The following is a 72,089-nucleotide window of genomic DNA, read 5'->3' as shown; positions in this document are numbered from 1 at the left end:
CGCTTATATGTCACCCAGAGCTTCGGCGCGTTTTGTTTTTTGCCTTCGTCAGAAGTATCGCCGCCAGGGTGGCGAATCAGATACACAATTTGATCTTTCAGCACAACGGCGTATCATTGCATACCACGGAGAACCATACGCTGAGTGACTGTGACCTGAGCGCTATCAGCCTTTTTAAATTGCAAGCTACATAGACAAGATTATACAGAGAGAGTGTGGCAGTCGATGACAGCTAAGTGGAAGAGCCTACAGTGAATGCCTCTGACGTGGGGTAACGCGATGTAATAGTCCTCCATTTAAAAAGTTTGTACTATACACGCGAACAGATAAACCTGCATATAACAAACCTCTATGTAACGAATTTCTGGGTTTAACTAAGTTTACCCATTCTAGATTGCCACGCTCTTTGAAAGCCATGCGTTTGCGGCGGGTAAACGTTGCGGCGGGTAACCTTGATATAACTAAGGCGGCAAGCAGATAAGTCGGTTGTGCCTTGTCACGAGAAGCTCACAATGTGAAAAGGCGCCCCTGCCGGCGAGAAAAAAAGAAAATCGCCGCCTGGTTAATTATCCGAGCTAGTAACCTCTCAACAATTTAGAGTGTGGTAAATCGATTAAAGTTCGCACAGAGGTGGCCTTTTAGCTCACGTTTGGTTCTTGAAACGCGCTAAGGCAGCGAATAACGTCAACGGCCAGAAGTGATACCTACACGTTTGTTAACACGGCGGTAAGGGACTTTGCTTCTTTGGGGCGTCGTGTATGGCCTAAGCTTGTGCAAAAGACACAGGCGCGACTCCGGCAGTTGTTCACTGTGAAATACATCCCCGAAAAGTGAGTCTTTTGTGTCTCGGACAGCATTTTGTCGGGTTTGAGCAAAGCAAAATAATTCAATAGGCATTGGCGGTTGTTCACGAACTCGTAAGCATCGCGTTCCTCTCCCTTGCCAATCGTAGGCTCGGCCCCATTCGCACGCCGTGCTCCGTCTTCAGCTGCCCGCAACGCAGCGTTTCCCTCATGTTTCTTGTAGACCGTGACAACAATGCTTAGCGCTTCAACAACCTTGGTGGTCACTTTTGGTCGTGTTACGAGCTGAATTGGCGGCTCTTCGCTCTTTGGTTGTGCACCAGTATAGGCATTGCTTCGCCGCCATTCCGATTTCTTCTTTTGCCACCCGCACTGGCTGCAGACTCGATTTTACAACGTGTACGGGAGATTTTTCGAACCAGAGACGGCTGGCGAGCGGCCTCTAGGCGACACGTCCCCATTGCAACGCATGTAACGTATGAAATGCAGCTTTTTCAACGCGCTCTCTCCGCTCAGTAACTCCGAGCTCTCGCATCATTCGCTTGGCTTACAGAGCGACGCAAACGTTATTGGAGGGTGTTAAAAGGTTGCCCACGCGCCACTTGTATTGCTAACGCAAAATATTTAGCCTCGAGTCCGCAGATATTCATTCGGCAATGAATGCTATCTATCCGAAAATCTAACGGGAGATCGGTGCGACTATTGTCATCCATCGTAAGTAGCGCTAGAGACGGGACACAGAAGAGAAGACACACACGACTGCGCTAACTCGCAACGGACTTTATTAGGCGTCGTGTGTGTCTTCTCTTCTGTGTCCCGTCTCTAACGCTACTTACGATGAATCAAAACCAACTAGCCCAACTGTCAATTTTATTGAGCGACTAGTGTCACTAGATAAGGTTTCAGAGTATCGGCACTCTTTTCTCCTAGGCGTTCTGGTGCTGAGCACGAGGACGCGGGTTAAGCGGGAGACACATGGGCGGAGAGGGACGCGTCTGTGCACGCGATTCCCCGTTCCGGTAGCCGGAACGGCCCCCGCCTGGCACCCAAAACCGGCTCTCCGCATGCGTCAAACCTGCTAGATATTTTCCGCCGCTGCCACGCGTCAAACGTGTGGGCAATTAACTGGCCGGGAGCGGCAGCCAATGACAGCACGAGGCGCGGAAGCGTCATTCGTGACGTTTCGCGCGGGTTTCAAATTCGGTGTGTCCTCCGCTCCTGGATTTCGCGAGGTGGCTTTCTCCTGCGCCGCAGCCATGAGCAGCTCAAGGGCGGACCGCATCGCCGAAAACGATCTTCTTATATCTCTGGTACGAGCAGAACCAAATATATGGGATCAAAAAACAACTGCGTATCGCTTTCGCTTGCCTTGTAACTGCAAAAGACCAGGCTGCATAAAGTAAAATTAAGAGCAACATCTCTGAGAAGTGTCGGCATTGCAGTGTTTTTTTTTCTCCGTGTAGTCAGCGAAGGCTTCCTTTATCATGGTTGATTCGGTGGTTTTATTAAAGTTCATGTGAAAAGAACAACCATCGAAGCCGTATTCTTGCCACATTGAATGAGAAAAGCATTTGCACAAATCCACATAATTGTCAATAATGCGTAGCGTTCTTACGCCGCTAGTATTCATTGAGTTTTTTAGAGACAGATTTGGCTATGAGTAGCCTAATACGTTGGGGTATTTTATTTTTATTTTTTATTTTGTTTCTTTTCGCCAATGATCTAAATTACACCATTATAGTGATTAAGCACTTGACCAATAGTGTGTTTTTCCGCAGATGACAGGCGCATGCTGGTTTCGTCCGTTTGCGCGATTATTTATTCGTGTTCTCGTTCTTTTCCGGGCTTTTTTAGTTGAGTCTTCGTTTTTCAGAGGACATGCATGCACTTTTTAAATTTCGTCCTCATTTTTGCGAAATAGTTATATTGTGTATTTGGGGGGGGGGGGAGGGGTGTTGTGTTTTACCATTTACCTTCATTACGCTATTACAACGATTAAATGCGTTACTTCCGCAAGTTATGCATTGTTGTGGAACTGCAGTGCGTTACATGACTGGCTCGTCTCCGCAATTTTTTTTCGTCATTTCAACGTTCTTTTGTCGGCTTTTTTAAGTTACGTCTTCGTTTTCGAGCAGATGTAAGACATATTTTTAGTAATTTCAGTGTTGTCATTATTTATTTTTTAAATTTTTGTAGTACATTTTTTTTCCCTCAGAACTCCGCTTGGCCAATTATATCCATTTACGCGATTAATGGATATAATTGGCCCCAATTACTTAAAGCAACAATCTCCTACGAGAGGAAATCACGAGCATCGCGGGGCACCCAGGCGAACTCCGTCAAGCGTCAATGCGGCCCTGTGCGGGCTGCCAAAGGCTGCATGCACGCACGACGGAACGGGGCGGAGCTGAGCGGCCCGACGCGTCGACGGCGCCCGCGCACCATGTGTGTCCAATTCCACCAAACGGCGGCGGCGAGCGGTTTCCGGAACGTTTACCGGAGCCGAAAACCGGCTGCAAAGACGGACATGTGTCTGGCCCTTTAGGTTCCCGGCCGCTGCGGCCGCTTTTCTGATGGCCTGTGTGTACGAGACTTCGGGGCACGTTATGATCCCCAGGTGGTCAGAACTAATCCAGAGCCCTCCACCACGGCGCGCCTCATCGCCTGCGTTACGTCGGCACGCTAAACACTACAATTATTCAGTAAATAAATAAACAAACAAATAAATAAATAAATAAATAAATAAAAAAATAAATAAATAAATAAATAAATAAATAAATAAATAAATAAATAAATAAATAAATAAATAATTTATTAATCGAAATTTCTACTCCTATTCCTCGGCACCCCTGCCATCATCATTGGCAAGCTGGAATCACGTGACGTTTGTTTAAACTGCGACGATTCATGGGCCTTGCATTTTGTTGTTTATACGTTTTGGTGGGTAAACTCTGGCAGACTTAGCATGTCCTTCCTGCTCTGCGGCTGCGCGCGACAGACGTCGTTCCGAACTCGAATCAAATATAACGTGTGTAGCAGCATTTCAGCAACAGAAGTCTGTTTTAAAATACGGTTTTGCTGCATTTTCTACAATGTTGCTAACAAACGACCCGGACAAAGTCAGCGGCAAGACAGTAGAAGCAGCAATTTCGCACCACTGATAAACACCGAAATGGCCGTCATTGCTGACTTGCGTGCCTACCAGGCAGTATACTGATACCTTTTCTAGGGACACTATGTGGGGCGTTGTTGTCGTCGGCGAGATTGCAAAAAATGAGAAAACCGCGGCTTATGATCTCCTGTATGAATGCAAGCACCGTTTTGGATTACAAAATTACAGGGAAAGAGCGCAGGACGAGGGCAGCTACGAAAAAAGAATTGAGCCGTGATAGCGACACCGCGAATGTGGATGTCCGGCGAAGCGGTTGAGAGAAAGAGAGAGAACAACTTTTATTATGAAAATTGATGAGAAGATCACGTGGGAGTGGTTTCTTATTCACGGGAATTTTTTGGCGGTCTTCCAAACGGCTGCCCTCCCGACGACGATGAGCTGGTCCGGAAAGGAGGATATAGACAGTGCTAGTGTATCCCACTGCTCTTTGGGTGGGGGTGGGGGAGGAAATATTAGTGGTGGAAATCCTGGTATCACTTTAGATTCTACAATAATGTGCCCGAGTGTCCCTGGCTGCTGCCAGAATTTCCATCCGGCTGAATATTGGCTTGTTTACATAATGTTAAATCGGGTGGGATGAGGATATGTATTTGGTTGAAGAAGTCGCGAAGTTATTTCCTGACCGTTTTGAGGCGTGGATGTGGGATGTTCAACTAAGCCTGTAGTGCTGAGTAATCTCTTCAAATGTAGTGAGTGGGATAAGCTCTACCGTATTCGACAGGGCCTGGTTGGCCAGTACGCGGGCCTGTTGCTTAGTAAATTCGTTGCCCTCCATGGAGGCGTGGGCAGGCGTCCACACGATTTGCACCTTTCGGTGGGAGGATCGACTTGATAATATTCGATGTGATAGAGGAGCCACCCATCCAGATTGGTAAATTCGATAAGCTTCGATAGGCTTCGGTGCGGTCTTTGTGAGCGCCAGCGCGATGGCTTCTTTAGTTGAACTTGTTTTTACAGTAGCAATTGTGACCAGATTGTGCTTGGTCGTCGTCACTGCCGCTATCGATGCCTATCGATACCGTATTTTGGTCTACTCCATACACCTTGTTGAAGACTTAAGCTCTCGCTTCCGGCTGGCCTGTGTGGTGGACGGGGTGCATATTCCTGGGTACAGAACGAAGAGTGACTTGCGCTCTCCAATGGTCATGAAATTCTAATTCTAGGTTTGTTGTTGAATATCGCTTCAACCGCTCAGGGGGCATGAGATGTTTTATTGCTGTACAGTAGTGCTTGTCACGATCGCATTGCGACCATTGTGGTACACCAGGATGGGTTCTTGGATACCTTTGGTCATTTCTTGCCTTTCACGAAATAGAAAAACCATCTTACACTGTGCGGTTGACTGGTTCAGGTAGCTCTGGGTTACAGTTGCCTTTTATGAAAGCCGAGCACCAGGTTCTGTTGCGGTAGTTCCCACCTATACCGCATAATTATCCTCAAAAAGCACTGGCCTGACATCTTCTTGTGTAACCAATGTAGACAGGTATTGTATCAAGGACTAATTATAAGGTTTAAATTACTGTTTCCGCCCCAACATGCGAGTTTGCGACAAACCCGCAACACAAAAGCTCGGGTAAGGCGCTGGCCAATGTACCCTCAAGAGCAAAAGCTTATGGACCACGAAAGTAGCAATTTTGAAGTCTTTCTGCCGCACAGAACCCCAGGTTTTTACGTGCGGTGTTTCTGCAATACTTCAGTAATTACACCACATCTCACATGCATACTACAGTTTGTGGGGTACTACCGGAACAGAAAAAAAACATAAAATTGCCATTGTCGCAGTTCGTAAACTTTTTCTCATGACTACAAACCTTCCGATATGTACTGCTCAGAGGCTATGCACCACTGGCTGAGTCCTGACTCTGCACGGAATCTAAAAAGGCTGCTTGTAGGTCGCCACCCAATAGTATTGTAATTACTGCACTAAAGCGACGTTCACCGGCGTTTTGTAAAAAAATGCTGCGTCTGAAAATGCTTGACTCTTTCGACCGTAAGGTAACGGAACTTAATCAAAGCTAACCTAACAAACTGAAATCAATCATTTAAACACCAAATACTTGCCCAAGCTACGACATTAGGAAGAGAAAGTAAAGACGAAATATAAAGAAGGGAAGGGGTGAACACGAAACACGGCCCCTCTTAGCAAGAACTTAAGACGGAACCTCTACACCATAGCAGCTGGCGCTCAGGCCCGTAATAAATAATAGTATGTGAACAGACCGCACACTATAGTTAGTGCTCCAGCGCAGAGCTGGAGAGCCTTTGAACAGCACTACAGAAGCTGCTATTCACTTTTTCATTGTGCTCTCATGTTAGTAGCACGACCGGCTGTACACATAGCGACATGCGTACGCTCTTCGATTCGTGTGCCACACCTGTTTTTGCTTCTTTGGCTTTTCATAGCTATTCCGGAGGTCACTGCGCTGGCGTGTGCTGATTTTGATCCCCATTTTTCAAGCGTGGCCATCTGTTTGCCTGCCCTGCCGCCACTTTATTTGTTCCTTTTCTCTTCCGTTACCTTCATTACTTGCCGATTCTCCTTGTAGGCAGTAAGCAGCTTCTCTTGGCTCAGATTTATGCTTTACTGAACCACTTTCCAAAGGTGACATCGTTACTTTCCCAGGTTAGCCAAATCCCGCACCCGCCGAGCTCACACGGAACGCTCGCACCGGACATCGTCTGCAAAAAAACTCCCAAGCATTTCCCCGAGGGTGAACATGGTTAAGTGCGAATGCACGGGGTGATGCTATGAGGGGGATTAAAGTTAAAATCCGTTGGCATTCGCCCGTGAGCGCGCGCGAGCCGACCCACGGAGGTCTGGCAGTTTATCTCTGCATATATAGGGGGGTACGCCGCGCCGAGCGCGCCGAGTCAGGTGGCTGAGAGAGGAGGCGAGCACAAGGGGAGAGGGACAGCGGCGCACGGCAGCTGCAGCCAAGCGAGGGGGAGAGGAGAGAGTGTGATGTCACGGTGGAGAGAGAGGCGCGCGGCAGCTGCTGGGAAGAGGAGGCGCGCTGTGACGTCATACCATGACGTCACGGCGCGAGGAACGGTGCGGGGAGCGGCGCGCACCCGCGCAGCCACGGCGAGGAGGCGGAGCGAGCGCGGTCACGTGGTGAAGTGACGTCACCGCGCCGTTGCTACCGACGCTCCTCTCCGCTCCACGCCGTTGCTAGGGAGAGGAGGACTGCGGACGCCGCCGCCGCCGCCGGCGGTGGAAGGTTTGGGGTCGCTTATAAAGTGCATTCGCACTTAAAAGTGTCCACAGCAGCTAAGAATTCCCTGGCGCGTTCCATACCGTTATACTTACTGTAGACACGTGCGTACGCAAGGAAGAAAAAATATACAGCAACTTTCAGAATACTTTGTTCTATGTCATGAATCAGAACACAATAAAAACAGAAGCACTTGGCACACCCCGTTGCATACAAGGCATCACACACAAAAAATAAAACAAATAACAACACTCGGCGCGTGGTCAATTCCCGTTTGCCTGCGGCGTTTTTATAGGTAGTGGAACACATAAATTCCTCGCAGATAAACACTCGTGCACAGAAAAAGTGCCCACAATCTCAGTTGCCTGCAATATGAGTCGAGGCAGTGCACCGGACCATGGATAATAATACTGCGTGTGACATGTAGCTGCAGACTGAGTGATTCCACGATAGATCCAACATGCGTGTACACGTGCACCTTTCGTTTTCTCTCGTATTGTCATGCGTTATACGCACGCCAGGGAATAACCCAAAAGTGCAATCCGTCTTCCTCCGGCGTGCGTACTTCGCGGTGAAAGACATCGCAAAGGTGCTGTGGGTGACGCGCGGTTTCCCGTGGCTGCAGTTTCTCAACTTTACGTCGGTATACGCGGCAAGCAGTATTTTTTAGACTAAAATTGTTTGAAAACAAAAACTAAAATGGAAAAAAAGTCAATTCAAAGTTTCCGCCCTGCTGTGAGCAAACAATTAAGAAAAATCGTGATATCGCACCAGACGCTGCATTGTCACTGATTTTGACGCCCTCTATCTCCATATGTGCAATAGTGACCAACTCGTACGTTATAAATAATGTCGGCCGCATACTTTTAAACATACCTGTGAAATGCTGCTTCGCCAGACAAAATACGAATACACGCAAAAAAAGTTTGGCTGTCGTCGTTTTTCTAAAATCGCCTGACTTTAGAAATCAAAACACAAATACGCTCTCAAGTTTCTCCAAAAGTGTAGAAAAAGTGCTCCTCGAGAGGGCAACAACATTGCTCAAAAACGAGGTGCATTGGTTTTGCTTAATAGAAATTACAAGCGGCTGAACCCACGTGTTCGATACCCGTCTCCGTGCCGTGTGCTCATCACTGTAGTACCTGGGCACACGACACATCCGCTGCTTTTCAGATTTCGCGCTTTGATGAAAAAAAGTATCTGTGCCTATTTTGCGGCGACTTCAGGGAATGTTCAACCTTTTACGTCGTTTTACAACAAAAATATGTGTTTTCAATCTTTTTCCTTCACTTGTTTGAATCAACGAATCATCGCGCAGCCACGGCTGTGGCGAAAAGCCGGACAAAAAATACTCCTTGTGGGTGGGGCTTTTTTTAGAAAAACACAAAAAACAAAGAGGAGCGTAAAAAAACAAAGTACTTTCTTGGTTTGATGACTTCCGTAGCTACTGTCTGCCTGCTGTTCGTGGAAATTGTTATATAAGACAGACAGGTACGTTCAATAATGACAGGCTCAGTGAGTGCCGCACAACTGTTTAAGCGCTCGCTGCAGTGTGCCATTTCGCTGAACATTGCTGCCGCTGCCCGTGAGTTTCACACTGCGTTCCACTTTTCGACAAAACGCAAGTATTGTGCTGTTTTATGGTCCAGGCGAGCCGTTAATTGTTAGAAGCATGGTGCATCGTGATTGCAGGTAATAACTCCGTAAACACAATATGTATGTGCTTGTCGGAAAAAGAAACAAATTCTGGGAATGCGAACTTGCAATGTCGGTAAAAAATTCACAACCTGAGTGCGTCGCGATAAATGTTGCCTGATTGCTTCACCCATCTTCGCGCAATGCTATTTCTGCATATCTTCTTTTGGGAGGGGTAAAAAAGAATTAACCTGAATTAACTGCACCTGACTTTAGAAATCAAAACACAAATACGCTCTCAAGTTTCTCCAAAAGTGTAGAAAAAGTGCTCCTCGAGAGGGCAACAACATTGCTCAAAAACGAGGTGCATTGGTTTTGCTTAATAGAAATTACAAACGGCTGAACCCACGTGTTCGATACCCGTCTCCGTGCCGTGTGCTCATCACTGTAGTACCTGGGCACACGACACATCCGCTGCTTTTCAGATTTCGCGCTTTGATGAAAAAAAGTATCTGTGCCTATTTTGCGGCGACTTCAGGGAATGTTCAACCTTTTACGTCGTTTTACAACAAAAATATGTGTTTTCAATCTTTTTCCTTCACTTGTTTGAATCAACGAATCATCGCGCAGCCACGGCTGTGGCGAAAAGCCGGACAAAAAGTACTCCTTGTGGGTGGGGCTTTTTTTAGAAAAACACAAAAAACAAAGAGGAGCGTAAAAAAACAAAGTACTTTCTTGGTTTGATGACTTCCGTAGCTACTGTCTGCCTGCTGTTCGTGGAAATTGTTATATAAGACAGACAGGTACGTTCAATAATGACAGGCTCAGTGAGTGCCGCACAACTGTTTAAGCGCTCGCTGCAGTGTGCCATTTCGCTGAACATTGCTGCCGCTGCCCGTGAGTTTCACACTGCGTTCCACTTTTCGACAAAACGCAAGTATTGTGCTGTTTTATGGTCCAGGCGAGCCGTTAATTGTTAGAAGCATGCTGCATCGTGATTGCAGGTAATAACTCCGTAAACACAATATGTATGTGCTTGTCGGAAAAAGAAACAAATTCTGGGAATGCGAACTTGCAATGTCGGTAAAAAATTCACAACCTGAGTGCGTCGCGATAAATGTTGCCTGATTGCTTCACCCATCTTCGCGCAATGCTATTTCTGCATATCTTCTTTTGGGAGGGGTAAAAAAGAATTAAGTTGATGTCCAGCGCTAATCCGGTGAAGGCTCGTTTTTGTTGTCTCGTCTCTACCGCGCTACTTTAGCATGTTTACAGCTCAAAGATGTAGTGGTCTAGTTTGAGGCTTTTTTTTTCAAAGGAAGTGTTATGCCCAAATAATTTCAACTTGAAGCTGCGGGATTATATATATAACGAGGGGTGGCACCACCAATTATGCGTAGCGTTACATGTAATGCCACTTCGCGAAGTCCCCACACGGGGCACCTTGAGCAATCTTGGTGATGGTACTGGCGATACCGCGGACCCCGAGCCCCCAAACATTAGCTGGATCCAACCGTGGCGATGTGTTTATAGGTGGAGGGTTAGAAACCACGAACGGTGGCCGTCGGAGCCCAGGTCAAGCTCCGGCGGATGGGTTTCCTGTCTGTTCACCAGGCAAGGAGCTCCGATACCTCTTTGACTACCAGGGTAAGGTCAAAGAAGAAAGTACCCCCGTCTCCCTGCTTTTTCCTATGCCATATGGATAATTAAACCCCCCCCCCCCAGACGTGATCGGCCCCAGAAAAGGGGCCGCACCGAAGTTTCCTTTCCATCCCTTCCAACAATCCACAGTCCGAAACCTGACAACTATCCTCGATTCTTGGTTAATTAGGCAGTTGACAAAACAAACCCTGTTTCTTCCATGTCCGTATTCCTGATCACTAAGTTCCTGGAAGGCATCCTCGGAAAATCGTTCGATGCTAAGAAACTCCGTACCGGCGAAGTGCTAGTCAATGTGAAGACGCAGCAACAAGCCACTAACCTCCTGTCGCAAACCTGCATGGCAGATCTGGCCATCAGAGTCACTCCCCATCGTAGCCTCAACAGCTCTCAGGGTGTGATCTCGGAGACCGATTTGTTGAATGAGACCGAAGCTGATCTGTTAGAAGGCCTGAAAAATCAGGGTGTAACTGCAGTGAGGCGTATCACCATCAGACGAGAAAATAAGGAAATCCCCACAAAGCATATAATCTTGACATTCAACAAATCAAAACTTCCTGAGCACATCAATGCTGGCTTCATTAGGTGTGGTGTACGTCCGTACATACCTAACCCGCGCCGCTGCTACAAGTGCCAGCGATTCGGGCACGCTACAACTTCTTGTCGCGGCAAAACGACCTGCGCGAAATGCGCCCCACATGACCACCCTACTGAAAACTGTGACTCTACTACCTTCACCTGTGCAAACTGTCAGGGGCCGCACGCAGCATGGTCCCGCAGGTGTGAAAAGTTTCAATTAGAAAAGAAAATCATTAACATCAAGGTCACGGAAAACATCACCTTCCCAGAGGCGCGGAAGAGGTTCGCCTCTTTCCCTCTGGGGAGGTACGCCGACGCAGCTCGCCGGAGGGCGGAGCGGCGTCTGGTTTCTGCGGGGACCCAGTACCGCGAGTCGGACTTGGTCCCCCCCCCCCCCCCCCCCCCTGGGTTGCCTCAGGCAGCCCAACCCGCCTCCGCACCGCTCGCTGAGCCAGCAGCGGCTGTGGGGGCAACCACGTCTGGTGGAAGCGATGCTGCATCCTCCACTTCCACTTTAGCGTCCTAAACCACAGGCGAGGGCGCAGAGGAGATGGACATGGGGTAGCCAGCGGCAGCTCCCACCCCCACCGCACCGCCTGCGCCATCCGAGGCGTTCCTGAATCCCTCGGTGGTTGCGGGCAAGGAAAAGCGCGCCCCAAAGGGTTCGCGGTCCAAGGAGCCTGATCCCTCAGGCGCTCCGAGGACATCCGAGGATGAAACGGACGTCGGTCCTTTCTTGTCTGCGGTGCACCGCAAGGAACGCGTCCCGACGCCAAAGCCTCCCGACAAGCCAAAAAAGACGAGAGTCACAGCCCCGAAAGACGACACATAAACAACACAGTCCAGTAGCTCCGAACACTTAATAATGAGAAGAGAGAACATAGTACAATGGAACTGCAGAGGCCTTCTGAATAATCTTGACGACGTGTATGAGATTCTGCATACCAATCAGCCAAGTGTAATGTGTGTTCAGGAAACACATTTGAATTCTAAACACGCAAACTTCTTGAATAGTTACCTGGTATACAGAAAAGACAGGGATGGCTGCACACACTCTTCTGGCGGTGTGGCCATAATCGTCCGGAAATCCTTAGCATGCCACCCTGTCACTTTAAACACTATCTTTGAGGCTGTAGCAATACGGTTAATAATATTTAATAGGTTGATAACGGTATGCTCCATATACATTCCTCCTTATGTTACACCTTTGAGCTCTGACTTCGAGGCGCTGGTTGACCAGCTGCCCGAACCATACATCCTTACAGGCGACCTTAATGCTCACAACTCTCTTTGGGGCTCTTCCAGAACGGATGCCCGAGGTCGCCTGATAGAGAAATTCCTTACATCTTCTGGAGCATGCCTTTTCGACAATAAACATCCTACATACCATAACATAGGTCACAATAAATACTCATGTCTTGACTTGGCTATTGGCTCCGCAGTTCTCTTTCCTCTTGTCGAGTGGGGAGTGGGAACCGACCCATATGGCAGTGACCACTTCCCCACCTCACTAACATACATAGGTAAAGGCCCATGCAGTCCATCTTCCCATAATAGGTTCAATGAAGCACGAGCTAACTGGAATACATTTACAGAGACATCCAAACTACACCACACATCCATAGGACACCTACACATTGAAGAAGCTGCCCAACTCCTCACGGCGCACATCCTCGACGCCGCCGAAAAGTCCATTCCCCACGCCTCTGGTGCCCCGCGCAACCAGAGGAGGCCGTGGTGGAATGACGACTGTAGGCGGGCGCGAGAGGCCCAGAACAAGGCGTGGGGTATTTTTCGTCGGTACCCCACGTCGGGTAGCCTTATTTTGTTCAAACGGGCCAAGGCGTTTGGAAAACGTGTGCGCTGTGAGGCAAAACGAGAGAGTTGGCACACCTTCTTGCCATCCATTAATTCATACACAGACACACACAAAGTCTGGACACGTATACGGAAGCTCAAAGGACAACCGACACACAGCCTGCCCCTGGTTAGCACAACAGGGGACACACTGGAAGACCAGGCTAACACACTTGCACAACACTTCGAACACGTGTCTAGTTCAGCACACTACACAAACACTTTAATGAAACACAAAACATCTGCAGAAAAAAAGCCCTTACACGACAAAGACAAATCAAAAACTTCTTACAACTCTGAATTCACTCTCTATGAGTTGAGGGCTGCCATGAGCACGTGCAAACCTTCAGCTCCAGGCGCAGACAAGATTACATACACCATGATACAGCACCTACACCCTGACACTCTTGAAACACTCTTACACCTATACAATAAAATATGGCTTTCGGGGCACATTCCACGTTCTTGGAGGGAGGCCATAGTAGTGGCTTTCCTAAAGGAAGGGAAGGACCCTTCCTCTCCTGCCAGTTATCGCCCCATTGCCCTGACAAGCTGCCTGTGTAAGCTCTTCGAGAAGATGATAAACAGGAGACTTGTGTACTTCTCAGAGTACAATGGTCTTCTCGAGAGCTGCCAGGCAGGCTTCAGGGCGGGGCGATCTACCAACGATCAACTCGTTGCGTTAGAGTCTTATATCAAAGATGCTTTCCTCCACAAGCAGTACTGTATGACAATCTTCTTTGATCTTGAAAAGGCGTACGATACTGCTTGGCGGTACGGCATCCTTAGCGACTTGAAGTCCTTTGGCATGTCGGATAACATGATGAACACGCTTGCCAGTTACCTGTCTGAAAGAACGTTTCGCGTGCGAGTTGGAACTGCACTTTCTAGGGTTCATGTGCAGGAAAACGGCGTGCCGCAAGGTGGAGTTTTGAGTTGCACTTTGTTTATTGTAAAAATGAATTCTCTTCGGAAGGCGCTAACGCCATCGATTTCCTGCTCCATTTATGTAGACGATGTTCAATTATCCTTTAAGTCGTGTAACCGGTCGGTCTGCGAGCGCAAAGTCCAGCTTTTTGTTAACAAGCTAGCTGGTTGGGCAGACAGCAACGGTTTTAAATTTAATCCAGGGAAGTGCACTTGTGTCTTGTTTTCCAAGAGGCGTGGCATCCGGCCGGATCCAGACATTCATCTCAATGATGTCTCGATTCCTGTCAAGAAAGAACACAAGTTTTTAGGTATAATCTTTGACGAAAAGCTCACATTTATCCCACACATAAACAACTAAAACATAAATGCTTAAAAACAATGACTATCCTGAAGGTTCTGTCACACATTTCTTTTGGTGCTGACAAACAACTTCTTTTACGTGTTTTTACCAGCTTGATAGGCTCACGACTGGACTATGGTAGCGTTGTCTATGGGTCAGCCACTAAAACATCCCTCAGAATGCTGGACCCTGTGCTTCATCTAGGGCTCCGCTTGTCATGTGGTGCCTTTCGGACTAGTCCAGTCGAAAGTCTGTATGTAGAGTGCAACAAATGGAGCCTAGAACGTCAGCGAGCCTACACAGACCTGCTTTATGCTTTTAAAATCTCATCAATGCCACACCATCCTTTTACATCAGTTTTTTATGATACATCCATATCTCAACTTCTTACTAATCGTCCATCAGTCTCTGCTCCCTTCGCTTTCAGAGTAAGAGAAGAAGCGTCGCAACTTGATGTCATGTTCTCAGACACCATCAAAACCTCCGCTACTGAACTTCTAGTACCGTGGCAGCTTCGCCAGATATCATGTGATGTATCTTTTATAAGTGTCGAGAAAAACAGAGTGCCTAGAAGCGCGATCGTGCAGCATTTCTTGTCCCTGCAGCACAAATATAAGTGTGCTGAATTTTACACGGATGCTTCAAAAACTGCCACAACTGTTTCCTGTGCTGCGCATGGTGGCACTTTTAATGTCTGTTGAACTATGAATAGAAATACAAGTATCTTTACGGCAGAGGCCTATGGCATACTTTTTGTTGTTCAACATATTGTTCTAAGTCGAATTCCGAAATCTGTAATTTATACTGATTCTTTAAGTGTTGTGCGTACATTATCCTCACAGAAGTCTAAAAACCATGTGGTCAATGCTCTTATTAGTACTATTATGTCTGTGCATGCGTTAAACCTTGAGGTGACCGTGTGCTGGGTGCCAGGGCACTCTGGAATTCCAGGTAATGAGACCGCGGACCGAATGGCGGCCGCTGCTGCCCTTACAACTACCGTTGACATAACAACAATACCCTACACCGACCTCAAATCACACATCAGACAACACCTTCGCACAACATGGCAAGCGCACTGGAATCAACAGACTGACAACAAACTACACATTATAAAGCCACTCTTGGGAGCACACACCACTGATACTCACAACAGACACAACGAAGTTACCCTGGCTCGATTACGGATAGGCCACACGCATGCAACACATTCCCACCTGCTCACGGGATCTCCAAGATCCCTGTGTAGCAGGTGCGGGGAGGGCCTATCCGTAGTCCACATACTAATAACATGCATACTAATAACATGCAAGGCCCTTCACACAACACGACACAAACACTTCAGAGAACTCTACAGACAACATATCCCTCTACATCCATCGCTGTTTCTACGTGACGATGCCAGTGTTTCTATGAAACGTGTGTTTGAATATTTGTCAGATGTTAAGTTTTTAAACCTTATCTCATATCACGCTATAATCAAATCTGGCCCTATACACCAGCCATCACCATTACCTTTAATTGATTTTACTATGTCCGATTTACATGTTTTTATACCTACCTTTTTGTGGTAATCACCTCGCTTCATTATATAACTTCTTTTCTGGCGCTCTTTGCCCGCGTTGGCCTTGCGCCATTAAACACCAACCATCATCATCAATTTTTTAAACCTCATTTCCTATCACGCATAATCGAATCTGGCTCTATACACCAGCCATCACCATTGTCGTTAATTGATTTTATTGTTGTTTTGGCTTTAGTAGCCACTATTTTATTTTAGATACCTTTGTTTGGCGCTGTTTGCCCCAGCTGGCCTTGCGCCAAAAAACTCTAACCATCATCATCATCATCACTTCGCGAAGTGGGGTATTTTGAACACGTTATATCCATAATTCTATAAACGCCATATCATGACAGGGTAGCTGGTGGTAAAGCTGCTTTTGACTGTAGAACAACTGCCGTTACAGCGAGTGGCCGCGCCGTAGCCCAATGTTTCCGCTAGGAACGAAAGTTTGAGAAAACAGTACCGAAAGTGACATCGCATAAAAAACGGTATTCCGAAAGACGTTGTGCCTGAGCAGTTTGAGGGACAACAAGTCAGTTTCTTGAGTGCACGGATTTAAAGCCGTCGAATCACTAGCGTTGCGTTATTAAGCGTTTCCTTCAATATCGTAGGCATCGTCGTCCGCGGATAGAAGTCCACTGCAGACTGAAGGCCTCTCGTGTCGTCATTCACCGTTTTCAGCCTGCCTCCCTGATAGTGATATTTTCCACCAAATTTTCTAAATTCATTTCTCCATGGAGTCAACTGTCTTACTTTTTTTAATTTATAGTTTTTCTCTTGCAGCATATGAAAAAAGGTGTAAAGATATCGTCTCTCGCTGCCCATTCTGTTACTCTGGTGATCGACGGGTTGTCATTTTGTAGCACTGCATGATAAATCCAAGTCTATTATTTTTAACAGGTACTATATTGTTTCTTGCCCAGTTTGTTCTCTTGTCCACAGCAATCGTTTCGATCACAGCATTTTGGACGTGTTTCCTGTGTGCCATAAGCACTCCGTTCAGTTCTGTGTTCTACGCTAACCAGTGCTCTGTTAGTTTTATGGCTTCCTTCATGCAGTTTGAGGTTTGATTTTTATTTCACTATCCTGAAAATCAACTGCTAAACCTACGGTGCTTTGAATGGCACGTGCAACCGATGAATTGTTCTATCGTGCAGTTCACCTCGCCATCGGTACTATACAAAACGTCATGCTCCTCACGCGGCTGATTTGATGTGCATGTACGGAGCTAGGGCTCTTGCAGATTCCGTCTACGTTACATTTGGTTTCAACATTTGCAAAGGCTGTTTAGAGTGGACCACGAAGTCTCACCATAAAATGTATGCCTATGTGTGCGGCATGTTGAAGGGAACACATTCTGCCATGCAGCTACTTCCATTGCTTTATGAGCGCCTCGGAATTCTCTCCAGAATATGCCCTAATCCTGCTGCTCCGGCCACCTTATGTGAACGCACTGTCTACGTTCTGAGTGTGTAGTTCTGCATTCGTTGCCGGATGCTATTTTCGAAAACCAGTTCATTCAAACTACGTTAATTTCCTAAAAAAATCCCTGACCACGTATTTCAGATAAATTCGTGTTGGTCGTAAAAGGCTACCGTGTACACGTGTGCCACTCCGCTGAATAAATTTATGGCCCTTCGTGTGACAGTTTTTACGCATTCATTATTACTTTTTGAATTGTGTTCAAAGCAGCTATTCTAGTTTTTGTGCTTGGGACGAGTGAGAACTCCTTTTAAATTTCCCAGCTGCGGCAAAAACAAACCTTGTAGTACGAGATGGCCGGCGGGCTGTACAGCGAGGTCGTTTTCTCGGGTCTGGGAAACAGGGGGTGGCATAAATCAAATCTAAAAGCATCAAAATTGAAGCATTAAAATGTTAAAAACGCAATGAAAGTAAGGCACTCGGTGTTCGTTCACCTGCCTTTTCTCGCTTCGTTTCTCTGCACGGTAGAATTTACGACAGTCCATATCTCAACCAGTGTTTTTGCAGGGCACTTTCTAAATAAGGAACGTAATTTTGTCGGCTTTCTCGGTGATAATGTAGTCACTGGACTTTGGCGGAGCGAGCTGGTTGAGTTTGTAAAAAAATGTTTCTACGGGTAGTCCTTATCGCTATCAGCATTACATCTCGGAGTTTATCTTGCAATGTGGACAAGCGCACAGGTAATGTCTGTCGTACTTCACCCGCGGGCGTAGCTAGTGCCTTTAGATATGGTATAACAGTATCGCCACTGGGATACGCAAGTCAGCTGTGGCGGCCATTTTGGTGTTTATCAGTGTTGCGAGATTGCCGCTTCTACGCCCTCACCGCTAACTTCTGCCCGGTCGTTTGTTAACAACACTGCCGAAGATGCAGCATAACGGCATCTTCGGACGCACTTCTGCTGCTGAAATGCTGCTACGCGCGTTATCTTTGATTCGCTGTCGAAATGTCGTCAGTCGCGCGCAGCCGCAGAGCAGAGAAAACAGGCTTAGTCAACCTCAGTTTGCCGACAGAAAATGCACAAGCAACAAAATGGCGTCGCCCATGAACCGTCGCAGTATGAACAAATATCACGTGATCCGAACTGGCCAAGGATCGTGACGGCGGCACGGAACAATGGGAGAAAAGAGTGCCGATACTCTGTAACCTTATCTAGTGACACTATGCGTAGCCACATACAAAGCATACAAGAGTGACCGTAACACCTTGTTTGCAGCCGTAGGTACTCCGTCAGCAAAGATTATTAAAGCACTTTTGGAGTATTACAGTCGGGATAAAACAGTGCAGTTGAACTTGAGGCGTTTAGCGGTACTCCATAATCAAAACCGAATAGTTACCGTTACAATCACGAATTTAGCTTTGTTCACCAATGGATATCCTTTCATCATCATCATCATCATCAGCCTATCTACGCCCACGGCAGGGCAAAGGCCTCTCCCATTATTCTCCAATTACCTCGGCCCTGTGCCAACTGTGACCAATTTATCCCCGCAAACTTCTTGATCTCATCTGCCCATCTAACTTTCTGCCGCCCCCTGCAACGCTTGCCTTCTCTAGGAATCCACTCTGTTGCCCTTAATGACCAGCGGTTATCTTGCCTTCGCATTACATGCCCTGCCCACGTCCATTTCTTTTTCTTAATCTCTACTGTTTTGTCCTTAACACGTGTTTGTTCCCTGACCCACTCCGCTCTCTTCTTGTCCCTTAAAGTTACACCTATTATTTTCCGCTCTATTGCAAGCTGAGTCGTTCTCAATTTAAGTTGAACCCTCTTAGTGAGCCTCCAGGTTTCTGCACCGTAGGTAAGTACCGGTAAGATGCAGCTGTCATGCACTTTCTTCTTCAGCGAAAATGGTAGGCTGCTATTCATTAGGGTAGGATATCCTTTAGAACTCCCAAAATGCTACCTTGCATGACATTACCGTTGGGTGCGGGAATATCATGTGCACACACGATGGTGACATAGCTACGAATCTTCCTTCCGTAGTCATGCGGTAAAGGTCTTGCGTTAACGTTTAGGCGGCCACCGTTATGCGGCATCAGCATTCATTCGGAGTGCCCGAGAGCACCAACTGTATAACGCCCTGTAACAAAAAATAGTTATTATGTGGTGAATAAAATGTTGTACCAGTAACAAACATTTGGGAAACGGTAAAAATATAAAATGTCAACTAAAATATTCTAGAATCCTAAAAAGAGTATTTGTATTTTGCGCTGCCCTAAAAAACGAAGACAAAAATAAGGGTTTCCCACCAAAAGCCGAAACACATAAAAGATGGTGTAAAACCAACAACTCTGCAAGGTCTATCATTTTTAGAAAAACAATATTTGGCGAGCGAATACACGGTGCAGCAGAAAGGAAATCGGTCGAAGTATTTCGCGCCAAAAAACGGAATGAAAGCAAAGAAATGCAAGTACATTGTAGCAATAAACAAGTTTCGATAACAATAGCCAGGATTTGGCCTTCAAAGCACGCAGTGAGACTTACGTGCCACTGGGATCTTTTAGCACCACAGCACTGATCTCCATGCATGTTGGCAAGAGTGATCAAAGGGTTTGGGCGTTGTTCCTTTTCACGGCACATACTTTCTCTAGAGATTGCCGGGAATCGGCAGCTGTGGAAACACATGCGACCAACACACAAAACTTTGATTTTTAACGTAAAAGGTAAACAATAGTGCGTGCGGCGTGATTCGTGAACGTGGCGGCACGGGTGTAGAACAGCTGGACACAATAACTCTGACTTTAGTGGAGCTTTGGCATGCGATGTAACCAGTATTATAGTTCAGGTTTTTCATGAACAAAATCGAAGAATCAAAACCAAATAATCAAACGCAAACAACATGGCGCAGTTAAGAAGCCTGTTCAATTATATCTTGTCCAAAGACGGAGAAAGCAAAACGACAAAAAGGAGCAAAAACCATGCAGAATTTGGAAGTCATTGAAAAGTATGACCTGGATTTTGTCACAAGCAGGTCGTTATACACCCACGAGCCTCTCATAATCACATTAAATCCACCCCACAATTTTTAACCACGTGACCTTCCTGTACGGTTGACCTATCGCCTTTAAATTGTGCTCTAAGGCCTGTGTTGTCCTCCCGCACCAGAACACATAGTGTACACGAACGGCCCTTTAGCATACGTAAGCGACCTGAGAATGTTTTCAATGTATTCTTTCAGAGGTACTCTTTCTTGGTACTCTTTCTAGGTATTCCAGGTATTCTTTCAGAGGAAGTGGTTTATTTCCTCAAACAAATTAGCGATCCCATGCATAGTAATGAACAAAACGGAAAGGCTTATTGTCACATACCTTGGTTCAAATAAACTTGCATGTGGCCTTCTTGTCAGTTTAATTGGGCTTGGGCTTAGCGTTAATGGTGATTTTTCACAAAGGTGAGTGTAATAATAATACTAATACCTTATTTGTAGTCATGGTGGGTGGAACCAGGCGGACAGGGCCGCAAAATGGAGGAATTGCCCATACCAGTCAGGCTTGCGTACCCAACCTAGGACCCAAATTACAGGTCAAAGTGGATGAGAGAAAGGGGAATTGGAAAAACAAAGAAGTGAGGGGGAAAAAAGTGGGCGGAAAAAGTAGGAGGTCGAAAAGAGGGCGGAATAGCATGGCAAAAAATAAATACAGAATGCAGATCAGAGTAAGGGAATACGTGGGGTGATGACCAGGTCCAGTGGCTACTTCAGGCGCTGTGCAGACTTTAAGACAAGTCTGATGTTGTCATTTTCGGGTGGGAATATTCCGGTGAGGTCTGCTGGAAGCTATCGCCGCAGCGCAATAGCACGGGGGAGTCATGAAGAACCATGTCTCTTCATTCGGGTCAGAAGGGGCTCGAGGCGCTTTGTGCTGCGGTTGAGGCGTGGCGCACCCATTAGGGTATGGTGTCCGGGATCAAAGAGACGGCATAGAAGCCAGATGGTGGCAGCCTGGATTCGAGACATAAGGGGCTGCCAGGATGAAAATTGCAGCAGGGCGGCAGTCTGCATTTGTATGTAGGACAGGCGCTGGCTTTATGGCCTGCTCCAAGAGTAGAAGGTATAGGCTGCACGTCGTTGCACGCTGGCAAGGCGAGATTGAAGGGCAGCATAGTGGGACAACCAGATGGCAGAGCAGTACACCATGACAGGCAGGACTAGGGCAGTGTACAGCTGCCGAAACGCCATGAGGGGCAGGCCGACAGTGCTGCGCGTGGTAAAGCCAAGCATGCGGCGGGATCTGGCCACAGTGCGGTGGACGTGAGGAGCAGCAAAGGATAGGCGCGAGTCAAGTTCAACACAGATAATCATTGTTGATATTACTAGCCTACGTTCGCGGCCTCCAAGAGTGAGCACTGGGACTTCACGAGGGCCACACAGTCCGGTGAGTGTCATTGTGCAGGATTTGACGGTCTTTAAAGTGAGTTGGTGTTCTTCAGTCCAGCGGTGACACAAGTACAGTTCAGCCTGAAGGGAGGTGTAGTGAGCAGGTCGGTGGATGGGCTGGAGCAGCGTAATGTCATCAGCGTAAAGAAATGGTATGCAGTTAAGTTCGTGAGTGACGCTGTCAATGTAGATTGTGAACAGTGTTGACCCAAGTACACTTCTCTGGTACACCCGCGAGGACTGCCGTGCTGGAAGAGGTCGCGCCCTGGTAGATGACACGCTGGGTGCGGTTACTTATGCATGACGAGATTCATTAGAGTAAGCCACCTGAGTTCCCCTTCATTTCAATGCAACTCAGCAGGGCTGCGTGTGATAGGCAGTTAAAAGCTCGAGACAGATCCAGCTGAACGAGCTCACATGGGATACGCTCATCAAGATGGGCACTTACTCTGTGCACCAGGGCGCCAAGCGCAGTCTCAAAACTGCGGTTGCGGCGAAAGCCATGCTGGGCCGGGGACAAGAGTTCATGCCCCTCTAGGAGCGTCTGAGTTTTCGCATTTAAAACACGCTCGAAGGTACGACAGACAATGTAGATGTTGTCGATGTGCCGGTACGAAGATAGGACGTCAGCACGGGCACTGTGACCCTTGTGCACAGGTGAGACCTTGGCTTTCCTCCATGCATCTGGAGTTACACCGGAGTCCAGTATTTTTTGGAACAGTGAGCACAGGAAGTGGACCATGAATGGAGCTGCAGATATGAATATCAATAGGTGTATACCGTCGGGACCAGGACTTGGAAAGGTTTAATTTGTGAAACTGCGTCTAAGACGTCTTATGGGGTTATTTGTGGGGTAGGCATTTCTTGTGAGACGAGTCCCGCAGGTTGGTCAGGGTAGCTGGCAGTAAACGAAGGTGTTAGGTCACGTGTCCGCACTGAGGAAAAATTCTGGCTGAATGCTTCAGCCATGAGGGATGGTGAGGTCGTGGTGCCACCACTGATGACAAAGGATGGACACCGAGACTGCCTCCGCTGGGAGTTAATGTACGCCCAGAATAGGTTCGGCTGCTTGGCCGCTTTACTACCAATATCTTCAGCAAAGCGTTGATGGGCAATACGAACTTGCTTCTTTGCTCTCCGCTGCAGTTGTTTGGCTGCCAGTAAGTCATTGTGGGAGTGGCTTTTCTTGGCATGACGAAACATCTTGTCCATGCGGTTGCAGAGGGCTATTATGTCACCAGTAATCCACGGAACGTGGTTTTTGCGATGGCGGCCTTTAGTTTGGACAGTGTCGGATGTTAGGGAGGCCATCAGAGAAGTGTAAAGGTCATACATGTCGTTGGTGTTGGCTTCAGACAGTACAATGTCCCAGGGTTTAAGGGCAACAAGTCGATGAAAATGGTCGGAGTTCAGGTGTCTATAGGAATAGACAAGCCGAGTGTGGGGGCCACAGATTGGGAGGGATGTGAATGTGGTTCAATGCAGGCCACAGTGGTCTGTTGAGCCTAGGCCAGCTGTCGTAGTGCACTCCTGGACGAGTGTAGGGCCCAAAGTGAAGCACAGGTCGAGGTAGGACTTACTGCCGGCATGTGAAGTATAGGTTGGTTCAGTGCACAGTTGTGTGAACGCTGTGCATTCCATACTTTCGAGGAAGGAGTCAGAGGTGGGGTCCTGCGGGATAGGGTTTGGTGGATCACTCCAGTCTATATGTGCATTAAAATCGCCAACAATGTATATGTTGCGGGACGTGCTGCTTAGAGAAACTGCGCTCAACTGAATGACGGAAGAGGCTGTAGGAATCGGCGCGCAAAGCAGGTGGGCAGTACGCACAAATCACGAGATAATTGCGCCGCTTGATTGTTAGTTCAATGAATAGGGATTCTAAATCCTCTGATTCAAATTTCTGGCGCCAGCGGCATGGCAGCGAGGTCGGTACCGCTACCAAAACACCGCCCCCTCGGGAGGTCCTTGGATCCTTTCCTTGCAGAAAATGGTAAACTGGTCAAGTGGGGCAAGCTATCCATTGGGATTAAACCCGTCCCACCACGTCTCAAATAGTGCGAATATCGTATGTGGCATGGCAGCCATGGTGGCCTGAAGCTCCCATATTTTGTTCCTTACGGAGCGGGCATTTTCTAACCAGATCATAGGGCGCTTAGGGGCCGGCTGATGCGGGAGAGGTGGGTTGGAGGAAGGAGGACTTGCTTGAGAAGCAAATGATAGAAGCTGATCTTCGGTCAAGAGTGAATCATTGAAAGCCGGAAGTTGCTACGGCGCACAAAACCACGGTGAAGACGATGCGGATAGGCCGGGATACGCTGCGAGACAAACTCCCTCACACGATCGGTGCAGCCACCGATTGCACCCATCACACTGGAGCGCAGCAACATGGTCATACACAGCTCGATCACAGTAGGGGCATATAGGTCACGTGGGCCGCCCAGGGTGGTGGGGTCCGGGGTTAGACGAAACGTCGCCAGCGAGGAGGAGATATACGACGATGTAGTGGTGGCGAGCGCTCCAGGCGAGCTCCGCTGAAGGAATGTTCCGGTGGTACGTATGAGCTGAAGGAGGAACTACGACGGGCCACAGAGTAGGCCTACCGGCAGGGCAGCGATAAGTCACAGGAGAGGCATCTCTTTCGAACGACGTCCGCCGGATATTCGTAGGTGCGTCCCACAAGGGTTCACGGGTGGTGAGGTGCGCAGAGCACCCAGAGCGCAACTTCAAAAACACAAAGAAAAGTAAAAGGGACGGGAGCCGCAAAAAATCACATGCGGCCACCATTGGCTTGGCTTGGCTTGAGCGAGTAGAGCGAGTGGAGCGAGTAGAGCGAGTATGCCGAGAAATACGGACGTAACATGAAAAGATGTATATATCAATCTCCCGGGCAAAGACACTGCAAGCTCCAAGCGCAGAAAATGTTACACAGGCATTTTAAATACAAATCATACCCGTATAAATATCAGGTTTCCCAGGCGGCCCCTTGCAAGTCGCTCCCCGCCCACCTCCTCTGGTGCCAAAAAGGCGAGACAAAACCCACAACAGCAAAAAGATTTCCGCTCGTGCTGTCCCATGAGCGAAAAGAAAAAATGCCTAGGATATACAAGCCCATTTTAAGTGTTGTAGTGGCGACAGCACGATTAGAATGCCTGAGTCTCCTTCTGTTGCTCCTTCCCTGTAATTGGGGAGTTGACGACAAAGATGAACTTACCGGCTTCTTTGCTGCCTCGTTCATCGACGTTCTTCCGCTCTTTCTATATATTCGGTGTACTGGACTGGAATCTGCCCTATTGCAACTGGCGAGCTGAGCCTCGCGGTGTGGAACACTTTATCATGTAGAACACCTTGTGGAGGAAGGCTTCTGAAGGCGCCTTCTTTGTGACGGAATCTAGATGCCGGATTTCGTGTTACAGAGCTGTTTAGAGCATGGGCCTCAAAACATTAAGGAAATGACACTCACTATCGTAACAGGCGGTGCACGAGGTACGCGAACGTTTTAAAATTTAATTGCATAGACTAATACTTCATTGAAACGCTCATTGGAGGAGGAGAAACAAACGACAAAAAGCGAGGGGCAAGACGAATAGACGATAGGATGGTACGTCGCCAGGAAGGTGGAACTGTGGCCTTTCAATTACATTTGTTGCCAAGCAAGCAGATATGCGCCAAAACTTTTATTGATTGATTGTGACATTTGAAGCGCCGACGCTACACAGGCGACGGGGCGCGTCGTAGTAGAGGGCTCCGGAATAATTTTCATTACCTGGGCATATTTAACGTCCGCCAGAATCTTGAACAGACGGGAGTTTTCGCTTTCCGCCTCCATCAGAACAGCGGCAGCCGCGGCCGGGAGTCGAATCCGCGTCCTTGGGCTCAACAGTACAACGCCGTAGCCACTAAGCCACTGCGGCGGCTGCCAAATTATTCATCACCGTAAAACAAAAAATGGGGATGGAGGGCGATGTCGCAAAACGGTTTTCTCTAGTGCAGAAAATGGCTAAGAAATTCGTAAGCTGCGGCGATTGCAGGGTACACAAATGTGATTAAAACAGAGTTCGAGGTAAGACATAACAATATGCTACGAAAGGAAATACCATGAAAAAGAGATTCCATGCAAGAATACGGGTTCAATCACCACACAGTTCTTTACACTGGGTACTATAAAATTATTCTTTTTTGTTGTTTTGGATCACCGTTTTCACCGATGGTTTTCTTAGGTCGCAAAACGTGCACGTGTGCACCAGCATTGGGGCCCACTCAGGTAGCACAGCTACTATTATAGCCGCCCAACAGAAATTCATTAGTGCTATAACCGAAGCAGAAAACCTTCTTGTAACAACTTTGGCACTTTCCATTTTCTCTCTATTTTAGCGATACTCTATGCAACAAGTCTTGGAAGAGCCATGCAGTACGTTGTTCGGGAGTGCGTTCCCATGCTAGATGCCGTAAAACCAGCTCCTCCGTCGGACCTCGCTTACAAGGTGAGACGCAGTCATAACATGAGATTTTCTCACTCGAGACGCGCCATCTGCTTCGCACAAAACTGCCGCTATAGCTTGGGAGAAGCCTCAAAGAATGCTGCCTATCTACGAGTAAATAAGCAAGTAGGCCGCAAAACGAGATTACTTTGTTTTTCAACGTAGCAAAATTCCCCCCAAGCGCTAGTACCACGGTGCCATGTGACTGTATATAGTAGCTGTACTATACAGGGTGATCAAAATAAGGGCAACAGGTTTTTTTAAAATAAGGCGCCTACATTTACATGAAGGTCACCTCTGCAGAGAGGTCATCCGCCCAGGGCGACACAGAATTAGGGGGTTATGATTGATATCAGTGGACTAATTTGTTAAATATATTTAATTGACTTTTAAGGGGCTCTAGTAAGCAGGCATGTTTGAATTAAAGAGTTACACGAAATAGTGTTTCTACACAGTTGCATTTGACGGAATTCTTTTAGCGCATCTATGCTCCGAAATATCGAACTGAGAAATTTAATTCCCGTTCACATAATTACGCATGCTAGACAGTAAATACCGGCGGAAAGCCCGTCACTTTTGTTCTGTTTCGATTCCGGTTCTGAGTATTTCAGATTGCGATAACATCAGCCAAGACTGAAAGGGGGCCAGTTATCACATAAGGCTATGACTCCAACCCGTTGTCAAACTAAACACCGTACACACTAGGCACGTCACAAAAGATAGAAGCTTTGCGCCGTTCGTTACGGTCTTGCATGCGTAATGATGCCATGACAATTAAACTTCGCAGCTCGACATCTCAGAGCACGGATGTGCTAGACGATTTCGGCAAAATAAAACTGCGTGGGAACACGTGGGTGTCTAAGTTTTCCATACAAACAGTTCTGCTTACTGCAGCCATTGAAGTTTTTATTCATTTTCAGATAATAATTTCACCGACATCAATAGTTACTTCCTCATTTTGTGTCCCCCTGGACGCATAACCTCTCTGTAGAGGTCTTCACGCGCATATAAGCACGTAAGTTAAACAAAACCTACCTACTTAACATTGATCACCCTGTATATGAATTAAACGAGCAAGGGCTGCTTGAGGTTTCGATTGTTCGAGGTCGAAAGCACTGTTTAACAGCGCGTTTATCAGAACCAGTTATTTGTGCGGTATCACGTGCAAAATATTATCCTCACAATGCTTTTATCGGTACTATCTGTGACGATCTCAGGGGATCAGGAGATGTTAGACGCATTTGCATGAGATTCTACGTTGTTCATACGCACCATTGACGTACAGCCGATATAATTGCAAGTGGGGCGGCAGTATCTCACTTTTTGCGGTGGAAAAATGTTTTTGTGCAATTGAAATGAATGGGGGATAGGTTTGATTTTATGACACCCGAGCAGACTCATCTTCCTATCCTTTTGTTTCGAGCAACATTGAAGGAATATAATCACTGCAACTTCATATGTCTGCATTATGTTGTGGAAAGAATAAAAGCTTCAGTTTACAAAGAAAATATTTAGCACGCGAAGTGGAAGAGGCGTTCACAAGCTTAACAGTAACTGTGTGCATTAGCATCTCAGAATTACTGTTCCATGACCAGCGGAAAAAAAATTGTACTCTAAAGCAACGTCAATGAGCGAACGCGCTTTCTTTAGAACAATGTGAAAGAACTGCCTCGTTCATATTTGGACCGCCAGGGGGAGTTCACAGCCCGATATCTTCACAGCCATTCACAGCCATTCATATTCACAGTTCACAGCCATCGCCACCGCAGCGGTGGCTCAGAGGTACAGCACTCGCTTCGTATGCGGAAGGTACTGGGTTCGAATCCTGGTGCCGCCGGACACCCACCGGTTTCTTTAATGGGTACAGGCGTCCATGGTCAAGTGCGGACCTTTGAAAGGGGAATTCACGTCTGGAAAGCTGCCTTTACCCTATCGAGGGGCCCCTGACCTTTGTCCATCTGGCAGGGCCCCCGGCCATCATGCCGCGTTGCGCCATTGCCGGGGGTGAATGAGTCTCGCGGCATGTCCGGCCACAGGCGATTGCTAGTTGAGCGTCCATCGTGGCTGTGGAAGGCACCATGTGAATTCGTGTTCCTTGGTGGCGCCGGGCACCTACCAGTAAAATAGGTACAAGCGACTCCCCGGCCTGGCGCTCGGCCCTCGTGTGGGACTACAACGCTTGGGAAGTTCACCCGGCTTTCACGGGTAATCGCCCCTATGGGAAGGGGCTGCTGCAAAAACGCAGGAACGTTTGACCGACGGCGATGGTCGAGTGGTAAAACACTCGTATCGCAAGCGGGAGGTACCAGGTTCGAATCCTGGGCCGCCGGATACCCACCGATTTCTTTAAAGGGACAAGCGCCCCCCTACCGTAGCTTGTCTCGACGGTGGAAAAAACGCATGGAGCTTGACCACAAGCAGCCATGGGAGGCTATGTGGTAGGTTCCTCGAACCCCTTCGGGCAGGGTCTGGGACCTCTGGGCACCAACCAGTTCAAAGGGTACAAGCGCCCTCTGTCTCGGCGGGGTATGAAGGCTGGGACACGCACTACCACTGCGGCAGACGTGGTAGGTTCCTCAGGAGCCGCTGGTCACCCACCAGAATAAAAATGGGGACAGGCGCCCCCCGTACGGGGGATCCAGTGTACTGGAAACCGATCCACCACGTCGGTTTGTACCATGGGGTACGAGAATGTGCGAGTTACTTCGGTACCGCTGGGCACCAACCAGTGAAAAATTGGTACAGGCACCCCCTGCACAGGGGATCTCGTGCTTGGGAAGTTACCCGACTTTGTCGGGAAATGCCTCGGTGGAAGTGGTCGTAACTTTTAACCGCAGTGGTGGCTGAGAGGTACAGCACTCGCCTCGTATGCGGAAGGTACTGGGTTCGAATCCTGGTGCCGCCGGGCACCCAACGGTTTCTTTAGTGGGTACAGGCGTCCCTGGTCGAGTGCGGACCCTTGAAAGGGGAATCCACGTCTGGAAAGCTGCCTTTACCCTATCGAGCGGCCCCTCACCCTCGTCCATCTGGCGGGGCCCCTGGCCATCATGCCGTGTTGCGCCATTGCCGGCGGTGAAAGAGTCTGGCGGCATGTCCTGCCACAGGCGGTTGCGAGTTGAGCGTCCATCGTCGCTGTGGAAGGCGCCATGTGAATTCGTGTCCTTGGTGGCGCCGGGAACCTGCCGGTAAAATAGGTACAAGCAACTCCCCGGCCTGGCGCTCGGCCCTTGTGTGGGACTACAACTCCTGGGAAATTCACCCGGCTTGCACGGGAAATCGCCCCTATGGAAAGGGGCGGCTGCAAAAACGCAGGAACTTTTTTTTTGCTTTTCGGGCAGGGTGCCTGAGAACCCGGGCATACACGGGTAGCTACAGGCAGCAGGATGAAACATGTGCGTGCTGCAGCAGTGATCGGGAAACTATAGACCATATTGTCAGGAACTGTACAAAGATATGACCACCACGGGGTGAGGGGGAAACGATGCTGGTGGAGGCTTTGGGGTTTGGGGCGAGGGTGAACCTCACCTTCAAGGCCATAGAGGTGACGAAGAGGCGACTGGAGTGGTGGTGGAGGAAAAGTAGGAACGGGATGAGTACGCAGTCGGGGTAATCATACGGATGAGAGTTTAGAACAGCGACGGAACTGTGGATATATTTTCTTTTATGTTACGCTTCTATTTGATACTTCTGGTATTCCGATTGCCAAGACGAAGGCTCGAACTTCCACTTGTTTGTTACTGTATGTTCGAGGGACACGCAGTCACAAAGATTACCAAAGTAGTCAAGTACGACCATTCGGGCCTCGTGCTTTTGTACATCCCGGAGTCGTTGTATACTGTGGTCTCATGATACTGAAACTTTCCCCGAATGAACTCGGTCCTGCCATATCGCCTCTTCATGTACAGCATTGGATCTATATTTTTGGTATATGAGAGTTTTCATGCAGGGTCACTGGATCGGTGCCATTTCTATCATGGCGTGCGGTGGGGGTGCCGGTCTGCTGTTCGGTGACCCCTCCCAATTTTGTTTTTCCATCCGCTTACTTGGTGCTAGGAGAGTGTTTTTTCGGTTTCTTGAAATGCGTTAGGAGACTCAAGTTGATGATTTATTCATCGTCATTATAACCAACATCCTATGTAGGACGGCTGGAGGGCGAAGGACTTTTCCTTTGACCATCATCCGATCTTGTCCTGCGCCTTCGGATTGTATTCCTTGCTCCGAATATTGTTATTTTATCGATTAAACAAGAGTACGACTTTCCTGTTATTCTAGACCCGTCTATGCATGTCCAGTCTGTTACGCTGGTTGTCCACCCTTTGTTAATTCGTCTCACGGTCCATATTCCGAGGTTGAAGAATGCCTGATATGAAGTCCTGATGATGGTGTTCCTTGCACGTTTTTGGTGCGGGTAAATTTGTAGTACCGTAGGCGCTGCAATATTCGGGTCGTGATCAGTGGTTGCATGAGCCTTATCAATTATGTTTCTCTTTTTCTTGCTGTGCTCTCGGTTGGGTGTTTCGTTTGTGGGCAATTGATTAAAGATTTCCTCTCTTTGGTGATTGTGAGTTTCGCACTACCGCTTGTCTCTAGGGCAACGCCGAGCCTTCGTACGCGACTGTTTTCTGGCAGGACATCCGTACCTATTTTTAGGGTGATTTATACCTTGGCCGCGCGGTACCATCTGTCGTTTTCCAAACAGAGCTTGCAGCGCACACGGAACCGAGAAATATTGAAAAGTAGTCTGAAAAGTTGTGTCATTAGACGCTGTATAGTGGGCTTTATTTTAGTTCTTTTCTGCTCCAAATCTATGGCTTCATAGATTTCTGAGAGACCGGCTCTAATCTTTTACCCTCGGTTTTAGTTAGGTTACGCAAAGTCGGTGCCCGCATAAGTCTCGCTGGAAAATACACCGATGTGGCTCAGTGGGGAAGGCGTTTGACCTACTAATCCAAAAGACCGAGGTTTAATTCCCGGCCGCGGCGGCTGTTTTCCTGGTTGAAGCACGAAACATAAACGCCAGTGTGTCGGGATTGTGCGGCGCGTTAAATATCCTGAAGTGGTCTTAATTCTTCCGGAGATATCCGCTACGGTGTTCCTCGTAGCCCACGTGTAGCGTCGGGGCATGAATTACCGGAACTAAATATTTTTTGATCTTGTAGTAAAAACACCCTTTAGTGTCATGGCGTGGTGTCAGGCACGGCTGGTGACGGTGTCTGCCGGACATGCTGCCACCGACTGGGCATGCAACGAACTTCACTGCGCAGGTGTGGTACCTGCTTAAAACGCGTCTTTTCTGTCGTTTCAGACATTGTATCATTGTCCTCCTTTCCGAAACTGTCTTACCGTTGCGTCACATTACACATTCAGCGCAGCCCTCGAATCTTGCTTCCTCAGTCGTAGCTTCCGCGTTGTAACGGTGGCGCATTTCAATGGACGCCTATGAGCACGGCTGATCCCGGATGGCTAGCGGCCAGAGGAAAATCGAGACATGCGCCTAATAACGCTATCGCGTAAAAACGCACCTCAATTCGTCTATCACTGTCACTGAGTCAGCTGGTGTTAGGGTGGTACTATTTTGGCCTAACATTACATTGCTCGGATATAATTGTTCTAAACTCGCGGCCTGCTCTGCAAGCGCTTGTGGGGCCATCTCACTACGGTAGCCAAATTAGGTGTTAGTTAAGTGCATACAACTTAATTTGAATATGAGTCAAGCACAAAATCTCGCTTCAATTGCTGTTAGATTGTTGCGGCATCAATGAAAACGTCATTTATTAAAGACGATAGTCTTTCTTGGGCTACTTAAACCCATAAATTTTGGTCTGTCTGTATGTCTGTCTGTCTGTCTGTCTGTCTGTCTGTGACTCGATTCAGCCACCCAGCCAAAGCAAAACAATGCCTGCGCAATAGTCTGATATAGTCACAGCTAAATCTACCCGTCTTGGTCCGGTTTAATGTTCATACTTGTCAACATTGTTGAAGAAGAACAAGACATTACGCAAATATGAGACAACAAATCAATACAGAAGTGATATTTGCAGCGTTCCTTTATAAAAATTCAAATATGCTTGACTTTTGTGAAATTAAATACTTCATCAACTGCAGAAAAAGAATTCACTCCGCCGTCGCCTGCTGTCGCCAGCACCACTGTAGCTTCTGGCGCCATTTTAAGAAATCAACCAGCAACAGTTACGCAAGGTTCCACTAGATAGTTTCCACGTTCTGCTTGCAACGCACGTGGAGTAGGGAAACGCGGTTCTATAAACGTTGAAGTAGGGTGCCTCGATTACACTCGTCTTCGCCGTACGGCAGCGTTCGCATCGAGACACCCGGTTTGGAGCAGTGGAACGCGGGAAATTTAAAATGATTTAAGCAAACATTTGGCGTCTTTACCTTGGGAGGAACGCGACGCAAGAGGAACAACATGAGAGGTGAGCGGTAAAGTGAAGTGAGGCATTTACTTCGCAAAAGCCGATAAAGACTATAGTCTTTTGACGTCATTTGCAACGAAAGGAGCAGTTACGCGGCCAATTTTTTGGAACAGCGAACGACGGGCATGCTCTGCTCCTGTCAGCTCAAGCGGCGTAAACTACCTTTTTCCCAACTACTTTGCATGTTGTGGTCAGCCACACTTGGAATCTCCCTTTAACGGACCACGCCGTCTGGCAGGACATACTAGCCGCCATGGCTAAGGAATAAGCGTTTTTTTATGAGCCATCTGCACTTCTGTTTACCTGGATGCAACAAAATGTGTCCCGGTATTTCAAGCAGCTTTGAAGGTTATCTTGTATCTAACCGAGAAAGTATGGTTTGTCTGCCGTGTTCCAAGAAATGAGCACTACTAACACCTTAGCGATGCGTCATTATTGTGTCATGTACAGTGGACCCCAGTGTCCCCGATGGTTTTCTACTGTTCAACATAAACCCTAAACAAAATCTAATACTGTGGTTACCTTCGGCCGCATGAAGCATTCATTCAAGCAAGCCTGCTCTGCTGGCAGAAGCTTTCATTATGATGAGGGGTTTGGATAGATCAAGCCAGTTTTAAATTTTGATGTTTTTAGTAGGATCTTTCGTATAACAAGAAAACCCTTAGAGGCATATTGTCACACCGGTCCCGGAGCACCTTCCTCATCCCCTTTTTTTCGGTTCTAAAAGACTGGATTTTTATTGTTTTGTGTTTTGTGCAAATAAATCACCTTTTGCGGAAGTACAGGGCGTGAAACAGGGTAACGGTGAGGGCAAAAAAGCAGAAAGTCGCTGCAAAATTCTACAGTCGAACACTTTGACTCATCATCGAACCAGAACTCATCATTTACAAATGATGAGATCGGGTTTGGCAATATTTTGGCAAGCATAAAATCCTGTTCTCACTGTTACAAGTGCTAAGATGCCATTTTGGAGGCATTGCGAATTCCCTTGCAATAATTGTCTACAGAGTGGCACATCGTTTGTACATAATGCGAACTTGTGTGTAAGTAGTGAAACGTAAAATCATAGACACCAGCATAGAAAAGCAGTAGAAAGCAGTAGACAGCAGAAAAATCATAGTTTCCTTGTCATGCAGGTAATGAACATTTATTTATATAGTTATTTATTAGTAATACCTTCAAGGCCAATGGCATTATAGAGGGAACTGGCTACATTCACGAGTATAACCACAAAGATGCTGCAAACGGAATCAATTATACATCTTCACACAATATCAGGCAAAACTATTGAAAAACCATTGGCCAGCCAATGTTTTTATCACATATAAGAAGTAAAGAAGGAAAATTAGTTGGGTTGGATTGTGAAGGAATATTTAAAAATGTCTCAACACATTATCAGTCTACTGCCAAAGCTGAATTTCCCAATTATAGACAGATATCAGGGCCACTGCTCATGTTCTGCTTCTTATTTTTATTTGGGACAGGAAGATGTGGCTCTACAAAAAAAACAAAAAAAGTTTCTTCGGATTTATTCCTTTTGCTGTGCATAGAGCAGAACGGAGAGGAATGTAAGAATTTCTTGAAGTGTAAAAAGTTGTTTCTCAAATTTGAGGCGTCACAACTCCCATTTTTTGTTTTTTTTTTCAGTTTGTTTCCAGCCTTTGTGATATTGGCCAAGAATGCGCTGCAGAACTCCAGTCGGTGGATGTGCAGGTAAAAATTCCCAGAAATATGGTACACCTCGTATCCAAAAGCACAAATACAGGTATAAAACCTTGATATAAAACCAATGCAAATCCGCCAACTGCTTGAAAGCGCACTTCAGCGGCGCTAACCGGCTGTAACGTATTTTCTTGCGTTTTTTAAGCAACGACAATACGGTAGTAATTAAAGATGTAGGGAAACAAAATAAACTGGTAGTGATGCATGTACGTTAGAGTGTGCTAATAAGTGTTTATTATTGGTTTATTTACTTGATTTTTTTATATTTTAACGCCTAAAGCTGAAAAGCGTTCTGCTGTTAAAAAACAAAGCTACGTTCTAACAATGAGTCTAAATAAAAGGGCTAATTGGCAGAGTTCTTTCCAGAAAATGTTTTTTTTTTTGCGCCGTCATGCGTCCGGGCAGCTCGGATTACTTCTTCACTCATTTAATGTTATAAATGCTAGCGTCGCCCCTTGAAAGCTGAATGCCCATCTAATCCTGTTCGCGCATTTGTATGAGCCTACAGGGAATATTCAAGAAAGTCTAGCTTTGCCCGAGATAACACGGGTCACCATTTGATCCTTGTTATGGAGGCCTCCCCACGTCACGAAGAAGTAAAGTCGATATTTAAAAACAGACTATACAAGCCTACATAAACTACAAATGAAACTTCCACCTTTTTAGGAATGTACAAAATGGCAAAATATTTCTATTCCTAACATGTGTGGTTTTCTCTTTTGCATCTAAAACTTAGAACTAAATTATACATAGGTGTTTGATTCAAATGTCTTTTTTACGGTGGTTAAGCTTTCCTCCTACAACGGAAGCACATGATCATGTGTAAACGCAAAAAAACGAATGTGGGTGTCACAAACTATGTCTCATCACTTGCTTACCTAATCGCGATAACTGTGTTATTAATCATCAGACGGGCCATTTTTATATGCCGGCACATAAGCTACAAAATAAATGTCTTCATTCTTTTGTGAACGCATTTTAAACTGCTTTAAATTCAAGAACATGATACCTGAAAATATTTTGTTTAAAACAACGTCGTTATTTTACACCAGATCCACTCGTTTTCTTGTAACAGTATGATGCTGCCCGTCTTAGACTCATTAGTTATTCTAAACGAAGTTTACATGTGGCAGTGGTCGTTTGGCTACCAAATGGGCTTTTCACAGTAAAAAAGCAGGTAGTAAAAAAAGGTTGACACTCCAGCTTCGTAAAAGCGCAGTGTTATGGTAATGGTGTCGGAATGAAAGGAAAACCGGAAACGAAAAACGAAAAAAAAACGATATTTTTGGTTGGAACAAAAACGAAAACGTAACAATATTAATTATTTCGTTCAGGAGCGAAACCGAAAATATTTCGTTTCTGTTTTTGGTTTGAGTGGCAATTTCAGCTATTTCAGAAATCATTTCAATTTCCATTCAGCGAGATGGAAAATTGCGTTGATTCTCTGGCATAAAATCGACCTTCGTTTTTCTGGCACCCATTCTACTTCGGAAGGCTTTGTGCCTGCTCCCATACTCTCTTCGTTTGTTCCGATAGGCGCAGTGCTGAGCTCCGCGCGTCATTGCCGCGGTCATCTGGCTGCGGTGCAGACGCCACGGCCTTATATATTCATTTATTTATTTGGTTAGTTTAGTAAAATACCTACATTAGCCCTACATTGTTTAGGGGGTGGGATACATGTATAATAAACACTAATATTCTAAAACATGACATAAAAACAATGAGGAAAAAATACAACCTTTGGTGTGAACATACACCACTGGCACCACTGCCAGCGAGAACAGCAGATTACAGCCACACCCAATGCAAACAGCTACAACTAATGTTGCACTTGTACGCGAGTGCAGCGGAAAACATTTCAGAAGACGCGGAAGCAACAGTTTCTGGCAAGGCAGTATTATCTCTATTAGTGTTTCTAAAAATGCGCTTCCAATGCGGATGCGCACCAATATTATTCACCAATTTTCGTGGTGTTATGCCTTCGTCTGGATATATATCGGGGGGGTTGCTGAAGGTACTGATGCTACCTATTCTCCATTGCTATTCCATTTCTACCTATTCTCCAACAGTCTCCTTTAAGATTAAAAACAGAAGTTTTACAGTGTTTCATGAGGGAGGCCATTTTAAACTCTTAACAATAACATCACAATTATACGAGTTCCTCAGAAATCATATTTTTCAATAACATATTAGGCATGATATCACCCTTTTTAACAAAATTTCATAATTCTTTATCTTTTCAACAATTTCACGAACCTAATTTTTTTTGCGCAAACGCGAACTGTTATGAACCGTTACGAACTAATATTTTTTTTCGTTCCGGAGCTGAATCGAAACGGAACTTTTATTTATGGAACGAAACCGAAACAGACACGAAAAACATTTCGTTCCGACACCCTGGTTGTGGTATCGTATGTGATGTACCCAACTGGGGAAATTTACGGAACTACTTTGATTTTACGCAGCAAAGGCACCAATATGGTAGAAAATGGCAGGGCGAGGCTTATAAAAGTCTCTAGGCCAAAAATACGATTGTAAATACTAACCACTCACATGCATATATTGTTTTTTGAGCAAGGACGTTTACTGTTTTCTGCATGCACCCACTATGTATTGTATTAGGACTGGTCTTCTTAAAGAGTAACCAAGTCCGCAAATAACAAAGTGCGCTCCAGCTGTATGAACGTAACAACCTTTTAGTAAAATGATTCGTTACTTTTCAGAATTATTTATTCTTTCATGACGTTATACAAATCGAAGCCGTCACTTCTAAGGCATTTAAGCTGTGGCCTAAATACGGTGACAACACAGTTCTGGTTGGAAATTTCCAAAGTAAATATACCAAACCGATTGGGCTGGGGCCGTGTATTACGATTATAACGTGCAATTATTGGGTGCACACACCACGCAGGTTGATATAATTGCTTGTGGTAAAATTTTAAACGCGATTGTCCTCAGGCTACCTGAACTCGAAAGAGCACCACCGTTCTTCCACATAGAAATACACGATGCATAGGTTTTACAGCTACAAGAAACAAACACGGCGCCAAAAGAATACCGTTGAAGAGACACCGGCTACCCCCTCAGGAAATGCGCGATGTATGCTGAGGCGAAAAAAGTGATATGAATTGAACAAACGTTATTTGAAATGCCCATATAAGTTGCCAAAGGTGAAAGGAAAAACGTGAACAGTCAGTGTAGAAAGGCGTGGTATCTATAGCTACATGCCAGTGGCGGCTCAAGCCTGCCCTCTTTGAAAGATATTTACCGTCAAACAAGCGGATGTGAGCATACGTTTCTAACTCATTGATGGCTGAGTCATAATTGAAAGCTATGTAACTTCTAACGCCATAATAGCAATGTACTCGAAGAAATGCTAGTCGTTGGGTTGATCACTTTGGACTAAGCGTACTCTTTACGGGTTACGTGTTTTCGCTTCGTGAGGGATGCTTGTTCGAGGATAACATACTTACTGCTAAACATTTCTTAGGGCGAAATTCTGAAGAGCAAAATCCCGCAGCTAGCATTTTTGGAAACTCGTGTTGGTAACACTTGTAAGCAGAATTAAAATATACATAGATATTACCGGCTGACCTGTTAAGAAGTCGTAAAAGGCGTACTGTACCCGAAATCTTTATCCCCAAATTAGGAGTTGTTTGGGGGAAAACATTGTCTATCAGCGTTGAAAAATTCCTATGGGCTACCTATATAAAAAAAATCTATGCCGCCTTGTAAACGAGCTCTGAATCGGTGAGGAATTCTTTAAAAAAATAACATCACTTTTGACAGCTGAGCTGCTTAGGCAATTTGTTCCGTCGCCGAGCGTTACGAGAAAACTGAGCCGGAGCTCACGGCTCTTAAGGAACGCAGGACGTCGTCCAGGCTTCTTATGCTGTTTAGTGGTCTTGCGCAATCTTTAAAGCCTGCAGAATCAAAATATCTAGACAACGTACCAAGCGCACGTGAGCGTGACCCTCGTGAGGAGCGCCTGTTGCCGGGCAGCCTGCACCTTCCAGAACACTCTCTTCCAAGCATTCTTGGCGTGATCTCTCACGTGCTGTTCTCCTCTCCAGTTCACGTGCGTTTGCCACTGAAGTGGGAAACACCGACCCCGATTTCGCACTACAGACGCTTAGTCCGCGATGCCGGTTGCCGTGTGTTCTAGCGCGTGCTAACGCGGTCCACTTTGGGAGAGATCTGAACGCCTGCAGACAGAACTATCCGGGCCTGCCAGTAATGGGGGACTTTTAGCGGCAAGTTCAAAATTCATGTGAGGTGCAATATCCGGGTCTACGACGAAGGAAAAGGAACGGCTAGCTCTGCTGCTTCTCCAGTCTTGCACCGGTAGTGAAGCTGTGCTTTTTCATTAACTGAACGGTTTATTTCAATATTAATTCAGCCAAGTTCTGCTAATAAATCCTAACAAGTATGTATTTCTTAAATTTCAATCCTGTTCAGGGTCTGGGTATTGATACCATTTTTTGAGCCTTTTCAGTTTGTCAAGGATATAATTTTGCAAAATTCTTGTCACCGCCTAACTGTCGTCTTAAGGCAAATCCTAAAAATAGTTGTTACGTACTTATGTGAGCAATATTTGCAGCATAACCCATTGCAACATAATACAGTCTTACGTGTTTAAAAGTCTCAAAACGCGCGCAATTTGCTCTGGAATGAAGCTTCGCAAAATTGAAGTTCGTAGAAGTAAAACTGTAATAGGGTCATGCAGACAAAGCGCAAGCTTATGTTAGTCGAAAAATTGGGCCTTTTATAGTCCCCCCCCCCCTAGAGCATGTCCGTCAGCAGGTATTCACTGAGATATCAACCAATGCAAGTTAAACTTTGCGTTCCCCGCCAAATCGTTTGTTTCGTGGTATCTTCGATGATCACTTAGGCGGGTCAGGTCTTCAAGCAGAGGTTAGTACGCTTTTTATTCTGCAGAGGAATGGGAACGACTTGTTTACCGTCTGCCCTCCTAGATGGCGCCACTATACTGCGTAGGACCGCTGTCCGCTCACGCTTTGTTTCTGGCCTTATGCCCCCCTGGCTTGTTTTTTTTTCGATTGGAAGTAATCGTTTCGGGAAACACGGGGTATGCTCGACAATCAGGGTCACGTCAGAAAATGTCGCTTACGCCGATTGGCCAAGGTCACGTGAGACAACCGCAGAGTGCCGGACGTCCATGCAGTTATAACAAGCATTGTGCGCGCAACACCAATTGCAGTAAGCACTGGTGCTTCTGTGTTTACGTCCACTTCCGTAATTTCCATTGTTTACTCCACTATTCTTAGTGCTATAAAATTAATATCGATTACATTTTAAGCAGAAAAAGAGCTCTTTGTGCAAGGTTATCGGCATTGTTTAACTTGCGTTTGCTTTTGTTGGCCTCGGTCAATCACATAGCCGACCACAATTCGTCATAGGTTTTAGTGCGGGAAACGAGCTAGAGGTCCGCTTGGCCACCCTCTTTTTCCTTCATTATATAACCTACTCGAATGAAGTTTGCGCTTAAGTGGTGTCAGTGTTATTCCGAGTCGGCAGTCTTTCGAATCAACCAAACTTCCCCTTCGTCTACATGGCTCCTTTAAAACTACTTTGAGAACAGTGGTACAGGCTACATAGATTAGTAAAAAGCTCTTCCATACCTCATAAGGTGACTGCAATAATCACGAATATGCAAAAACACAATAATCCCTTTTTCTTTTGTTAGGTGTGGTATTTTCGGAAATATAGCTGTTGTGAGCACCTACGCCATGACAGGAAGGTTTTACCAAAAAACATCTGTCTCAGTCCGCAAGCCTTAGCCGGACGTTCATCCCTGTCTAAGGGATGAACACCCTACAGTTCCTCATTACCTTCGGGTTAGTAGGGACTCTGGGAAAACTTTCCCGCAGCCGTTTCTTAAGGAAGAGACGGGCATGATGGCACGGACTACGGCTGTATGAACAATAAAGTAGTTTATCTGTCACTCTCTACACATATATTCGGCAAATCGCCGTGAATGCGTAATTACAGGGGTAGTGGCTGCACAGCAACAAGCTACTATATGTAGCGTTTTGGTTTCCTCTTACATTCTATATCAGCGGGGATGATCATTTCCTACGTGTTACACACAGTGCTCACATGCTAACGGATGTTAAGGTATTTGCAGTACAATACAGACCAACAGTAGTGTATACACCTACTTTCTCCTTTTTTGGTATTCTTTACGTATGAAAAACATTCTACAACAAATATTTTGGTGCATTTTCTGTGTTGTCTCGCCTACACACGAAATGTTTGTTGACAAATTTCTTTTACTATAGTTATTTGTGCGAGGAACCTGCTTGAATACATCACCAGAAAAAAATATCAGCTAAAGTCTCACAAGAGAGCGTCTAAATTTTATGGATCTTGCTCATTCATAAAAATGAAGCAGTCCAGCCTTAGCACCTTCAGGTATTAGCGCAAGAAATGCAAGTAACATTGGCTGCATAGAATGTTGTTACCTCTTTAAAGTGCATCAAGAATATGTTTTGTTTCAGATTTTAATTCCCTGTGGGCGAGCAAGGATGTGGGAAATCTGGGTACGTAAAGTACTACATCGTAGTCCCCTCCGTAGATTTAGTTAGGATACCTGCATGCAAAAGCTCTTCACTGATCAAATTTCTATTTCGACGCACGTCGCGAGGACGACCCCACCACCATCGTACAGGGTATTCATAAACTGCTTCTGAAAAGAAAGTTGACTTGTTGGGTTCGTTAATTCGGTTGTTGTGCAAATACAGGTTGGTTAAGAAGCTTCGCCAAATTTTTGCTTTATTGTTTTGATTCGGCGAAACCGAAGTTTATTTTCCAGCACCTTCACACTGTTCTACCTCTACCAAACTTCATTACTCATGGTCACATGGGTTTTATTCTTTGCTGCTTTGTATAATATATTTTACATTTGTCTTTACGGTAGTCATCAAATATTGTTGGCATAGGTTGTGGGGACCAGGGTTCTGACGGCGGCCTAGCTCGATCCTCGAGATCCGGCCGCAAGGCTAGCTCCACTGAACACCGCCGCGGATCACCAACTTGGCGTATCGGCAGCGAACAGCAAGGAACACAGGACACAGAATTCGCCCACTCCGACGTTTATTGCAATGCAATAAAGGAGACGTCGGGCGCGTCGTTCTACACCGCCGACCACCTTAGCCAGGGCGGGAGAGACAGGCGCGAGGGCGGACAAAGGAAGGCCAAAAAGGAGCGAGTCGTACTTACGGCCGCTCCCGACGATGGTTCGTGTCCAAACAGGCCATACCTCCGTCGCCCGCCTCGGACCAGCCCGCCGGAGCTTCCGGGCAAATTTGTCACGTGAGGGGGTCGGCCGCGCCCCCTCGCTCTCACGGGTATCCTCCCGGAGGGGGAAGCGCGCGACCGCGAAGAGAGAGGTACCACCCCTCTCGCCTCCGCGGCGGGCCGAGAGGGATAGGCAAGATGGCGGAGCTCCGCAATCCGCCTCTTTCATTGCGGTGTGCTGCCACCTAGCGTGCCCAGCGGAAGTTGAAGCTGTAGGGTTTGTCGGCGTTTCCTCCGGCTGCGTTCTCGTTGTATGCACGGCAATCCCGCATTACGGCGAGGAGCAGCCGAAGTTTTTCTACTGTGTTGGTGTTATAACGCCTTAAGATGACAGCCCCTGGTCATCACATGATACCAGGCGGCTTCTTATCACTGAATGAGGGCTGGCAGAGAAATCTCGGACAGATCCGTGTGCCGTCCGAGTAGCAGAGCGAGCACTGCTTGGAGTCGTCTGGCATGAAGTGCGATCGCCAGCTCAACAAAGGCCGGCAGTTCACAAAATGCCTTTAAGCGCTGCACACATGTACGATTGGTACACGCTATTCGCATGCGACTGATCGTTATGACTGTCACCACGACTAGTCATACGCGTGAATTTGAGACGGCCCGATGCGCGCATGAAATGCGTCGTCGGCGTCGCTCCGCCCACTGTTTTTGCTCCGTGGTCAACTACGATGATCGCTGAGCTGAATTTGTAGATTCTGCGCGTTTGTTTGCAAGAAATGGATAAATCAAGCAATCGTGAAGCGTTTTCTGCCTTCGGAAACAGTCCGCGCACACGCCGGCCGCGCCTACCAGCTCGGCACACTCAGCGGCTCGAACCGGCGCCGACTGCGCAGACCACGATAGCAACCGCGCTTGTCGCTGCTCTTCTGAATCAATCTGATCGCTAAAAAGTTCCACATGCGAGAAAGTAGGTGTTAGTGTGGTGAAAAATTGTGCTAGGGATTGTTGTCAGGGCTTATTTTAAAAGCGGCGATCAGATATATCTGCCGCGTTGCAAGCCTACGCTGACCGGTCGCCGCGGCGCGCGGTGCGCCGAGCAGCCGAGAGATGGCGATACCTGCACGGAAGCATCGAATCAGGCTACGCAGATGACTTGGTCACCGATCGCTCAAACGGCAGTTATAACTTAGAGTTCCACATGCGAGAAAAGGGATGATAGTGTAGTGAAAAGTTGCGTTCCGGATTGTCATTCGCAGTTGCACAGATAGCAGCGATCAATCACCCGAGCCGACGCGAGCGACGCAAGCCGCCGTAGCCGATCGCGTGCGGCCGACGGGAAGCGATAGAAGCCGACACCGTTCCCTTTTCGGCACTCCGAGTTAGAGAGGAACGCAGCACAAGTTGTGGGCATTGTTCCGCGTACAACGAGCACACAAAAAAAAATCAAACGATGTAAATACAACCACGACCCCTTCCCGCTTGTGCGGGAGCTGTGGGGAATGTCGTCTGCTGCCCCTACTGGACTGCTTAGGGACTTGGCCGCTAGGGGATTGCGCATGCGCATTGGGGTTGTGAAAGAGGCGGATTCCCACACCCCTCCCCCCTTTGACCGAAGCCGCTCGACCTCGAGGGCTCCGGTGAACGGTGACCTCACCGTTCAGCGCCTGGAGAATTCGTCGAGCAGCTTCATCAGGTCCCTGGTCGGCCCCTGGTCCTCCATGCCTTGCTCCATGGGGGTCGCTGCCGCCGGCTCGCCGCCCGCGGCCCGAGAACGGAGGCGAGGCCTCCCTCCGAAGGCCCCATGAACGCAGCCGCCTCGGCTGCCGGAGACGCGTGGGCAGGGCTGTCGGCCCCCGGAAGCGCCTCCGTCCGCAGCGCCGACCCGGCGGAAAAGCTGCTCCCTCCTGGGCCCTGGAGCTCGACCAGGGGTGCCGCCGATGCCACGTTGGCGGGCCGGTTGACCTCCGCCGCCGCCGAGGCCAAAATGGCGGCCGCGAAGGCCGGATCGGCCCGCATTTGGGCCCAGACGGCCCCGATGTCGACGCGGGCCGCCGCCTTGGAGCTCGAATATGCCGTCCCCTTGGCTGTTGTGGCGTCACGGTGCCGCGCGGATGCCTCGTGGTACTCCTTGGCCACGACCAGTAGCCCGCAGGTCCCGCAGTAGTTGGCGCCGGGCTCCGCGGCCGCAACGCCGTTCGGGAACCGGGCGTGCTGCTCACTGATCGTGCGCCCGCGGAAGATCCAGGGCACCCTCTCGGCGCCAGCTCCTTTTCGATCACCAACTGGTGGTGGCTCCACGCCGCCGCGGAGAAATAGCAGCGCGGCGGCGCGTTCCCCTCCTGGGACGTCCACGTGGCCACGTTTCGGCCCTTCTTCGGCCGGGACGGTGTCTCCGCCCGCGGGGGCTCCATGGCCGCGGGTCGCCACGAGCGGTGCCGCCGCTCCTTGCGGCGTCGACTTGGCCCCTGCTCGCTTGGCCATGTGGACGGAGTCGCCGGCCGTTGGGTGAGGTGCGGGCCGTCCGCAGGATGTTGCGGACGCGGCCGGCGGTGCTGGAGCTGGCCCAAGGCGCGGGACTCGCGGGTGCTGCTTGCAGGGGGGGCCATCTCTCAATCCTCACTCGTCGGCGCGGGGCTGCGGAGTGACCGGATCGGGAGAGTCGTGCCCGGTCGCGAAACCGGTTGACTCATCCGGGAAGCCGTCACCCCTGCCGGGACCACGGGAACCTTCTCCTGCCGGCTGGCGCCCTCTGGAGTCACCCTGAGCAACCCATTACCGGACCTCACGGCGTAGGCTGCGCGTTTCGTTGGCGCGCCTCGAGGAGCTTCCTCTGGCAACCCCTCCTGTGCGCAACTTTGCGCGCTGGAGGGCGGTGACCCGGTAAGCGATTTCGCCGGTTGCGGGTGTTGTGGCGGTGCGTCGGGAACCTTCCTTCCGCACCTCCCTCTAGCTCGCGACCTCGCGAGTCCGAAGTGGGAGCGTCGGCAGTTTCTCCTCTTGGAAAGTACTGCTTCAGCTCGCCCACGTGAATGGGGCCGCTTATTAGACCTGACCTCGGGTCTTTCAGCTTGTAATTCAGCCGCGAGATCTTCTCGGCGACTACGAACGGTCCTACCCACTTGGGTGCGAGACCGGCCGCGAAACCTGCGCTGGCATCGCTCAGCGCGTGGTTACGTTTCAATACAGTGTCGCCCACTTGGTACGCCACGTCTCGATGGGCCGTCATGGCCGTCTTTTGGTCGACCCTGGCTTTACCGCGGCTGCGCTTCGCCTCCGTGATGGCTTCTGCCAAACGCTCGCGCAAACGCCGCGCGTAAGCCGCATCTGCTGCTTTCGCGGGGACTGCGGTCGACCTCCTGGCCAGAACCGTGTCCGTCGGTGTGTTCAGCTCCCTGCCGAACATCAGGAATGCGGGCGTGAAGCCCGTGCACCGATTCACGCTTGTGCGCAGAGCGAAGGAGATCGAGCTCAAGTTCTCATCCCAGTCTTGTTGCCGCCGGGCATATGCCCCAAGCAGTGGCTTTATGTCTCGATTTCGGCGCTCCGTCACGTTAGACTGGGGGTGATAGCACGATGTTGTTTGCTGCCTGACACCCATGGCCGCGCACGCTTCACGAAACAACCTTGATGTGAAATACGTGGCGTTGTCGGTAATCAGCCGCTCCGGAAATCCGTAGCGACAAAACACCTCAGACAGCTTTTGCAGGACCTCCTGTGCTGTCGCTTTGCGCAGCGGAGAGAGTTCAGCGATCCCACTGAAGTGGCATGTCACCACGAGTACAAACTTGTACCCTCTCTTGCTGCGCGGCAGCGGGCCCATCAGATCGCACGCCAGGACCTCCCATGGCTTTGTGCTCACGATAGGCTGAAGCAAGCCTGGCGCCTTACCGCCTCGCGGTTTGCGCTCTTGGCAGACGTGGCATGTGCGTACGTACCTACATACTTGTGCCTTCATGCCGGGCCAGGTAGCATACCGACAAAGCTTCCGCCATGTCTTTGGCGCGCTACCGTGGCCGTCTGCGTCGTGGTAGTGCTGCAATGCAGCACACCTCAGCTTGCTCGGGATAACGGCTTTAAAACACTCACTTGAGTCATTTTTGCCGGGCACGTATTTCAGCAGAGCTCCATCGGCATCAAGCAGGTAACTTTCCAACTCGCTCGCAGCAATACCAGCTGCATTAGAGCCCGCGCCAGCCGCAACACCAGCAGCTTCCCGGCGCCCGTCATTCACCGGTGTTCGATTTGCCTGAGGGTCCGTCTCTTCATTAAGACTGGCGATCACCTCCCGACAAAACAAGTCCTCCTGCTGAGCCTCGACTAGCTCTTCCCGACTGAACGCAACCTCGAGCGGAACTCCTCCCCCGACGAGATGCACGTGCTCTGAGCTTCCGAAACTTGGGTCCTCCCGCGTTCCGCGCTCTCCCCGCGCCGAGAAGGGTCGCTGACCTACAGCGTCCTCCTCGGCCTCTCCGGCCGGTTGGGTGTCGTCCACCGGCGCCCGTGACAGCGCGTCCGCGACCACATTCGTGGCACCTTTGCGGTAGCGAACTTCGAATTCGAAGCGTTGCAATGCCAGGGTCCATCGCGCGAGCCTCCCGCTGGGCTCACGGAGGTGGGAAAGCCATGTAAGGGCCATGTGATCAGTCTCTATCGTGAATTTGACCCCCTCTACGTACATCTCGAACTTTCGAAGTGCGTAGATTATGGCCAGACACTCCTTCTCGGTGACCGAGTAGTTTCGCTCTGCCGGTGTCAGCGCACGCCTCGCAAAAGCCACGGGTCGCAGTTGTTCTTCATCCACCTGGAGGAGCACTGCTCCTACGCCGAGGTCACTCGCGTCGGTTTGGATCACGAATGGCCTGTTCAGATCCGGCAGTTTCAGCGATGCAGTGTCTGCAACAGCTTTCGCCAGTTGGCGTAGGCTGCTCTCCTGCTCCTCTCCCCACTCCCAAGGGGCGGATTTCCTCAACAACTTTGTCAAGGGTGCTTGCAGGCGCACGCAAGCGGGGATAAACTGGCGGTAGTAGCCGATCATCCCTAGGAAGCGCCGAACTCCGGCGACATCCTTCGGCGTGGGAAACTCCAAGATCGCCCGGAGTTTCTCGGGATCGGGGGACGCCTGTCCGCGTTCGATCCGATAGCCGAGCAGGCTCACTTGAGCGCTGCATATTTGCGCCTTGGCAGGATTGATGGTTATGCCAGCCGCCCTGAGTCGTCCCAAGACATTTTAGAAACTTTGAGGTATTTTTTTTCCGCTGTATGAAATCTTTTTACTGTATTATTGTTTGTTTATGAAAACTGAGAACTGTCTTTTTTTTGTTCTTTCTTGCTGTGAATTCTTGAATTCTACTCATTGTTTCCTGAAATCCGAGAGCTGATGTGTATGTTTTTTCCTAGTGGAATTGTCATTGTAATTATTGTCTTTCTGTAAACTGAAAGCTGATTTTCTATGTGTTAGTTGTGTGCATTATTTTGTTAATTTTTATTGTCATAAAGTACGTGCCATTTCCCGCAGAGTCGCGCCAACACGTGGGGGGGGGGAGGGGGGAGGGGGACGTCACCTTGTCAGGCTTTTTTTTTTTTTTTCCTGTAGCCTTTTTGACCGTCCCCCTCGACAACTGTATAGCCAGTCTTGTACATGTTGTCGCAATAAACTTTCAACTTTCAACATCTATCAGGTGGCAGAGGTGCTCCTCGAAGGTGCGGGAGTAGACGACAATGTCGTCCAAATAGGCGAGGGCATGCTGCCACTTTGCCTCACCGAGCACCCGGTCGATCAGGCGTTGGAATGTGCTCGGACTTCCACACAAACCGAAAGGCATACGTACGAACTCGTACAGCCCCCGATGGCAAGTGAACGCTGTCTTGCATTCATCGCCGGGACGCATCTCGACCTCAAGGTACCCCTTGCTGGCGTCCAAAATGGAGAAGTATTTTGCGCCACCGAGATTTGCGACGATTTCGTCAACGCTCGGGAAGGGGTACGCATCCTTTTTCGTGACCGCATTCAGCCGCCGATAGTCGACGCACAAACGCCAGCTACCGTGCTTCTTTCGAACGAGCACCACTGGAAACCCCCAAGGGCTCGTCGAGCGGCGGATAATGCCTGCTTTCAGCAGTTCCTCCAGCGCCTCATCAGTTGCCTGCCTCTTGGCCGGACTGACGGGCCGGGGATTGCATTTCCATGGTTGAGCATCGCCGGTGTCTATGCAGTGCTGCACCAACCTTGTGCAACCTGCTTGCTCAGTGAATATCTCGCCGAAGTCACCTAACAACGACAAGACGCGGTCACGCTGCGCTGCTGTCAGCTCGCTAGCACTTGCTAGGAGCGCGCTCAATTCCTCGCCCTGACCTCGGGGTGGAAGGCGCGCAGCGCAGAAGAAATCAGCCGCGGCAGCAGCAACGACCGAGCCCGGAGGTTGCTGCTCGCGCCGGCTACCGGCAGCGCCTGAAGCTTCTGCTTCCCGCGGCGCGAGAGGCGTTTCGGCGGCGCGCCCATGCAGTGACTTCTCTGCGGGCGGCGGCTCGGAAAACGGTTTTAGCGGCATAAACGGGCCCTCCCGATAGCCTCCGTTGCCGACGTCCACGACGCGATAACGCTGCGCCGCTGTCAGCTCACTAGCACCTGCTAGGAGCGCGCCTAACTCCTCGCTCTGATTTCGGGCTGGAGGGCTGGCGGCGCAGGAGAAATCAACCGCGCCGGGAGCGGCATCACCCGAGCTCGGAGGGTGCCGCGCGCGCCGGCTATCGGCTGCGCCTGAAGATTTTGCTTCCCTAGGCGCGCGGAACGTTTCGGCGGCAGCCTCACACAGCGACCTCGCTGCAGGCGGCGGTTCGGCGAACGGGTTTAGCGGCGTAAACGGGCTCTCCCGATAGCCCCCGTTGCCGATGTCCACGACCAGTCCAACCTTGGACATAAAGTCTCTCCCCAGAATGACTGGGACCGTCAGTCCGGGCAAGTGGACGAAACGCATTCGCCGTACACGCTGACTCCAACGCACGATGAGGCGTACGTCATCGCGTGACGTAACATCACCACACGCAAGCTGGAGAGGCAACTTCCGCTCGCGCAGCCGAATAGCTTTGCGCTCGAGATGGGAAACGACCTCGTCCCCTACGAGTGAAGTGCTTGCCCCGGTGTCCAGCAGTGCCTTAAAACTCCATCCCGCAATTGCGAGGTCGAGAAAGGGCGCAGGCGCGCTGGTCGGAACTCCGACTCTGAATGCGGCGGGCGCGGTGATGTTTTCCTCTAGGGCGCGTTGATCAGCCGCCGGCGACTTCACCGGCGGCCCACTGCGTTTCCCTGTCCACCTGGGTAGATTCGCATCATGTGACCAACTTGGCCACACCTGAAACAGCGAACAGAATTCCGTGCTGCTTGCTGCGCCGATCGAGGCTGCTCGTACGCTCCGCGGCCAGCTGGCCGCATCCGGTTCTCCGGGGGAGAGTTGTTAGCGGGTGCCAGCAACTGCGGCAGCGCCGATCCCGTGTAGGGAAGCCCACTTGGGCGTGCGTTCGCCGGCCGATCACCTGACCGGTTTGTTGTGTGCACAGCGCGCGGGGCTGCCTGGAGCTCCGGCCGTATCGCCTCCGCGTTGCGCAACCCATACGAGTAGGGGTCCAGCGCTCGGTCTCTCTCGCTGGCCGGGTATCAACGTAGAGCCGACCTCGACTCGTCCGCTGCCCGTAACGCCGCGCCAAGCACAGCTTGGTTCCAGTGTTTCCACCGGAGGCGGCGGTGGCCGATACGCGCGTGCAGCCGCAATTGCTGCTTGCACACGACGAGATTCGGCCGCCAGCTCGTTGAGATCTCTGCACCTGCAGTTCCTCAAGTACAAGGCAAAGGTGGGGTGGCATTGCCTGATGACCCGATCGACCCGCTCCGAGTTCGGGGCATGTGGGTCGGCGTACTCGTAAAGCTCCTGCATCACACGGACATACTCGATCATCGATTCGTCCGGAGCTTGGGTGCGCATTTCCAACTCTCTACGCATCCGCGGGAGGTAGTCGACGGGCAGGAATTCCTCCCTGAACATCGTTCGGAAGTCATCCATCGTGCGCGCCGTGTGGCCTATCACTCGATACCACCGGGCGGCATGGTCGACTAGGGCTGCGGGCAGAACTCTGTGCAGCACCTCGCTCTCGCTGATGCCGGTCGCCTGCTCGTAACGGCTCAGAGCCAGCAGGAAAGCGTTCGCGCTCACTTGATCGCTATAACCGCTATACGTCGGCATCGGTAGCTGCACCCTGGGAGCGGGTGAGCGCGCCGCCTGCAGCACTTGCTGCATGGCGCCTGCGAGAGCATTCGCGATGGAAGCTGCATCCACAGTCATTCCTTCGCTTACGGGCGCCTGCATGCTCACTTGCACGAGAGGCGCGCCGCATGGGGCTTCAGCATTTGCGTAGGCCCGGCGCATGGGGGTTGAAAGCGCGGCGTCACCTGACGTAGAGCGCTCGTGGAATTCGGAACTTTCCGAAACTTTCGTTGCCGCGCGAGCCGCAGCATCTGCGTAGGCCCGGCGCATGGGGGTTGGAAGCGCGGCGTCACCTGACGTAGAGCGCTCGTGGAATTCGGAACTTTCCGAAATTTTCGTTGCCGCGCAAGCCGCATCATCTGCGTAGGCCCGTCGCATGGTGGTTGGAAGCACGGTGTCACCTGACGTATAGCGCTGGCGGAATTCAGAACTTTCCGAAATTCTCGTTGGTGCGCGAGCCGCAGCATCTGCGTAGGCCCGGCGCATGGTGGTTGAAAGCGCGGCGTCACCTGACGTATGGCGCTCGTTGAATTCGGAACTTTCCGAAGCTTTCGTTGCCGCGCGAGCCGCAGCCTCTGCGTAGGCCCGGCGCATGGTGGTTGAAAGCGCGGCGTCACCTGACGTAGAGCGCTCGTGGAATTCAGAACTTTCCGAAATTCTCGTTGGTGCGCGAGCCGCAGCATCTGCGTAAGCCCGGCGCATGGTGGTTGAAAGCGCGGCGTCACCTGACGTATAGCGCTCGCGGAATTCAGAACTTTCCGAAATTTCCGTTGGTGCGCAAGCCGCACTCGCGGTTGCGTAGGGGCCGTGGAGAAGGGGGACCCGAGCCGCTCCTGCGGCTGCGGTGGGCGCTGTTGATGCAGAGCATCGCGGGACCTCCCGGGCATGATCACAAAGATCGGCCAACAGCATCAAATCTCCCAACTCATAATCCTGTGCCATGTTCCTCGGAGCTAGCGAACCTCGAATTCACTTGAAAACGAGTCCCACGTTCGGGCGCCAAAAATGTGGGGACCAGGGTTCTGACGGCGGCCTAGCTCGATCCTCGAGATCCGGCCGCAAAGCTAGCTCCACTGAACACCGCCGCGGATTACCAACTTGGCGTATCGGCAGCGAACAGCAAGGAACACAGGACACAGAATTCGCCCACTCCGACGTTTATTGCAATGCAATAAAGGAGACGTCGGGCGCGTCGTTCTACACCGCCGACCACCTTAGCCAGGGCGGGAGAGACAGGCGCGAGGGCGGACAAAGGAAGGCCAAAAAGGAGCGAGTCGTACTTACGGCCGCTCCCGACGATGGTTCGTGTCCAAAGAGGCCATACCTCCGTCGCCCGCCTCGGACCAGCCCGCCGGAGCTTCCGGGCAAACCTGTCACGTGAGGGGGTCGGCCGCGCCCCCTCGCTCTCACGGGTATCCTCCCGGAGGGGGAAGCGCGCGACCGCGAAGAGAGAGGTACCACCCCTCTCACCTCCGCGGCGGGCCCAGAGGGATAGGCAAGATGGCGGAGCTCCGCAATTCCCACAAGGTCCAGATGCATTTTTACAGCACTCTTCTCAGAATGCTTTAACAAAGATAATGCATGCTGTTCGGAACAAATTTACAAATTTTGTGTGCTACTCCTGTTTTAGGTTGTCCCTATTGAAATAGGTATGCACTCTTCAAACACAATGCTAACTTTCTAAAAATGCTAGTCTTGGCTGACTTCTTCGCCTGCGCAGCTGGGGTCGATTGTTAAAAAATGTGGGGTCAATCCGCTATGCTCTCTAGGAGGATGTATTTATGTAAGTTACGCGTTTTACTCAGCGAAAACAACTGATTATTTTTCTGCGTAATTACAAGCTATAGCTTAAACTTTAAATAATGAACCTGGAGCGGATTACCAAGCGCCTACAAGTAATAATAAATCCTCCCACAGAATCAAAACAAAGAACAATGATTATCTGATGGCTTCTTGACCGTCCTTTATTCTCTTCTCTTCAAGCCAAACATTTACAACTTCATGCGGGGAGTAGAAGAATTCTACGTAATGTATCCCTAATTCTACTTATGGTGGTATAAGAGAAACCTAGCCCTACATTTCTCTACTGTTATCATGGAGGAAGAAAAGTTAGGAGACGGCATGACGTCACGCAGCTAGCCTTCGCAAGCCCACCTCCGTTGAAGCCGCTCCCTCCGCCGTTACCCTTTCTCAAGCCGCCGGAGTCAGCCCAGCACGTGACCTCCATGGCTGGCTTGGCCGGCGGCGGCGGCGGTCTCCTACTCCACCGCATCTCTCGTGTTTGGTTGGCAGCAGCTTTTCCCTGTCCTTCCTGTATTCGTCTGCTCGGCGATCTCATGCGCGCGTTCGTGCGGGCGGGAGTGCCGCGTACGTGTGAAAGTCCAAAGCAGTGGAAAAAAAAAAACCATCATATAGCTGGCTTTGCGACAACTGGCCACAGAGTAGTTTCGAGCAGACGAACTTGAGAGCGCGAACCCCACCGCGCGCTCTCACATGGCGGCGCGTGGCGGCGCGGTGGGGTCACGTGGTGCAGTGACGCCCAGGGCCGACTTCGATTTTACTTTTTATGCATAGGCTTCACGTTTCAACGGTGTCGCCGTCTCCTAACTTTTTCTTCCTCCATGACTGTTATTTATATACTCCTCATATTGGTATTAGTGTGTCTCTGGATACTCACGAAAGGGAACTTGAGCCAATTTTTCTTCTCCTGTAGGAGATACGCGCAAGGATAGCGACAAAAAGATGACGAGTTAACGAAACGTTTGGTACAGTGAAAAATCCCAGCTTTGTAGCTAAATTATCTGTTCACAGTGGTAAAATCTAGACTAAAACTTGAAGGGGTTAGGGGAAGAGCGTCATGATAGAGTTGATTGAGCGCTCCGTGTTTTCACGTAAAAGAGAGCTTTTGTAACGGATTTCAAATCGCTTTACACGGACCTTTACTGAACTCAAGTTAAAATTGGCTTTCTTGCTTCTCTTTGTCCAAAAGAAAAAAAAGTGACATTCTCATTCTCATACGCGCTGCCCGGCATAACCTTTTTGCTTGATGGCTAGCATGAATGACTTCTCGATTTATCGGTGACTTTTCTGAGATAGGTGTTTTTTGTGTTTCACAGGTAGAAAATCATTTATACAGTGCAGCACAATGACCTTAAACGGGAACCATAACAAATTTACGTTTGCGGACTTTGGCCATTTCGAAAAAAAATAGCTGAAAATTATGCGCGAGATACACTTGAATACTGTCATTGTTGAGTTTCAGAAAATTGATAATGGTTACTGCGATAGGGAGAACTATCATCTTACAATCAAGTAGAAACCGACATACAGGTATTTTATGATTAGATATCCCGTAAACTAGCTTATCTCAGTTTGGTCGCTTTGAAAATGGCCAAACGAAGAACAAGGTCAAGAATATTACCAGTAGTTCGTTGTATGCGCGTTGCATCGGATACTACCAGATGAAGGTTGAAATGAAGCTTAAAATCAAGAACTGCTCTTTATGGCGGAGACGCGTGATGCATAGTAGCCCAGTTAAAATCAGCGAGGTTGATTATTACCAATAATATTCACAAGAGATCTACGTGCGTTCTCAATTTGGCCATTGTTCTCGATACATGAAGCACAGGGCAAAGGTCAGTCTTAGTTTCTGTTTAGTCAAACAAAAAAACACACGGTCGGGACGTGCATACTGGATTGAATACAGTCGAACACGGATATATCGAACTCCAAGGTGATCGTGAAAGAATTCGATATATCGATAATTCGATATATAAAATACGCCTATCTGAAGATTATCTGACAACTCCGCACATCACTGAGAGTTTTCTGAAGTCGTGGAAAGTGGTAGTTTACCGTTTTGACCATCAAAGCACGAAAAATCCAAACCGCAGCATGATGACCACCGCACTTTATTTATCACTGAATTGTATTCGAGCTTCGCTTGTTTTTTTCTTCTGCGTCGTAAACTTCGCCAAATTGTCTTAAAGATTACAAACACGCACAAATGAGAAAATCAACGCTGTACACTGTACCACAACTGAGGGTAATAACGCTGACGGAACCTCGACTGCAGTAGGCGGTTGGGAACGTTGTCAGGCACTGAGTGCCGTTATCTTCAGTATCCGAACCGAACACCTCCCCCATCTGGAGGCATGCAACGAAGTCGCTTTGCACCCGACACGCTCCGGAATAGCCGGGGCGGGTTGTGCTGCATTCGCCTTTACGTCAACGTAGATGCGTGCATCGCCCTCAAAACTACTGCGAGGAATTCCGAATGCCTTTTCAACCAACATCTTTTCAGCAAACTGCACCCGACGAATTCCCGCTTTCGTTGCTCCGACATGAAGGCCTTGGACAAAACAAAAATACAACGCCGCATCGGTCCCCTTGCACGAGCCACCAAACAGCTGAATCACAGAAAAAGAGTGCCTCCGGCCAATTTCTTTTGCTTCTTTATGTTCTTTCGCCCCAACCACTACCCGCGTTCTAGCTATCATGGAGCTGCTCCTCGTGCGAGCGTGAAAACAGCTGTTGAAGGCCATCGAAGCGACATAATGCTGCGGACGCCGCCTCTGTCTCACCAAGCCAGGCAGCTCCTGCGATGAGTCAACATTATCATCAACTCCACCCCATCAGAAGAAGCAAACTTTCAGGGGCACCTTCGGCGCGGAATTCGATATATCGAATCTGCCAATGATCAGGAGTTCGATACACGCGCACAACAGCCCTATACTTTTGCATGGGATTTTCAAGGGGATGTTTGCACTGTTCGATATAGACAATAATTCGATATATCCGTGTTCGATATATCCGTGTTCAACTGTATTTGTACCTGTAATATCTCTTGGAAAGAATCGCACGCTTGAAGGAGGAGCCTCACCTTCACGATTGTATGACTGTTTTATAACCTTGTTTTATCCATATTTGTGCTGGATTGGTCTCGGTTCTATGTATCGCACAAACAATGCCGGGATTCCCAAAAACCAACGCGCATGTACTCTAAATGGGGCGCTAAATTATTCTTCAGCATACCAAAGAATAAATAATCCCGTTAGGTCACCTATTTCGTGACACTGCCTGTAATAAAGGTTCAGAGACTTTTAACTTCTATTTCACCATAAAACTGCTGGTTTAACCGCCGACGTCTGTAGCTATAGCAGCTGCTAGAAATACAAGCCGATAACATAGTTACGATTTTCTAAAAGCTTTTGCATGAACGATTTGTTTATTTTGAGCAGATTAACTAGCAAGATGATGTTTTCTTGATGCAATAGGAGTTTCCAAGTAGGATAATATTTTATTTCAACTTTTGTGTGATACCCCCTTCTTATTTTGAACAGGGAGACCACCCAATGTATTCTTTAGAGATGAAGAAATACATCGAGGAAATAATGGTAAGTGGCGACGCAGCGATTAAATCTTCATTTTATGTGAACACATTTGTGTTCTATTTTAAGCTTGCGAAATTCTGAAGCAGTTGACGTCGTAACAACATATTATTGTACTTTTGCGCTAAACAGAAGGCACCGTTATTTTATGTCACCTACCGGTTACTATGAAGTACCGCCTCATCACCAGTAAGTTGGGTGCACACATGAGTGTCTGCTGTAGCTGGAAACCCTTAACGAGGCAGGTGGTCTGCTTTTAATAAAAAATGCGCAGGGAATTTCAATACGGCCGCACATATTTATATCTCGCATGCGTCTTCTACTACAGTGGAACCCAGATAATACGACTTTCAAGGGACCACGACAAAGCGTCGTATGAGCGGAGTGTCATACGACCGGGGTGCGGGTAAATGCCGGCATGGTAGACGCTCTCACTCAAAAAATTCGCTAAGAACTTATTTAAACTACCATATTCAGCGCGTTCTCGCGTGATTGGCAAACCTCTACCTAAAATCCTAAGTTTCAAAAAAAAAGAAACGCCTATGTTCTGCCCCCTTTCCCTCCACAGCATTCCAGTTAGTCCGCCAGCCGAGCGCCGTGCGAACCGTCTGGCGCTATTTATAGGTTTTATTCGCTGGAAAGTTTAGCTGTCAATTTCTTCGCATGGCCACCCCAGAAGGGGCCATGGACATGGCGCGGCTTGGGCCACTGCGCCAGAACGACGACTAAAAAATGCACCGGCGTGTGTCGTCTGCTCCGTTTCAACACGCTTCTCAACGGTGATGTTAACAAGCAAGTTATTAATCGCACTCACACTGGAGTCGAGGCATTACTTTGTGTGCTGTGCGTTACTTTGCGTTCGGTGGGATAGAGGTTCGAACGCCCAACACAAATCATGTCCATAGCACGGACAAGTGTCGCCATCCTGCGGAGCCGGACGTAAGCCAGTAACGGTGCACTAGCAGGTAGCCTGCATGTGTACCTGCAGTGAATACAACCTATAGCCCGCCAGCCCCTCATCTTGCGCACGCGAGATGCCGAGGTGGTCCAGCAAGTTGACAGGGAAAAACGCGACGTGAGAATGTGATACGATGGAGGTGTGAGACTGCAAGGCCAAGAAAAACGAACTATAGGACAACGCGGAGATTCCGTACTGGGTGGAGACACTCTTTGAAAGATCCCGAGCCGTCGCTATTGGATCGAAGTGCTCAACGCATGGCTTTTTTCGTTTCCCACAAGACTCAGGAACGAGAAGTAGACAACATGCTTCAACTTGGAGAATAAACCATGCTGCTGCAAAAATTACTGCTCGTTCTTGCTACAGTGAATTGCTGCGGCTGCCATCGAGTGACCCAAAATGGCGATGCCAACGTATACGTGTCTCTACCCTTGCGGCGGAAGGGCGTGAATTGGGGCACCATAGCAAAGAAAGTTAGTGACAACCCGGCTTTAAAAGACACTGATAAGCTGAGAGCAGAGTTATAGGGAGAGAGAGCGCCGTGAAACGAAGAACCCTGGATCGAGCGGGCGGAGAAAGCGGGTGTTCAGTTATCACCGTGGGGTTGTGTCGTATGTGTTTTCGCTTACGTCGGCAGCTCGACGGGAGCTTGAAATTCCCGTTCCGCCTGTCCCCCGAACTCCGACTTCTCGCGGTTGGCGCGATGGCGTACTGCTGCCGCGTGGGGCCCTCGAGGGTCAACTCCCACTCACGAGTACCCGCCTGATTGCTTGCGTCTGTTCAGCAAGTGATGCCGATTGCACGCGGATCTTTGCACGTCAAGCAGCTCAAACGAGGGTTAAGCAAAACGAAAGGTCGGGACGAGGCAGCGAAGCGGCACAAAATATTGGAAAAACTGTCGATTTATCCACGCTTGGGTCCGTCGTATGAAGCGGACCACGAGCACCCGACCGTTTTATAATCGGGGTTTTAATGCATTGTTTCTATGGGGACTTTGCCAGGGATTCCGGTGATCAGTCGTAAGAAGCGGCTTGTCGTAAGTCCGGGGGACGTATCATCAGGGTTCCTCATGTACTATACAAAGTGCTGCCCTTTTGAAACGTTCCGTATATACGGATTTATGGGAAATCAACATTTTTGCTTTTGCTGACACATTGCCGGAACGAAAAAAGAAAGACGTGTCCGCAACACATGATAATAAAGTATGGTGTTGCGTAAAAAATTTTGACACCGGTTTTTACACCGACCGCCAGTAACGCTTTCATAGTCTGTATGAATTCCGTATACCAGGAGCATACGGAAAATTCGCGGTGTTTTATTTCATGCTTTAATTAAGACTGAAATATGAAAACTGTGTCAAACGTTTGTGTAATGAGGAACGATTTGAATATTTGGATTTTGAAAATCTTATCTGAAATTATTACGCCTGGGTGCGTAACACTTTGTATGACCTGCTATTCCCATAACATAGTATATACGGAACGTTTCACTAGGCTGGGAGCTTTAAAATAGAGTTACACATCGCTGCGATGGTAGAATGCAATCGGTGTGCCTATCGATCTGAGAGAAATTCTGTTCAAGAAAATTAACCCACTTTTCTGACCTAATAAACTACGTGCATTTTAAAATAGAATAATATTCTACTCTTTTGTTGCAAGGAAGCTGAATTCCGGTTTGAAACACTTATTACGCAGCTCTCAATATTCAGAACATAATAAATAACCTGTCCGCTTAGAGACAATGGTTTGTTTTAAAATTACCAAGAGTTTTGGTTTGGTAGAATGCACAACTCACATAGACCTCTCCTAAACATACACCGTATTTGCCCTTTCAGATCTGTGCAGTAAGCGCTGCACCAGACGCGAACGTTGCTTGGCTTATGTTCGACTTGGCCCTGCAAATCGCTGGATAAACATTGGAAGCAAGGAATGCATTGCATATTGTACGGGAATTTTTCGGGTATATTTTCAAAATAAATAAAATGTATTGACTGAAAGGAGGTATTTCAAAAACACCGGTTATCTCCCGCGAAATAAAAAAGTGCAATACATTCATGCTATATCCTCTTTAAAGGATCAATGAAGCGAAAAGGCAAGTTTGGTTAATTCAAAAGATTGCCTCGATAGAATCTTACTGACACCGCTTTTAAAGTAAACGTGGTTCAAATAAGCTATATACTTAGGAAAAAAGGTAATGGCCTTGCGACCGACTAGCTCATTTCAGGCAGCAGGACAGAGACTTCTTTTCGGTTGCTAAAACAACTTCAAATGATTTTGAGTTTATTAAAAATAGCCGCAAAATCAAATCAGAAACGGGAACGGCTGCCTGTTGCGGCGGGTAAATCACATACTACAGCTCCGTGCTGACAATTAGAGCTTCCACTGTAGTTCCAAGAACAATGAAATGACAGAAATTGTTGTTCCAGAGCGTTCTCGTCTCTTGAAGAGACGCAAAAAAAATTGTTGATAGTGCAAGCAGTGATCACAAACCAGATTTTATGTGTTACTGAAAAACGTAACAGAATACAATTACGATTACTTCAGGGTAATAAATAACTGATTACAACAGCAAGTGCATGCTGTTGGGAAACCAGGGGCTGACTCCACTGTTGCGAACCATGGTAGCGTGGTCGATGTGGGCCGAGGTTGGTGAAGTGCCGGGGCAGTCATGATGGGCAAGTTGACGAAGAATAAAACTTTATATACAAGTATTTACATCTTGGTATGAGAGCGGGCAGTGCGCTCCTGCGCGCGCGAGATTAAATAGGCACGTTGGGTCCCTTCCCCTTCACCCTTTTTATCCGGCTGACGTCAGGAGGCACCAATCACGGAGGTCATGGCACTGATAGGAGCGCCACCACGCAAAACACACGCGCACACGCACGAGACCCCTCCTCTCCTGGGCAGGTGAGCGCCAGGTTGCTCCCGCTGTGGCAATTCGCCGTGGTCAGAGCCCTCCTTTGTCCTGGCGATGTTGCACTACCACGAAGACGCTTTGCATCCCTCGGTGGAAATATTCTTCGAGTGGCTTATTGAAGACAACACGCCACAAGAGGGCATGACAATGAGGCGCGGGCACGCCGCCGAGGCTTGTTGTGCAGGGCTCCCAGCATTGCTTTTGTTAGCACTGCCGCTGGCCGGTTGGCGCTTTGAGAAGCCACGAGGTCGCTGAAAGGCGCATAGTTCAAGTAGGCGCAAAGTTCGCCACTGTGAATACGCCGGTTCGTGGCAAGTCGATGACGGAGGGTCAAAAGCAGGTTTTCGCGGAATCAGCGTCGCAACAGCACCCCCGCCGCCAGACAATGCATCAGGAAGACGAGCGGCTGATCGCGGCTCGGCTGGAATGATGCGGTTGGTCAGCAGGTCCATCCCGGGCTTGAGGCGCAGTTCTCCGAACTTCTGCTTCCTTCGGGTCTCCTCCGTGAACCCACAGAAGGCACGAACACAAGGCTCCTGCAGAAATGACTAACTCGGCAGGACAACCATTGTTAGACGCTCAATAAATGTATTCTCTCTCTCTCTCTCTCTCGAACCACACTCGATGCGGAAAGCGCCCTCTGAATACCACTCGAAATGCCAGACCATGATAACAAAACAAAACCAAACTGAATGCTAAAACATTACACCCCTTGAAACGATTCGAAGCGCTCATCTCGTGGCACAAGTTCAGAATCAGGCCTCGATTTCAGGTGTTGTTAAAACAACAACTACAACAGTACCAAAGAATCATGAATGGGCTATAAGAGCTCTACGAGGCAGATGACGCAAACGAGCGAAGAAGCCAACAGGGCTCAAAAGGCATTCCCCTTTTTGCCCATGACCATTTGTCAAAACTACTCAGCTACAACTGCCGTAATTCGAGGCAACCGAGGCAACGCATGCCTTTCGCCACCGTCTACAGCACAAAATTCAAAACTACGAGACCGATACGACGGTACAGCAAAACAAAGTATGACTTTACATGACTCTTTGAAGAACATAACATTTCGCTACACTCACGAAAATGAAACTTGTAATAACATGAAAACCCACAGGTACATGAACACTTATCTGAAAGATAACCTACAGATAGCTAGCTCACAGAGCTCGGCTACGTCAATCAACAATAATCTGTAGCTTCCTTCTTTATACTGAACCATAAAATTGCGTTGGGCTCACCATTACGCAAGAGAACCAAACTGGCACATACAAATGCCTCAATATTCAAAACTGACCATAAATACGTAGTACTAAACGCAACTACTTCCGGTGTTTATATACAACAATTTCGTACACTCCATCAGGGTGAGACGAAATGAACACTGACACGAAGATTCCGCCTACCTTACGTGGCGTTAAATCGAAAACACTAACCCCTTCTCCAAGGATCGACACAAAACTTACGCTTACCTCACGCTGTATTCGACCTCGGACAATAACTACTTTTCCAAAACCGAGCAAAAGTTCTAACTACGTGGTGTTAGATCACGCACATGAACCACTTCTTCAATTGAAAAACACAAAAGTTACGCTTACCTCACGCCGTGTTCGATGGCGAACAATAACTTCTCCTCTAACGTCTAACAAAAGGTCTAACTACGCGGTGTTAGATCACGCACATGAACCACTTCTCGAACAAAACACAAAAGTCACGCTTACTTCTCGTGAGTTCGATCACAAACAATAACAACTTCTACAACGCCAAGCAAAATTCTAACTACACGGCTTTAAAGCATGACGATTGACACACTGCCAACCAAAAAAACAGACGCTTAACTTCCTCTGTCTTACGAAAACTCAATAAACACTTGACTGGCAATACAGAATCAGTAAAGTACGCAGTTTATGCACGCGCACGCGGATTCGTCTGAATCCTAGAAAACATCCTAGGCCCTCGTCAAAACAAACATTTCCGGGTGTGGCCTGCCGAAACGGTGCTGCCACTTAGGCCGACCGCCTGTGCTCATCTTTTGCAAAGTACACCTCACAGTGTACGGGGGAGGTCTTTGACACTGAGGGGGAAAATAGGCGCAACGCGTGCGGAGAGTACGGAAGTGAAGGGAACCCAGAGAAGAATGGGACGCCCGACCATGACGAACGCGTCGGCGGGGGACGCACTCTCCCCGAAACGTCCTCCCCCCTGCTCTCCGAGAATTCCCGCGGAACCCAGTCACCCCCTTCTGCCCTTTCTGGCATAGTGCCCCTCGGCCTTTGTCACGGCTAGGGAGCGGCCTCTTTGTTTCCCTCGGACGTCTGAGTTTCCGCTTAGCTCGGCTGCTTCTGGCCATCTTAGCCTTGAACGCTGCAAAGTGAAAAGGCTCACCTACTTTCTTTGCCTTTTTAGGCTGACTGTTTTTCGGCCGCCTGCTTTTTCTTCTTTTGGGTATCGCGGCGCATTCGAGCGGCAATGCCCCGATCCCAGGCGACTTGCAGTCAAACGTGTGTGGCATGTTCTGGCTGCCCGGGCCCACCTGCGCGGCTACTGGTTCGGCTCGCGCTCGGCGATCCGCCGATGCAGTGGACTCGTTACTTCTCTGCGCGCCTACGGACTTAGGTCGCGCTTCGCGATCTGCCGACGCGGCCGACTCGCTACTTTCTGGCGCGGCTGCGCAGTTAGCGCGCGCTTCGCGATCTGTCGACGCGGCCGACTCGCTACTTTCTGGCGCGGCCACGCAGTTAGCGCGCGCTTCGCGATCTGTCGACGCGGCCGACTCGCTACTTCTCTGCGCGGCTACAAAGTTAGCTCGCGCTTCGCGATCTGCCGACGCGGCCGACTCGCTACTTTCTGGCGCGGCTACGCAGTTAGCGCGCGCTTCGCGATCTGCCGACGCGGCCGACTCGCTTCTAGTCTGAGCGACTACGGGCTCAAGCCACTCTTCACGATCTCCCAACGCGATCAGACCGCTTCTATCTCGAGCGGGAACGCATACAGCTGGGGCATCGCGATCTGCCGACCCAATCAGCTCGCTACTAGTCTGAGCGACTACGGGCTCAAGCCGCTCTTTACGATCTCCCAACGCGATCAGACAGCTTCAATCTCGAGCGGGAACGCATACAGCTGGGGCATCGCGATCTGCCGAACCAATCGGCACGCTACTAGTCTGAGGAACCACGGGCTCAAGCAGCTCTTCACGATCTCCCAACGCGATCAGACCGCTTCTATCTCGAGCGGCATCGCATACAGCTGGGGCATCGCGATCTGCCGAGACGGTCGGCTCACCACTCTCCTGAGCGGCTACGGGTTCAGTTACTGCGCCTACTGCCTGTTGCATGGGCAGCTCTTCGAATAGCGCAAACTTCGTAAACTCGGAGAGTAACCACGCCTTAGAGCTCGTCAAGGGACTGCAAACGGATTCGCTAGAACACGGCTGGATGCCTCCTTCAACTAGCTCAGCGAGTTTGTCTGGAAGTGGAACGAAAACTGCATATCGCACGCTTTCATGCGAAGGTTCCGTCACCAAACTCGCACTGTCCTCCTCGCTGTTAAAGACCCCGTTGCCGGATCTAGCAAGCACTGCCTTCCTGTTGATCTTGTCTGTCAGCTGCTCTATTTCTGCATTCAGAACTGCCAGTTCGCGTTCACACTGAATACGCTGTTCTCGCTCAGTGGCTGCTGCGCGCCACGCGCACAGACTCTCAATCCTCAGGCAGTGCTCATGCTCCCTTTGTTTGCGTTTTAGCTCCCCTAGCTTTTCGGCTAATACCCGTTCTATTCTCTCTAGAATATCCTCATGAGCCTCGTCGGCTTCCTCGACGCTCACCTCCTCTGCCTCCAGTAGCTTGAGGATCTGTTGTTTTCGTCTTTTTCGTTTCGTGGGGCCAACAGAAATACCCAACTCCTCGCAAATTTCGAGGAGGTCCCGCACTCTGAACTTGTCCATCGTGATACCGCACCCCGAATAGTTTACCCTCGCCTACTCGCTACAACGAAGTAGAAAGCAAAGTCAAAACCTAGAACGCACGACGCTGCGCTAGCAAGGTCTGGCAAAACGAGAGGTAAACTTCAGGCACTCACCCCACCAAGGTGCTGACGCTGGCCGATCCCGCCGAGCTGCCATCCACTGTTGGGAAACCAGGGGCTGACTCCACTGTTGCGAACCATGGTAGCGTGGTCGATGTGGGCCGAGGTTGGTGAAGTGCCGGGGCAGTCATGATGGGCAAGTTGACGAAGGAGAAAACTTTATATACAAGTATTTACATCTTGGTATGAGAGCGGGCAGTGCGCTCCTGCGCGCGCGAGATTAAATAGGCACGTTGGGTCCCTTCCCCTTCACCCTTTTTATCCGGCTGACGTCAGGAGGCACCAATCACGGAGGTCATGGCACTGATAGGAGCGCCACCACGCAAAACACACGCGCACACGCACGAGACCCCTCCTCTCCTGGGCAGGTGAGCGTCAGGTTGCTCCCGCCGTGGCAATTCGCCGTGGTCAGAGCCCTCCTTTGTCGTGGCGATGTTGCACTACCACGAAGACGCTTTGCATCCCTCGGTGGAAATATTCTTCGAGTGGTTTAGTGAAGACAACACGCCACAAGAGGGCATGACAATGAGGCGCGGGCACGCCGCCGAGGCTTGTTGTGCAGGGCTCCCAGCATTGCTTTTGTTAGCACTGCCGCTGGCCGGTTGGCGCTTTGAGAAGCCACGAGGTCGCTGAAAGGCGCATAGTTCAAGTAGGCGCAAAGTTCGCCACTGTGAATACGCCGGTTCGTGGCAAGTCGATGACGGAGGGTCAAAAGCAGGTTTTCGCAGAATCAGCGTCGCAACAATGCTCAGTTCTCTAGTGAAAGGATTTAATTCACAGCTTTCTTTCAGTAAGAATTCTACCATTACAGCACAACCATGCACCCAGAGGGTGGCAAAAATAAGGAGGCCGCAGGTAAATCGATTAGAAAAAACGGTACCAACGCCAAAATATTTCTATAAGCTTACTTTACTACAGTCAACCCTAGAATGTCAAATTTCGATACACAACACCGTTCGCTGGAGGTGTACAAACAACATTTCTCAAATGCTCTGCGGTGGGAGCAACGAAAAAGGAATCAGAGCGGCGAGAACTATCGTTGCGCCTGCTAAAGACGATAACAAAGCACAGGGAAGAGGCATACTCATCTCCAAGGTTGTGTGGGACCGAAACCATCCACTCAGGGCGAGAAGGCGCTGACGACGCCCTCCTCCTTAGTGAGCGAGGGTGATCCTCACGCAGCCTTCCTCTCCCTATGGGGCGACTCGGGGTGCAGAGGGAGACCACCGAGAGAGCGCCTTCCAGGCACGCAGCGCACGGGTACGTGAATTGGTCGTCTTGGACGCCAGGGGGCCACGACGACCGCACGCACGTCAAATCAGCTCCGTACGAAAACAGCCATTCAATCAAAAATTCGTCCCCAAATCCTGCCGCCAACCTCTCCATCGAAAGAACTGGACGCCCGGTACTCGCCGTCAACTCCATCAGCTCGGTGAGCCCATTCTTTGAAATTTCAAGAGCGTTTAACTTTCCCTGCTGCAGAGCTCCCGCAAGCTGGCGGCCGACAATAATACCTGCGTCGCCTGCTCACGAAAACTCACAAGCAAGCAGAAGTCTCTCCGGTGTACGTCGTGCGGCAAACGGGCCCTTTCGAAATGCATTGCTTGGCCCGACGAGGAGCTACAACTCCTGCGATCCGGTCAGATCGAATTCTCATGTTGTGCGTGTGATGAGCAACGCAAGCCCTCCGATAACATGGTCCCGACCGAAGGGGCTCCCTCGGTTGCCTCGCCCCGCGACGAGGAACCATTCGCTCCCCAGCCGGGCGACCTTGACGGCCATTTTGGGGGGCTACGCGAGCTTCTTCTAAACGCGCTTCAGGGGATTTCTCTCCTCACAGACGAGGTCAACGCTCTTCGTCAGGAGAGCGCCCGTGTGCAGAGGGAGGCCGCCAAAAACTCCAGCCTGCAGGCCGCGGCGATCTCTTCTCTCCAAGACGAGGTGCGTGCGCTGCGCTCCGAGCTGGGGAGGAGAAAGCCACAATACCCCCCTCTCGCACCGGCTATGGGAGACAAAGCGACGGAAGCTGCTTTGACCAGGGCCCCCCTTTCCGTGGATACTCGCAAAAACTTCTGCGCGTCCGAGAATGCCTCGTCGCCTGTTTCCCTGCTGCCGGCCACAACAAACTGGGCCTCCCCGCTAAAGAGCGCCCGGGTGACACGCGCCGACCTGTGCGTGAAGTGGCTGTCGGAGCGAATACCAGCTCAGCAATCACCAGTGTCCCCCGTCGACCCGCCAGGAAAGCCTTGTTTGTGTCGCGCCTGCACCCTGACACCTCTGTGCCCGACGTTCTCGGGCTTGTCAACTCTGTTGTGACCGACGAAAGCGCTGTGTGCACGCGTCTAAAGAGCAAGTATCCCAGCTACGCATCCTTCCACATCAGCACCTGTGCCGATTCTTTTGCTGCACTCAACGATGCTGCAGTTTGTCCTAACGGATGCTTGTTCCGCCCTTTTGGAGGGTTTCTGAAAGAGGACCGCGTGCTTAGCTTTAACAACATCTATTCAGTATGAGCTTCACACTCTACTACCAGAATGCTCGAGGGCTCCGCAGAAAATCTAGGCCCTTCTTTGATAACGTCGTCTTGAATAATTATGATGCCTACTGTATCACAGAGACTTGGCTACCTCACCACATTGTGTCTACCGACTATTTTACAGAAGAATACACCGTTTTTCGCAATGACCGAAATTTTGCTGCGACAGGGCAAAAGTATGGCGGTGGAGTTCTCATCGCCTTGAAGAAACCTTTCCGTGCGGTCAGATGGTCCGATCTTGAGCTCTACAGCGAATGCCTATGGATCGAGGTGAAAGTTAAACGTGCGAAAAATGTTCTTTTTGGCGTGTACTATTTACATCCCGCTCTTGAACATTCTTTGTTTGCTTCAGCCCTACAGGGTTTAACAGAGTTACTTAAACCTGAAAGCTATAACAATTCTTCTGTTTGGCGACTTTAATTGCCCGGGCTCTTGGTGGGACCCCGCACAAAATACCAGCGGAGAGTCCAAAGCAACTTATTTGTTTAACTTTTTTTCTTTCAATAACATCCAGCCTGCCGTCTTGCACCCAAACCCTGCTGAAAACGTACTAGACACTGTTTTCACAAACCTTAACTGTGTTGTTGTCGATCAGTTCCCCGAACCTATTGTGGCCGTTGACGCCTGGCACCCTCTTTTCAAAGCCTCAGACCACATATGCATGGCGCACGACAACTGCATTTCAACTCCCAGACACGACTTTGCTCGCGGAGATTACACATCTCTCTACCATTCGCTCGACAACGCAGACTGGACCTCTGTATACAACGCGCCCTGTGTGGACGTGGCCGTCCAGGAGCGAACCCAAACTGTTCATTACTTCATGGACCAACACATCCCAAAGCGGCAAATTCGCTCCTCTAAATTTCCATTCTGGTTTAGCCATGAGCTGCGAGGCGCGCTTCGAAGAAAACGTCAATTTCACCGCTTGTTTAAGGCCCACAATGACCCGTCTGCTCTCGCTAGCTTCAGAGAATGGCGCTCCACAGTGAAAAAGTTCCTTGCCCGGGATAAAAAGATGTTTACGGACTACTCTGAAACATCTCTTACCCACTCCCCTCGGGAGTTTTGGCGGTACGTCAAATTCCGCACACGTCATGCACGCGAAAGCATAACCCTTCAGGATGGGGACAAGATTGTGTCTGACCCTGAAGGCGTGTGTGAACTTTTCGCACGTCATGTTTTTTCGACATACTCGACCTCTCACGACAGCGGCAGCGAACTGGATGTCGATTCTCACGGTCTTGTATTGCCAATCCCCAACGTAACCGAAAACGGTGTTGTGTCCGCCATCCGCAAAATCCCATCGAAAAAGTCGGCAGGTTGTGACAGCATCCCTTGCTTCATCGTGAAGGGTTGTTGCACTGTTTTTGCCCCTTTGCTCTGTCACATCATACGTATGTCACTGGTTGAGCAACATTTTCCAACTGACTGGAAAATTGGTTCCATCTTCCCTTTGCACAAATCCGGAAGCGCCACAATCCCAGCAAACTATAGGCCAATCTCTCTTCTGTCTTCATTTTCCAAAGTCTTCGAAAAGGTCTTGCATCGACACCTTTTATCAGCTATGCATCCACTAATTCATTACAACCAACACGGCTGCATGCCCAGAAGGTCGGTAGATTCAAACCTTGCCTGTTTTCTAAACGACATCGGCCCTCCAGTACTGTCTCGCCAACATGTAGATACAGTATATTTTGACTGTAGCAAGGCCTTCGACATTGTTAATCACGATCTACTACTTCGCAAATTGTCCGCATACGGTCTTTCCCTTGAGTTCTGCCAGTGGTTCGGCAGCTACGTAAGAGGCAGGTCCAATTGTGTTAGTTACGAAGGCGCTACTTGCCGGCCCTTCCCGATGACCTCAGGGGTACCCCAAGGCTCGACACTGGGCCCTCTCCTTTTTAACATTTTTGTTAATGACATACACCCCGCTATTAAGCACTGTTCGGTCTCCCAGTATGCCTACGATATGAAGCTCTATCGCACTATTTCTTCATCTTACGATCGTGTACTGCTGCAAAATGACATCAACGCAGTTTCTGCATGGTGTGACTGCAACTATTTAAAACTAAACCTCTCAAAACCATCGTAATATCATACACTCGCAAGTCTTCCCCGCTCACTTTTACGTACTTGCTGCTCGGTGAACCTGTAAAACGCGCTACCGTAGTGCGCGATTTGGGCGTAATGATGGATGCGAAACAGCTCTTTAACGCGCATGTGAACTGTCTGACCAACTCCTGTCTCCGTACGCTTGGCGTAATTTCCCGCGTGACCAGGGATTTCACCGACCGATCATGCTTTGTTTCACTGTATCGCGCTCTAATTTTGCCCAAGCTCGACTTTGCTAGTGCAATTTGGAATTGTTTAAGCCCTTCGTCCTCCCTTCGACTAGAAAGGATTCAGAAGCGCTTTACTAGAACCGTATTTTCTCGTCACTCACCTATGAGCCGATATGAGCACGGTGGGCTTCTGAAGAACTTGAATTTAGATGAGCTATCAGCGAGGCGCTCCAGGCGCGACCTGGCTTTTCAGTTTAATTGTATTCACTCGAAGTTCGACTGCCCTTGCCTCGTAAGCTATGTCCATCTGCGAGTGCCAAGCAGACCACTACGGCCGCATGGATGCTTTGATGTAGACAGATCAATGAGTTTGGCACCAGCCAGCCGGTGCCAGCTCACCTATAACAGTCTGTTTCTATCTCCTATAGACGTTTTTTGCAGCGATTTGGTACTGTTTAAGCGCTCTCTGAAATGTATGATATTTTGAATACGCATGCTGTGGAGAGGTCGCTCCTGCACTTCTCTCCCTGCTCTCGTGTTTCCTCACATACAGCGCTACCTTGCACATGTTCGTACGTGTTCTCCTGTGCATACTCCAGACACGTCCTCCGAGCCTTTACCGTTCAAAAATGTTTGTGTCTCTTTCGATAACACTACACTTTTGTATATATCTATCTGCACTTCCACTTTTACCAATTTTGATTTATACGCTGCCCATATTTGTACTGTTTGTATTCCTTGTATCCATGCATCTATGTATGTTGCCTGTTCGTATTCTTTGTACCTATGTATGCGGTGCATCACCCGAGAAGGCCCTGTGCTGTTGGTGAGCACTTCTAATAAATAAACAAATAAATAAATAAATAAATAAATAAATAAATGCCTTTCGGCCACTTTGGCCGCTGTTGCACTGGCCGTTGCTTCCCAGCAGCGTGTGTCATGGCACCCACCGCGTCAATTAGCGCATGCCTTGATTGCGTCAGTGCCTTTATCTAGGATTTACGGTGAGTGTCCAGGGTAACCCTGGTCACCCCGTGGCGTTGTCGGGGTTTGCTGCATCTGCGCTGTGACGGCTCGTGCCGTGTAAGGTCAGCGGACGAGAGCCAATGTCGCCCGGTCAAGCCCAGTGCCTTCAAATGTGTTCGCCCCAAGATCGAACAGAGTCGGCCCCTGGCGGCGGCGGGACGAACCGCTCATTGTGTGGATGGCGCTCTCGCGTCGTCTGCTCGTTCCCGTTGCGTGCGGCGCAAGACGCGAGCTGCACGCGATAAAACAACCAATTTGTGTACTTGTTTGGCAGTAAGAAATGACATAGTTACCCCTGCTTGCGCATTTTCTCTAGAGACGCAAAAGTCAGCGGCCGTTGATGGTTGATGCGCTGGTTTAATTCCACGAAACATGTTCCCCGTAGTCACCATTTGAGTCTGAAACGTGTTATAAACATTGATTCGACACATTGCACTTTTCTTATTGATGGGAGTCGTCTGCCGTTTCGGGAACGTCAAAAGGTGCTTTTTGAAGGCGGCGTGGTGGTTATCTAAAGAATAAAAGAATAAAAAACACACGAAACGGGTAAAAAGTGAGAAGACCTGTGTATACCCGCGCATTCGCCACACCCTTGTAAAATTGCGCTGTATTTTTAAAGATAGAACAAACAAACAAAAACAGTTACACTGCACACGACCCGTGCGCTATCGCCCATACATTACCGGGGACGTATTTGACACCCGCAAGCGCCTGTGTGATCGAATTCTACCCGTACCTTGTCGAAAATACCACTTTTGGACAGTCGAGCTGTGTTGCTAATTTTACGTAATATTTAAAATACGTTTCTGTGGATCCGGAAGAGTATATTGGCGAATTTCTCGGTACATGAATTTCTCTTGCTGTTTTATGGCGCAAGGCCAACGAGGGCAAAGAGCGCCAGAAAAGAAGTTATATATTGAAACGAAGTGATTACCACAAAAAGGTAGGTATAAAAACATGTAAATCGGACATAGTAAAATCAATTAAAGGTAATGGTGATGGCTGGTGTATAGGGCCAGATTTGATTATGCGTGATATGAGATAAGGTTTAAAAACTTAACATCTGACAAATAATTAAACACGCGTTTCATAGAAACACTCGCATCGTCACCTAGAAACAGCGATGGATGTAGTGGGATATGTTGTCTGTAGAGTTCTCTGAAGTGTTTGTGTTGTGTTGTGTGAAGTGCCTTGCATGTTATTAGTATGTGGACTACGGATAGGCCCTCCCCGCACCTGCTACACAGGGTTCTTGGAGATTCCGTGAGCAGGTGGGAGTGTGTTGCATGCGTGTGGCCTATCCGTAATCGAGCCAGGGTAACTTCGTTGTGTCTGTTGTGAGTATCAGTGGTGTATGCTCCCAAGAGTGGCTTTATAATGTGTAGTTTGTTGTCAGTCTGTTGATTCCTGTGCGCTTGCCATGTTGTGCGAAGGTGTTGTCTGATGTGTGATTTGAGGTCGGTGTAGGGTATTGTTGTTATGTCAACTGTAGTTGTAAGGGCAGCAGCGGCCGCCATTCGGTCTGCGGTCTCATTACCTGGAATTCCAGAGTGCCCTGGCACCCAGCACACGGTCACCTCAAGGTTTAACGCATGCATAGACATAATAGTACTAATGAGAGCATTGACCACATGGTTTTTAGACTTCTGTGAGGATAATGTACGCACAACACTTAAAGAATCAGTATAAACTACAGATTTCGGAATTCGACTTAGAACAATATGTTGAACTACAAGAAGTATGCCATAGGCCTCTGCCGTAAAGATACTTGTATTTCTATTCATAGTTCTATAGACATTAAAGGTACCAGCACCATGCGCAGCACAGGAAACAGTTGTGGCAGTTTTTGAAGCATCTGTGTAAAATTCAGCATACTTGTATTTGTGCTGCAGGGACAAGAAATGTTGCATGATCGCGCTTCTAGGCACTCTGTTTTTCTCGACACTTGTAAAAGATGCATCACATGATATCGGGCGAAGCTGCCACGGTACTAGAAGTTCAGTAGCGGAGGTTTTGATGGTGTCTGAGAACATGACATCAAGTTGTGACGCTTCTTCTCTTACTCCTAAAGCGAAGGGAGCAGAGACTGATGGGCGATTATTAAGAAGTTGAGATATGGATGTATCATAAAAAACTGACGTAAAAGGATGGTGAGGCATTGATGAGATTTTAAAAGCATAAAGCAGGTCTGTGTAGGCTCGCTGACGTTCTAGGCTCCATTTGTTGCACTCTACATACAGACTTTCGACTGGACTAGTCCGAAAGGCACCACACGACAAGCGCAGCCCTAGATGAAGCACAGGGTCCAGCATTCTGAGGGATGTTTTAGTGGCTGACCCATAGACAACGCTACCATAGTCTAGTCGTGAGCCTATCAAGCTGGTAAAAACACGTAAAAGAAGTTGTTTGTCAGCACCAAAAGAAATGTGCGACAGAACCTTCAGGATATTCATTGTTTTTAAGCATTTATGTTTTAGTTGTTTTATGTGTGGGATAAACGTGAGCTTTTCGTCAAAGATTATACCTAAAAACTTGTGTTCTTTCTTGACAGGAATCGAGACACCATTGAGATGAATGTCTGGATCCGGCCGGATGCCACGCCTCTTGGAAAACAAGACACAAGTGCACTTCCCCGGATTAAATTTAAAACCGTTGCTGTCTGCCCAACCAGCTAGCTTGTTAACACCAAGCTGGACTTGGCGCTCGCAGACAGACAGGTTACAAGACTTAAAGGATCGTCTACATAAACGGAGCAGGAAATCGACGGTGGCAATGCCTTCCTGAGGGAATTCATTTTTACAATAAAAAGGGTGCAACTTAAAACTCCACCTTGTGGCACTCCATTTTCCTGCACATGCACCCGAGAGAGTGCAGTTCCAAGTCGCACGCGAAACGTCCTTTCAGACAGGTAACTGGCAAGCGTGTTCATCATGTTACCCGACATGCCAAAGGACTTCAAGTCGCTAAGGATGCCGTACCGCCAAGCAGTATCGTACGCCTTTTCAAGATCAAAGAAGACCGTCATGCAGTACTGCTTGTGGAAATTTCTCGGTACAAAAAGCAGTTGTGAGTTTGCGGCTGGTCTGTGGCATTTCGTGTAATTTTTATATATCCAATTTTCAAAT

At 49.0% G+C, this 72,089-nt stretch overlaps 1 protein-coding gene across 1 annotated transcript; it reads left to right on the top strand.

Moving 5' to 3' along the window:
- Positions 1-17,799: 17,799 nt before the first annotated feature.
- On the top strand, positions 17,800-58,123 carry LOC144166103 (uncharacterized). Its single transcript, XM_077695735.1, has 6 exons — positions 17,800-17,916; positions 25,990-26,099; positions 34,175-34,240; positions 40,771-40,812; positions 55,113-55,166; positions 57,953-58,123. The coding sequence occupies exons 1-6, from the start codon at positions 17,841-17,843 to the stop codon at positions 58,028-58,030; spliced, it is 426 nt and encodes a 141-aa protein (XP_077551861.1). The 5' UTR covers positions 17,800-17,840; the 3' UTR covers positions 58,031-58,123.
- The last annotated feature ends 13,966 nt before the right edge of the window (positions 58,124-72,089 follow it).

Source organism: Haemaphysalis longicornis, unplaced genomic scaffold (assembly GCF_048455015.1).
Source record: "Haemaphysalis longicornis isolate Haplotype H1 unplaced genomic scaffold, Haemaphysalis longicornis Haplotype H1 scaffold_16, whole genome shotgun sequence".
Taxonomy (NCBI): Eukaryota; Metazoa; Arthropoda; class Arachnida; order Ixodida; family Ixodidae; genus Haemaphysalis; species Haemaphysalis longicornis.
This window is presented reverse-complemented; position numbering and strand designations above follow the sequence as displayed.

What these genes read in the sequence shown, in the direction of transcription:
- LOC144166103 (XM_077695735.1), top strand. Translation starts at nt 17,841, where the DNA reads ATGTTTCTACGGGTAGTCCTTATCGCTATCAGCATTACATCTCGGAGT. An exon ending in CAATGTGGACAAGCGCACAG is followed by an intron (nt 17,917 to 25,989) that starts GTAATGTCTGTC and finishes TCTCTATTTTAG; the next exon opens with CGATACTCTATGCAACAAGT. An exon ending in CGTCGGACCTCGCTTACAAG is followed by an intron (nt 26,100 to 34,174) that starts GTGAGACGCAGT and finishes TTTTTTTTTCAG; the next exon opens with TTTGTTTCCAGCCTTTGTGA.